Source organism: Ctenocephalides felis, unplaced genomic scaffold (genome assembly GCF_003426905.1).
Source record: "Ctenocephalides felis isolate EL2017-DRISC unplaced genomic scaffold, ASM342690v1 CF-g0.4_SCAFFOLD_03570, whole genome shotgun sequence".
NCBI classification, from domain to species: Eukaryota; Metazoa; Arthropoda; class Insecta; order Siphonaptera; family Pulicidae; genus Ctenocephalides; species Ctenocephalides felis.
In genome coordinates, this window is record NW_020539724.1 from 22815406 (window position 1) to 22887494 (window position 72089).

General features: G+C 27.9%; 3 protein-coding genes and 1 pseudogene across 3 annotated transcripts in view; all 4 read right to left on the reverse strand.

Annotated features, from left to right (window-relative positions):
• Positions 1-1888: 1888 nt before the first annotated feature.
• On the reverse strand, positions 1889-3058 carry LOC113382720 (zinc finger CCHC domain-containing protein 8 homolog). Its single transcript, XM_026620950.1, has one exon. It carries the CDS (start codon positions 2967-2969, stop codon positions 2025-2027), a length of 945 nt encoding a protein of 314 aa, XP_026476735.1. The 5' UTR covers positions 2970-3058; the 3' UTR covers positions 1889-2024.
• Positions 3059-4868: 1810 nt separating this feature from the next.
• On the reverse strand, positions 4869-25571 carry LOC113382721 (probable ATP-dependent RNA helicase DHX35). The gene is made up of 8 exons (XM_026620951.1): positions 25245-25571; positions 24935-25146; positions 9214-9390; positions 7702-7842; positions 6983-7136; positions 5749-5898; positions 5117-5269; positions 4869-5014 (listed from the first exon to the last, which is right to left on the reverse strand). Exons 1-8 carry the CDS (start codon positions 25273-25275, stop codon positions 4869-4871), a joined length of 1164 nt encoding a protein of 387 aa, XP_026476736.1. The 5' UTR covers positions 25276-25571.
• Positions 16434-25048, reverse strand: LOC113382722 (annotated as a pseudogene).
• Positions 25572-49923: 24352 nt separating the features above from the next.
• LOC113383345 overlaps positions 49924-72089 on the reverse strand; it is a gene marked incomplete in the record, with an annotated part of 146681 nt that continues 124515 nt past the window's right edge. The window contains 12 exon segments of the mRNA XM_026621613.1: positions 49924-51100; positions 56683-56779; positions 57963-58018; positions 58706-58970; positions 65066-65193; positions 65479-65594; positions 65869-66006; positions 66557-66586; positions 68434-68549; positions 70124-70268; positions 70918-71167; positions 71455-71658. Of these exon segments, the coding sequence (XP_026477398.1) occupies positions 51052-51100; positions 56683-56779; positions 57963-58018; positions 58706-58970; positions 65066-65193; positions 65479-65594; positions 65869-66006; positions 66557-66586; positions 68434-68549; positions 70124-70268; positions 70918-71167; positions 71455-71658 (1594 nt within the window).

Consider the following 72089-nt stretch of genomic DNA (forward strand, 5'->3'; position numbering starts at 1 on the left):
ACTCGTCAATAACAGTTAACATCATAGTACCCCGAACATTCAGAATTATTTATTTGTAGGAAATAGAATGGAAATTTAATATTTCATACTTAAAATTGTAAAAAAAGACATGTATTTTATAAAATAAGAGCAAAAAGCTATATACATTCTCTGGAAAGACCATTTACAATTTTGACACACCTCATGCATACAAACTACTATTTAATTATATTGATTAAAATTCTTTTTTTTTTAAACGGACACGGCCTCAATTTCAGAACAAGTAAACAAGATTTTTAAAAAAAAATAGAAATATAGCAATAAATAATTAGCTATTTATTATGTACGTTTGGAAAAACTCTATGCATATCATCATTCAGCATTTTCAACAAATTCTGATATGGTCTATAAAGTTGAAAAAAAGACGTTGACTGAGAATATTCTTGACTGGAGTAATAATCAAAATAATCCAACTACTCTTCATAATTTTTAGGATGAATTCCTTATAAATACTATATATTTCTGGGACACAAAAAGGATCAAGTAATCAAGTAATTAATTCATCCCTACAAATACCAGAGCTTGTTAAACATGCTGAATGATATTACACATATAGTGTCGCAACGATCATGATAAATAGTTAATTATTCATTGCTTTTTATTTTGACTATCAGGCTGTAAAAATAAACAATTAATATGTATATATATATATATATATTAGGGTGGTCCTTAAAATGGTCATTTTCGAATTTCCTTGCTCCCAGGGGCTCAAATGGTTCCAAAATGATAAAAAACAATTCTCTGAAAGTTTTAGCTCTTAATATTAACGTTTAGATAGAGCGCAATTCAATCAAAGTTGGTATGGAAAGAGCATGAAAATTTTTTGAAAATTAAAAAAAAGTGTTTTAGGTATAACTTAGCGACAAATGAATGAGTTTTATTCATTCATTTGTTCGCTAAATTACATTAAAAAAACATTTATTTTAAAAATTTTTCCATGCTATTTCCATACAAAATTGATTGAATTGCGCTCTATCTAAACGTTAAATATTAAGAGCTAAAATTTTCAGAGAATTGTTTTTTATCTAATTGGAAACCATTTGAGCCCCTGGGAGCAAGGAAATTCGAAAATGACCATTTTAAGGACCACCCTAATATATATATATATATATATATATAATATTTTAAGCATACAATAATAATACATATTAGTGAGCATAACTATATCACATTTATTAAAGATTTTAAGTTTTTCTTTCCGAAACTATAGTAACAATAAAACAAATACTTCAATAAATAAAGTTCAATAAAACATCAAATTCTTTCTTATATTTACTCTTTATCATATCATTCTCAGCCTTATCTTTTGGTGTAGTACTATAGTTTATCTGAACAAATCCTACCAACGACCATCATAATCAAATTATTACAATACATATGTACAATATATAGTCATTATTCAATTTACTTATATATATATATATATAGTTTGGAATTAGTTATTTAAGATTATTTAGAGCACCTCTGACTTTACTCAATACATCTCTCATATTGTCATATTTGCCAAGAGCATCGGGCAAATTTTCAAAATTGATTACATCAGACATTTCTTTTGAAAAACTTTCAGCAATAGGTATTTTAGAAATTGAGAGTAATTAATATAGGCGTTTGATGAGATGTCCTTTTAATGTTTTCAACATAAAGCTTTTTCTTTTCTTCATTCTGTTGAGTATCCACATTATCAGGTTCAAGATCATTTTTAACATTATTAGCTTCATTTAAATCTTTTTTTACATGTTCATCAGTTTGTACTACATCAGTGGTATTTCCAATTTCACTTAAGGTATTAGTAGATTCATTTTCTGTTTTCTTTTCGTCTTTAACTTCCTTTATGTCATCAATTTTAAATTTATTATCAGTATTTTTCTCAGCTTCATGTGTGGAATCCAGTTGAGCATCCTTACTTTTAATAGAATTATCTTTATTACTTTCTACAAAACTGTCATCCCGCAATGATTCATATGATAGTGATGCAGAAAAACCATTTAGTTCTTGTAAAAGTAATCTCTTTCATTCTCTAACTCTGTTAATGAAGGTGAACATGGCCTATTAAGCTCACATCTCTCGATGGCAGGTGACTGTGTCCTTTCTCCAGATGTACAAGCAGGTTTAGGAGTTGAAGATAATAAAGAATGAGAAAATGCATTCTGATCGTGGTCCTTTGTTGGTGAAGGTTCATCAGTGGCAATGTCCATATCATCGATATTTTTATTTGTTGGAAGTTCTGGAGAGTTCATTTTGCTTCTTTCTGCATCATCAGCAATTCTTTTTATCATCGAATCCTTGTCTAACAATGGGTTAAAAGGAGGCACTCCATAACATTTGCTTTCATCTAAAGTACCAGTTTCTGGTTTAGTATTGAAACCCGGGTATGTTATAAGCTTTTTTACATCATATTTACAATCTTGCCCATTTACTACAAGTTCACCGTCTTCAGAATTGGATTTTTGGTACATCTTGACCTGGGCATCGATTAAACTCAATCCACTATGCTTGATTTTGTGATCCTCCAACCAACCTGGAGGATAACCAAAAACTCGCATTTTATAAACATGCATCGGAATTTGTTTAGGTCCCAAGCCTAATGCACCTCGTAACTCATTAGATATGCATCCTACTTGGAAGTGGCCATATTGTTGTTCATCTTCTAGATCTAGATGATATCTTGTTGTTGTTTGTAATTTTTTACGGTTATTTAAAATTGCTTCATGATCTCTTGGTTTCGTGCAATCGCGCAAGCTGTGACTTCCTTGGCAATTAAAACAAATTCCTGTAGGAGCGCAATCATTACTTTCATCAGTCACATTCAAACTCAGCTGCTTTGGAACAACTTCATCAATTTTTTGTCTATATGACGGCACAATGTCTAAATTCTCGGCAGGTTTTGCATCAACAATAAACATGTCTTCATTATTAAGTTCTTTAGACATGTTTTTTACAGAATAAAATACTATTATAAAACACAAATAGTTAACACAAAATTTTTCTTTAAAAATTTGACAGCTTATAATAAAAACAACACGCTACACGCTTAGTATGAAGTAGTATGAAGTTGACGTTTTACGCCATTGCACTTTGAACTAGTGCTGCCCATTGTGCATGGCATAAATCGAAGTATATATTCGAAATAGATCGAAAAGACATTTCAAAAAACTACCGTTATACGCGTGTACAATATTGGAATATTATATATTCAATTTAATATATTCAATGTTCAATGTATGCGCAACCGTATTATAAGGAGCAAAAGACTAATACAAGTGGGGTTATTTTTTTCAAATTAAAACTAGTGGGGTGGGTGGCATCGTGTCTTAAGGCAAATTGCTGGAACTTCCCGTACCGTAACGAAATGTTCGAGGAATATTGAATGTTTTCAAATAGATTATTATAAATATTGTAACATTGTTTAATATTTATAAGAATTATATAAACTGAATTGCAGAGTTGAAATTATTTGTTTAAAGTATATTAGAACTATAATCAGATTTAAAAATAAAATCGGAATTATTTTCGATATACAAAAAATTAAAAAAAAAAAAAAAAAAAATGAAACAAATTTTTTTTTCCAAAATCAATTATTTTGTTAAGACAAGCAGAAAGTTCTTTGAATCAATTGAATCGGACGCTTAGTTCTCTCAAAAACTGCCATTTTTTGTACATTTAGCTCTGTATCTCCGAAATGGCTGGGCCTGCCTTTGCGAAAAACTAATAACCCCTTCTCCCAATCATTACTAATTGAATGTTTTTTAGATCATTCAAATCGGATGCTCCGTTCTCTCAAAAACTCGATTTCTATTTTCTGCACTCTTTGCTCCTTATCTCCGTAACTGCTGGACCTGCCTTTGCCAAAAACTAATCAGCACATCTCCTTATCAATAGGAATCGAATGTTTTTTAAACCATTCAAATCGGTTGATCCGTATGCCCGAAAACGTGGGCGAAAATTTGTATCCATACATACATACACACACACACATCCATTTTTTCTGAAGTATGCCAAAATGTTCAGAAACCTTTGAAACGTCGAGAAATGTAAAAATTTTCAATTCCGATTTTCGGCCCATTACAATAACTTACCCTACGGAAAGTTAAAAAACATGTTATTGTATTTTTATAATAAAGATAAACATATTCATTTCACACATATCAACTTCTCGATATGGTAAATAATCGATTTAATTAATAAAAAATAAATTAATTTATGAGTGATAAAAAGTATTCCGAGTGGATTTATTACACATATTTGAAAACGAACGAACACGTTAGTATTTTCTAAAAGAAAATTTTCACAAATCAATAATTTGTATAATTGAACCAAGTTTCCTAGGAATTTATTGGTTTAGTATGTTCATTAAGACCAAGTACTCTATCTATACCACGTAAATCGTCAAATTTTAATTGTAACAAACGTCAAAAAAAACTACTCAATTTTCTCAAACTTTCATGAATTTTTAAAACTAAACCACTTGTCGTAATCCCGTAAGTTCTATAAGACCATGATATATAACGCCAAAAAAAGTTCTATAATAAATGCATTTTATTTAAGTGCGAACGACAAATGTACCAAAATACCAAAGAACGTTTAAGCACATTTTCTAATTAGAATCGAGAAATCGTGCTATAAAAGTACCGTGTTATACACCTGTATACCAAAAGGATTAACGACTTTTGCAACAATTACATAAAAGTATTTAACTATCAAAAACAGCGATTATAATCATTGTAATAATTAATAATTTTTAATATAAAATACACGAGGATGGTAAATACATTGAACATCCCCTGCAATAAAATTTTTGATCACAACACATATAATATAGTAAGAAAAACTCACCTATAAACTTTCCCGGGTTGAATTCTTCCAGCTCTTCCTGCTCTTTGCACACCATTGGCTTTGCTGATAGGAACTATTACTAAATTATCTACATGTGCTGCAGGATTAAACACTTTTAACTTCATATAGCCACAGTCCACAACTAAAATATATATTAAACATGATTGCATTTGTATTATTTATAAAAATAATAATACTATTTCTAAAAAAAATATATAGAGCTATAAAGTTTCATAAGCCTTACCATAAACTATACCAGGAATGGTAACTGATGTTTCGGCTATGTTTGTAGCAAGTATTACTTTTCTTTTCCCCCGAGGCGTTTTGAAAAACACTTTAAGTTGATCATTTTTAGGCAAGCTACCATACATTGGCAAAACCATTAAGTCTTCATAATCTAAAAATAATAATAAATTCAATTAAATATGAAGCATCAAATGTAATTTTAAAAATAACTTTAATAAAATTACAGTACATTCGTGACTGCAAATATTGTTATAGGATAAATGAAATAAAAAATAATAATTGGATGAAAATAATCAAAACGACTGTTTAATATCTGCATGGCTAATATGTACCTATACATAGATAATATCATCTATGATAATTGATTCATTTTAAAAATTACTTGGATAAAGGAAAAATAAGACTTTATTTTAAGTGTGAATAATGTATAATAATTCTTTACAATAAAGAGTTGATATGTAGTTCAATGTCTGTATTTTTCAAATCTAATTTAAACATTAATTTATTAATACAATTGATATAAGCAATTCTAAACAAAAGCTTTAAAAAATATTTTATTCGCATGATATTAAAGTTAGGAATTAATTATAACAATATATAAATCACAAGATATTATTTAGTTTACAATACCTTTGGTTAAGCAGTGATCTGCCAGAATATTTTTGGCTTGGACAACTTCATCCATGCCTGTCAGAAAACAAAGAATATCTCCTGGATTTTCAGATTTATGTATCTTTAATACTGTATCAGCAGTGGCTTTAATGTAGCATGGTACAGGCTCTAAAAATATAATAAGCTAAGATTAATAATATGATCATTTTAAATTAGAATTCAGAAAATTCGTCAAATATAAGAAACAGCCAGTAAGTACATAACTTTTTAATAACCTTTCAATTTTCTAATGTAAAATTGAATGAGGAATATCAAACAACATATCAGCAATATAGGAAGAATGATATTTTGTGCCAAACTATAAAGGAATTCAATTCTCAACTTTATGAATTAAGAAGGAATGGTTCAATTGGCTTTTGCACAAAACTAACCAACGAGATTTCTAATTGATATATTCAAATTAATATAGAATTTCTAAAACCTACGATTATGATTTTCTAAAGAAGCTAAAAATTAAATCTTTAACTGTTAATTACAAGGTAAACAATCTGCTAACCCATTCATGAAATTAATAAATATAGTATACATTAAACATATATTTAAAAAAAAGATTTTTTTAAATGATTTGTCTAGATCATTTTGAAAAAAGTAAAAAAAGATATAATAAACTATTAACTTGAAAAGAAGATTCAGTTTATTTTCACATAAATCCAGTGAATGTTAACAATATTAGATTTTCAAAATCTTTAATAGAATTTAATAAAAGAAGTAAAAATCAACATGTTATTACTCAAAACCAAATATTTGTCTTTACTAAAAACAAACCAGCATGATTCTAATCTAATTTTTCGAACGGTTTTTGAAATTTCAAAATCGGTTTGCTTTTTGGCGAAAACTTTCATGATTTTTTTCATGTAATTATTAACTCTAACCAACGAGAATTATTGTTTCCACTTGAAATTCTATTGTAATCTATAACCTCAAGTGGAAATTTTACATCACGCTGCTTGACATCGGGCTCGAACCATCGAACCTGGAACCCATGTCCATGGCGATTACGACACCGCTGGGTCCCATACACACACATAAGAAACATTTTTAATCGGTCAGAAAATACATTAAATTAACTATTTGAATTTCAAACAAAAACAAATTTGTCTAAACTATGGCAAGTTAAAATATTATACGTTATGATTTTGAGTAATATACTATACGTATTGATTTTATTATTAAAATAGTTATATGTACTTACCTTCAACATAATGTACGTCTACATGGAAAGTGCGCCCCTGGACACCAAGTATGGTGGCCGCGTCACCTAGTTTATTAGTGTCCGAAAAATATGTCTTCAAAAATTCAGCATCTACGGTTGCTGAAGATATTACCAGATGTAACGACTTCCGCTTCTATTTAGAATAATAAAACTCATATTTGTAATTTGTAAATGGTGGAAAGGAATTAAGATATAAATAATTTTAATTAAAATATATATTATTTATTCAATATATTAAAAAAAAATGGAAGAGCAATAAGGAAAATTTGGAAAGGTTTCACTTCAGAACTCGTGTATATTGCATTAAGAACTAGTGTAAGTAATTATAGTCTAACGTATCATAAATATATTAAGAGAAAACTTTGCAAATCTAATAGAGGAATCAAAAGAAACCAACTCCATTATGAACAAAAATTAAATAAGAGATACAAAAAATAATCATAATAAAAAACTGTCGAAAACGTATTCCACATAAAATAGATGAGCAATAATAAATCGATTTATATAATAAAAAATATCAATAAAGATCTATTAAAAAATCCCTTATAATTAGATATATCTTAATTTTTTGCAGAATAAAATTTTCTATGCAGAAAATTAATTGCAAACAATTTTTAATCTTTAACATGCCAAATAATATCATTTCATCAAATTACGTAAATAGGATTTAAATGTAAAATTTAATAAAGATATGTTACCTTTAGAATTTTCTTAAGAAGTCCTAAGACCATATCAGTGAGCATATTTCTTTCGTGGGCTTCATCAACTATTATAATGCTGTATTGAGTTAATAAAGGGCTAGCCAACATCTCTCTCAACAAGATACCTTCAGTCATAAACTATAAAAAAAATGTTTGAAATGAACATATAAATCACGTTTTTAATTATATAATTTATATAGATTCAGCTATATAACAAATGAAGAGGTCCTAAGAAGAGTGAGCAGAGAAAAGACTTTACTGAACACGATCCTGAAAAGAAAAAGAAACTGGATCGGACCTCTTCTGCAAAAAGAGTGCCTCCTGCACGACGTCGTCGAATGCAAAATAGAAGGACTAAAAGGATTGGGAAGAAGAAGAATGCAGATGATTGACGACTTACGCGATAAGAGGAAATACAGAGAACTGAAAGCCGAAGCACAGGATCAGAAGTTTGGAAAGAAAAATTCATCAAAACGAATATAAAGTGGTCAATGGTCATTAATTATAGCAATAAAATGGGAATAACAAGGAGGGGAGGAAAATCATTGCTTTTGTGGTGCTCTCATACCATGGACCTGCCTTCGGGCAGACTACTATTTATTGTAATTATAGATACAGATACAATAATTTTCTTTTATTGTTTGAACAACAATTCTCAGTATTCTATGAATTCCCCTATTATGAAGATTTTTCATGAACCTAGTGGTTACCGTGATCTTTGTGATGAAAATTTTATGTTGTTATATGATATATTGTAACAATGCCATAAAATATAACACATTTAGGTCTATATTTATAAATAAGTAAGAACAGATATCACTACTGCTTGATAATAAGAAAAAGTAAACGCTGATTCTGTTATTTAGGGTGTGTGTGCAAAGGACAGATATTAATATTACAATTAGATGTATTTTTTCATTTATCTACCTGGTCGTCTTTTTTATAAGACATTAGTACAGTTCAAACCACGCGGGAAAAACTTGTATCATACAGTAGTGATATACATTTTTACTTGGATATATAAATCATCATACAAATGTATCCAAATGAAAGTAGAACTCAGACAACTTTGCACTGCTGTGTAAAAAAAGAATGTAAAAATTGAAAATAATAAGGTATCAAAATAATATGTATAGTATTATATGATGTGGAAAATACAATCAATGTAAAGAAATTTTAAAGAATATGTATAACGTCGAATAGTTAAGTATATGAAAATAATAAAACTGTGTATGTGACTCAGAACCAATTAAAAAAAATGGTAAAGGCAAATGGTGGGCAGAAGATATGAAATATATGTAACATTTTTATTACAATTTTATTTCTACTCCTATAAAATTATATAACATTGATTTGTTTTTGCATTTAACTAAAGAATTGTAAATATAGAGCAGCATGTGGCAAGATTTCATTATAGGTTATTCATGTTGTGAAGATTATACATAAATAATAAGCAGGCAAAGTTCAGTAAAACTCCATCTAAATAGTTCATTTATTAAGTCAACCAACCTTTATTGCTGTTTTATCAGAAGTACAATCGTCAAATCTGACTGCGTAGCCAATTTCGTCGCCTAGGGCAACATCGCGTTCTTCGGCAACTCGTGTGGCCAAAGAAACTGCTGCCACGCGCCTCGGTTGAGTGACGCCAATCATACCCTTTTTGGCCCATCCTGCCTCTAAAAGATACTGAAAATAATGAATATTAAACATGAGTTAAAAAAATATGAATTATTTAGATATAGCTACCTGCGAGAGATGCTGCTATTTACAAATTTATTATTGGATGAATAAAATTAACATTTCAATTAAAATTTTAAATACATTGAAAAAATAGAGGTAGAATATTAAACAAAAAAAAAACAAACTATCTACTAAATTTATTTTAGTTGTATTTATTTTACCTTTTGATTTTTTTTAACTTCCCGAAGGAATTTTTTTCCAAAAAATTCAACTTGATAATTTTACGATTTCTTGGCGTTTCAAGTTATTTTGGAACATTTGAGATCAAAATGAGAAAATGTATAATTAGAATGTAAATGTAGGTTTATGGTGAATCAAATTTAACCTATATAGTATAATCTATATTATAGTATAATCTTACAAAAAGTGGTTAAATTATAAAAAATCATTAAAGTTTGGAATAATGAGCCGCTTTTATACACTGTAATCAATGCAATTACAGAGATTATAAGTTTCTTTGAAAAATTTTAAAGTTGAAATAAACAGTTGAAATTTTTATCAAAATAAAATCTCAATTCTTATCGATTAATACGTTAAGGAAAAATTACACTTACAGCTAATTTTATTAGTATTTAGTAAAAAAGAATGTATGCATATTGGTAAAGATTATATGAAAAAATGTGGTAAATTAATTTTGTTGATTTGAATACAAATTTTGCCTACATAAAGCTTAATAATCTACACAGATTTTACCAAACACAGTGGATTCAGAGTAATTTTTTTTTCCAAAAACTTCATGGAATAACAAACTTAATAAAAATTCAAGATAATTTCACTTAAATTAACAAAATTTCTACAGAATTTAATAAGTTTATTTCAGTTTTTGTACTAATGTACAAAACATTATAAGTTTAAAACATCCGTTTCTATTCAAACTTTTTTTTAGTGCCATTCCGGATTTTTCATATCAGAAAATAGAAAATTAGTGCTAATTTATGTATATGGAGCTGTGCTAACAAAATCATACTATGGTAAATAAAAGTTCAATGGCAATGTCAACATTAAATTTTAATTATACAAAAACAACGATGATCCTTAAGTTAATATTAAGAGTTTAAAAGTTATTACGTACTTGAAAAATTGTAAATTAAAGGCCGATCTGTAGGTAAACACTCAACTCTTTAAACGTTTCAACACTTAACACAAAAGTGATACAAACCATACCGAGTCATTTATGTATTTAAAAATTTGCAAGAAAACGTTAAATATTCATAATATTCTGAGAATTTACTGTTCACAAAAATAAAACAAAATATGTTAATCAGTATTTACCATATTTTCCTGTATAATCTGTGATTAGAATTATTAAAATTGCAGAGTAATCTAAATTTTATTATAAGAATATTATCATATGTATCGTATTTGAAATTAAATACAATCACAAGTTACTTGAAACTACTACGTAGTATCCAGCAAAAATTATTAACATTTTTTATTAAAGAAATGCAAAATATTTAAAATCTAATAGACAGCAATAAAATATATAAGATTATGTATGTAATTGAGATAAATAAATTAGAATTATAAACCTTTAATAACCACGATATCGAGCAGTGACAATATCCATTTTCACTTAGAAATATAAATCTAAACAATGCTTCCCAGTGAATAAAATATCAACCCTATTAAATAAATTCAAATAATAAATTAATCAATAAAGGATAGGTTAACCGTTGGGTTGCCGTCTAAATGGAGAGAAAATATAATAGAATAAAAGTTTGGATTGCAGCTAAAAGAACAAAAGTTTGGATTGCTATTAAAGTGTGAATATAAAAATGGCAAAAGAATTTTCAAATATTTGATCTAATGTAGTTTCCCTAACCGAAAACTTAATTTTAAAATTGTCAAGTCTCAATTTACTCAATTGCTGTTATTTTTCAAGTAAATAAGGATATACTAATAAACTACGTTTGTTAATGTTATTTAAAGACTTATGGAAACATGTTACAAAATATATTCAAATTTGTTATTTTTAAAATATTTGATAAAATAAATTTGATAATAAAATTTTGATTCGTACTAATACCGAGCAACCGCCAAAATTGATGATCATTGAGATTATGAATAATTGAAAATTTTAAGAAAATTGCCAAACTGAATATAATGTATGATGGAACAAAAGTTGTATTAATATCCGATAAGATATTATATATGTACTTATATGAATATAATATATATTATGATACTGGACAACTTATTATCAGATTATTTGAAACTATTTTTTTGTATAAAAAATCATCACAAGAGTCATTGGAAAATCATCGATTAAAATATCAATAATTTTAGTTATAAGCAAAAATAAATACTTTTTATTTTTATATTCATACAATATATAATATTTGTAACTTTCAGCATAAACAATATAAGTATAGATAACTTTTTAGTAACCTGGTTCAGACTTTAAACTGTTAGTTCTTAAAAACTAACAACTATACAACCCACAACCAATATTGTTGTGCATTCGGCATTTTTTTTTGGATTTGTCCCATATGCTTTGAATATGTAACTTTATTGAGCAAAACTTATTAATCTCAAATAATATCGACAAATCCAAAAAAAGCCTATTTAGTATAAAGTAAATAAAAATTAAATGCGAACAAAACAATTGCGATTTATATTATACCTCTAGCAAATTTCAATGTACTACCATCAGGCAAATATTTTTTGTAACATTAGGCAATCTGTGCGCTTATAAAGTGGTCTTTCAAAACTTATCTTAATATAATATTAATTTCAGCTATCATGCTACAAAATACTTTTTCTCGCATAGTCCATAAAAAATCAGACAATTTTTATGAGTGACCAATAAATATGAAAATTTGAAAAATATTAAATAAAAACGAATAACGATTTTTATTTCTAACAAACGTTTCGAGACTAGATTTGTCTCCTTTTCAATCTTTATATATAATAAAGTTCTTCTGAAATGATGTATGTAAATATACTCCTCCTAAACGATTATTCGGATTTTGATAAATCTTTCTGAAGTTTGTTAAGGGAATTTTTTAGGATGTATGTGATTATAAAAATATAGTAATGTTGTAGAAATAAATGGAAAAAATTGCAAATATCATATATTGGTACATGAGAACTGTCATCTGCCAAAAATGTCGATTCACTTGAAATTTGAATTTAGTTTAAGAGAGCCTAGACAATATTGGTATATAATATTCATATTCATAATAATGAAAAAGAAAAATTTAATATCTACAATATTATTGCCGAAAACCAGCTGAGATGTGCCAGAAATTAAAACAATATAAGATACAATATGTTGGCGAATGAAATTATATAATTTAGTTTAATACATAACACGAACATCCACAATTGCAAATGCAATTTTTTTTGATCTTATACAATTATATTTTGCTTTACTTTACTAAATTATGTGAATAAAAAATTTTTTTCTTTTATTGAAAAAACTCTTATTATAAACATATTTAATTTATATTACATAAAAATGAGATCAGGTTTCGAAACGTTTGTAAGAAATAAAATCGTAATTTATTAGTCAGTTACAAAATAAACTTTTGGAACACTTATATAAAAATTATTGCAGAAAAATATAGGTACACATATTCTGCAATAATTATCTGTATCTATTATAAATTTGCAATCATAAAAAACTAGCATCGACAAGACCATGCGAGATTTTCTTCACTCAAATTCTTTGTGCGATTTTTTTTTTTTTTTGAAAATCTAATTTTGACTAGACAATTTTGAAAAACCTTCACCCAAACATCGGTGTCGCTAATTAACTATTCTTGTTTAACAAATTTCATAAAAGTTTGAAACAAAATATATCACAAATCACATTACATTATATCACTCAAGATTATTATTAAATTTTTATCATTTTGTAAGGGATAATACAGTTCTTGTATAAACAATCATTTTTTAACAGAAAGCCCACTTACGGAAGATACAATTACACAAAGCGCAATTTTAACTTAAAATTATAATAGCGGTTTTAAAACCACTTTAATAAAAAAAAAATGCATAAATGAATACTTATACATGAATATATAAATAAATATTACTGTGAGTACTTAAGGATTTAATTCTAAGGGCGGATTGCATCAAAGTATATATTTAGTGATGAAAAATTCAAGTATTTACAAAAATACAAAAGTACTAACAATATAAGTAATACAAATTAAGTTTAGTAGCACAATTGGTTGTGTGATAAATGTAATTGAAAATAATTCTGAATTAATGGATAAATTAGTTAAGCCTTTAAATAATATGGTATTAACAATTTATATTTATAAAAATTATGATCATATTAATCTTTAAGAAGGTGTAAGATGCGTAATGAGGCAAATAAATTGAATAATAATAAAACAATCAGATAAAAAACATAAGCTGTGGTATAATGAGCAAGGCCACATATTATCTTTATCGCAAATTATCAAAAAATAATGAATAAACTGCGTTATAGATTTTTAATTTTTATGTATTAAATCTTATCAATGTGTATTTTCCAAATTTCACATAAAACGCAATATTTGTGCTCATAATATTATCTAAATTTCTTTATACGTATAACATTAAAGCTATATTTATTATTTGAGAATTATTCGCACTTAAAATCTCTAAATTATTTTGAAATAATTAAAAATGTGCTAATTAGTACAAACAATTCCATTAAAAAATGAAGTTACAAGTAAAATTCCTTATTATTAAAAGGTAAAATTAACTATAATCAAAAATAAATGTTGATTCTCATTTATTCGAATAATAGTAAGAACTTGTCGTATAATGAGGCAGTTACGTGCAATTTATATTTTATACAAATAAAAATAATTATTTAGTTAATATCAATAAAAAAGTGAAAATAATCATCACATAAAAAACATGAAAAATATTTGAAAATCTCATGGAAAGAATGCAATCCACCCTCAGCACCCTATAGATAAGGGCCTTTTAAATAATGTAGTAATTTCGCCACGAATAATTTCGTTTAATTATATGTACATATATATATATATATATATATATATATAATGTATATATGTATATATGTATATATATATATATATATATATATTATTACATCTTAGGTCTTATTCATAAAAAATATTTATCAAATAACCAGAATTGTATATGTGGTTCAAGTTTCAATTTTGTTTCATAGGTTATTCAATAATTCATTTTTCATGAATAAGACCAACTATATAGTCTAAAACTATATACTATTGTAATATATAAATATAATATTTGAGCATAAAATGCAAGCTATATACTTCTTTTAGCAGTCTTTAACAATTAAAACCTCATATTTTATGTATATATAAGTACACTTGCGTTATAAAAGCTATTCGTATTAAAAATATTCATTTATTAATGAATTTAAAATAAAGTATTTCGAGATAAATATATAAAACATGACATTTTGTGGAAAATATTTAATTCCGATTTTTTCTTAAATATCGGACGGTACGTATTTTGTGAAGCTATATAAGACCATAATTATATGTCCTATTTTTACAAGAATAAGAAAACAAACTAAGCCTTTCGATACCTTCAGGAATCTTAAATCATAATCATTACATAGCAATAATATTAGATATTACACTACCATCCCCATGGATAATTAATAATAGGCTTATATATTGATTGTTATAACAACTGCATAAAAATATTTTTTTTTTTCAAGAACCAATGCAAGCCTCAAATTATCAAAGCAAAACTAATTAGTCCACAAATTTGAAAACTACAGTATAAAGATAATAATCGTAATAAGTAAAGTTAAGCCTTTTCGTTGTTAAGACTATTTAAAAGATTAATCAGAAAGATTATTTAAAACTTCTTTTTTAGCAATTATAATTTGAATGTTAATCAGAAAAGTTAAATTTAATTTGAAAAAAAAAATTGAACTGTATCGAGTTGTTTTGAAGTATCATGTATCGATATTCATTTTTTTTCGTAGATGGCATAGTTGGAGAGCAAGTGCCACTGGGAAGTCATTTGGTTTTTATGACAGTAACAATCTTCATTTTAGATGTATAAAATGTATTATTAATATATTAATATTTCTCTTTGGTGTTTTCTATAAATTGATTTAATGAGCAAACCAATGACAAGTTTATATGGAATGCTCTTCCTCGTGAAAGATTTGGACCATCCACACATTTGCAAAAAAGCAAAAGGGGATAAATATCAAGCTTAAGTAAATTGGAATTTATCTGCACTAACTTTGGATTGGCTTTTGGAATGCTATGAAACTGGTTACAGGGCATTAGAACAAAAATATTTAGTAGGAACTTTTATAGCTCCAATTGTAACAGATTTAGAATAGATGACAAATAATGATAATCAAGTAGAATAAGAAAATTTTCAAAGGCAAAGATCAATTTCCAAAGGCAAATTTCTAAAGGCAAAGATCAATTTTGAATAAGAAAATTTACTCCAGAACCACTCAAAAATGATGATGATTTCCAAAGGAAAAGATCAATTTTGAATAAGAAAATTTTTGAATAAGAAAATTTTCAAAGGCAAAGATCAATTTCCAAAGGCAAATTTCCAAAGGTAAAATCAATTTTGAATAAGACCTAGTTGGTGTGGGAGTAAAAAGCCACCAATTCTAAATCAAACCCTAAAGGACTACAAAATCAGACATTTGTTAATGTTCTGGTTTCGCCATCAAACTATTTAAATGAATATCTATTTGCGAACCCAATACCCGATCCAAAAAATCTTTAATCACTTTTTAATTTTAAATAATCACTGTTTAATTTGTTAAAAACGATATTTTAACAATAAATTTTAAATTTTAACTGTTATGTTTTCACATAAAATATACAATATTTCACTTAATATTATGTATAAAATGTTATTTTAAAAGCACATTAAGACGGACTGGTTTCTTATCTTGGCATATAAAATTTAAAATAAAATCTAATAATGCATTTGTAATAAGCTTAAATCATTAATTTGAACAAATGCATCATATAGAGTACATGTATAACTTCAATAAATATAACTATATAATTTAATAAGTAACACAGGCAAGTACGTTATATCAAAAGCAAATTCAATTTGCGTAACAAAGAATCTTTTAAAAAAAAATAAATCTCGAATAAAATCTTTTTTAAATCACAATGTAGTACTATTCCCAGTCAACGAGTTAAAAATAAAATTTTGGGCCTCCAAAACATGCATCTCTGTTAAACATATCGCACACAACAAAACAACAAAACCAATATGTTGTATCCCCCTTAAAAATCCCCACATTTTATCACAGAAAATTCCAAATAGTAAGCAGTGCAGCAAAGAATGCACATTTATCACTCTCCACATCCAACAAACAGCAAAAAATAGATTTGATCGTAGAACCAAATCTTGCTTTGTAAGTTCTATCAATGGCAAGTTATCTCTTTCAAGCATATCCTGATATAAAGCATGTATCGGTTGTACTGCTCAATAAAAGTTAACTTTCTTGATGTTATCTTCATTTTATAAAGTATACCACATTCAATGATTTTGTTTTCTGTTGGTAAAATAGGTTGCAAAGGTGTATAGCCGCGCCTTGGAGGATTATTTTTTAAACACAAAAACACACCAATCATTAGGGCTATACAACCTAAACCATCACATATTCCATCTACGTAATAACCCATAGTACCAATCTCAGACCGTTCACCTCTTATATGTTTCTTCACTCTGGCAACATGACCATCAAGATCGTCCAAAAAAGTTCTGAACTGAAATAAAATTACACCGATCCTCCTGAATATGATATCATCAGTAGCAATAAATTTTGCGGCCAAAAGAGCTACGAATACATGTGAGAATGAGATCATGTTAGGAGTAATCCAGGAACTTTTAGAAAACCCGATTAAAGTGTCTGAAGCAGTAGCCAGAGGTGCAAATACATAGTGGTTTGTATGGTCCAGCATCAAAGCTTTCACTGTAACATCGCATAATGGATTAATTTTGCAATCAATCCATGTCACTGTTTCATATGGTACTGCATCCACTTTATTCACAAGTACTGCATTATTTTCCGTTAAATTGATGTGATAATTTTTATCAATTGGGTAGTTTTGTATGCGCAAATACAAATTAACATCCATATAAACATACCATAGCAGAAGAATGCCGAATAAAGAAAGCAATAACTTGCTTATGTGAGAACTCGGGCCAACCATTATTAATAGATTTATAAGATGAATTGATTGTTTGTTCTCAGAACTTCAATCCTGAAATGAAAAACAAAGTTATACATTTACTCAAGTCAGCTGTGAATCCAGATAAATTAAATTATGCAACGTGTTAATATGAGCAAAAATGTTTACAAAAGAATGTTAATTTGAAATATACATTAAGCTTAATTAGTTTAAAGCACTAAACATGAGTGAAGAACGAGAACAAACAACCAATCCAAAAAGCAAATATTTCATATATTCCTCACATGAAACTCACTGTCTGCTTTAGACAGATTCGAATCTTTCTGACTTTATGAATTACTATGTAATATGTACCTACACATAAATTACTATGTAATTTAATATTATATAAATTATTTAATAAGCAAATAAAATGGATAAGAACGAATTGTTCACTAAAAACATTTGGTTCATATAATTAAAAATCTCATAATAAGTATGTATTCACAAAATTGTCTAAAATCACATATTTTAAGAGTATCTCCTAAAACATTATACTTTGTATACAATTTGTACATTCCTTGTGTAGAATAACACTTTCAATTCAGAATGCATTGCTAGATCTTTTGCATTTATCGATTTTTTTATGAAGAGATAATTTTATTTAATTTTCAATTTTCAATAGTTCCAATGTTTATTTCACAATTTTCAAAGCATTATTTCTACCCATTTATTTTTTTAAAAGAAGAAAGTCCGATGAATGAAAATATGAACAAAAAAACGACAACAACAAAATAGTTATAATATCCAAAATAATAATAATATCCCAAATTAGGATACTTCTTGTTGTAGGAAACTCGTAGAGGTACATTAAAATATAATGTGCAACTAAATTACAACATTGAAACGAATCATGTTTTTAGAAATTTGCACAGAAAACCAATCACATTTTGGAAGAAAAAAACTAACTCAAGTATTACTTACAACTTTTTAGTTATTTTGTTAGTTATGATAAATGTAAAATTGTATGTAAACGCATACGTTGAATATGTATAGAAATTTGACAGAATTTTAAAAATCATTTTCTTAAATCTGGGTAATCCACCAGTACAATATGTTCCGAAATAAAATGAAATGGACATTTCTATAAGAACAAGATTATCAACATTTAATTATATTTTACGCATCAATAATTAAATATATAGGGGCTATATTAAATATTTAGGGCAGTTTCGGAGGAGTATGATTACTAAAACCATGACACACACATTTTACTACTTTTCTTTGCAACCAATATGCATTCTTGTTTCTTTTTCGTATATTTTCTTGGAAGAAAAATGCGTTGATGCGTAACGGCATCAACGTTGTGTGCGTTCCGATATCAACAAGGAAAACGGCATAGATAAACATTTTAAAGTTACATCGGAGTACAAATCTTGATTTAATGAAAAATGCCTGAATCAGAAGAATATTTTACCCTTTTCCTTGAAAATAATAAAGCAGATTAAAAATTTGGGCCGTGTACTAAATGTAAGTTTATTGATTAGAAATTATGTCTATTTTATTCGTAGTTTCTATAAATCTTTGAAGTTATTAAAATGGAAAATATTTTTTAGGCAAGACAGATATTACAACTGTTCAAAAAATGAGATTATATCGCCAACGAAAAAGTACAAAAAATACAAGCAGTCAATGATTGTATGTTAATTTTAATTACATGAAGTTCTTCAAACACAATTACCTGATGAATAAAGTTGCAAAAACAATATTTATTTAGGCGTTGTTTATCATAATCCACTGTGTAAACGAATATTATAGAAGTTATTAATCATCAATTACTTCATTTCTCTAATGAAGGTTTATTTCTAAATGCTAATTACAATGACAAACCGATCATGTCATATTTGAAGTATGACTTTTTAATGCTATTATAAATATATAACTTATAATTTATCATTATATAAATGTGTATAATGGTTGACACTAATAAATGTGTGCATCACGAGTGTACCATATTACTAATAAACATTATTCAAAATTGTTATGTGATGTATTTATTTTTACCTAAATGTCATATTGTTCAGTAGCAAATAAGTTTTACTTCAATCGCGTGTGAACCTTACGCGCATTTTCTTTGTGGACCTGTGTAATTATTGTAAAGACCATGTATGATGCAAAATAGAGCAATGAAAGGATACATCCTACATATCGTAGCTTCGAACAAAGAAACCCGTGTTATATTTAATTATAAAATCTATTGATCAACTAGTTATAATGCTAATGGATGATTTAAATGTTACTGAAACATATCTCGATGTCACATAAAATTAGCTATCGCTAAATTTTCAATCAGTAATATCTATAAAGAGTGAATGACATCAGGCCAAGCAATAAATGCAATGTTATCTCTTGGCTGTGGCGTGAAAACCAAGTCCATTTATTTGCATGATAATGTGTGAGATCAACGTTCAAATCTCATCCGTTATTTCAAGGAATATCTGAGTAAAACCGCATTTAAATCATTAACTATCGAAATATTTCAAGATAGGCCTGGATCGCACTAAATGTTGTATCAAATCCAGAGAGACTAATTCGAATAAATAAACTAAAACAATCCTGACCAGAACTTCTGCCGGTATTCTGATTTCTTTATGTAGCATTGGGTAAATCTTGTTTAATCAAATAAAATTTCTAAACTTTAATATTAGTTGAATACATTTGAAAATAATATTCTTAAACAATATCACAATTACGATAAAATCGCCCGCAAAATAAGATACCTTCTATTTGTGCTAGATTTATATTGACTTTTGTTGTTGACCTACAATAAATTTCAAATAATATAATAACGACTATTTGCGCACATATATATTGTTAACAGTCTGTTAATACAAAACAATGAACAGATAATTGTTTTGTTTTAACAGATGGCAGAATAAAATCATAAAAAGAACTAATTCACACCCCAGAATCGTTAAATTATAAAATTTCTTATATCAGGGACAAAATTCCAAATCCATAACATAAAGATATATTCGAATAACAATCATCTTAATAAATTCAGCAAATATAATCAAAATTCATGGGTATAAACATAACGCATAATAATTACTTTACTATAAAAATCAATAAATTAGAAAATTCAACCTTTTCCTCAATTTTTCTTTGCTAGCCTTTATATAATTGTAAGCAAACAAAATGCATTTAAAAGTAAAAAAAATATTGTCACAATTTATCATTTGTATAGAATAAATGATAAATTGCGTTTAATTATATTTTATTTAACTGAAAACTAAATACGGCGTAGTATATTTTTGATATTATTAAAAAAAATGTATTTTGTCCTTTATAAATTTTCTTCAGACAATACTCGAAATGTATTCATGTAACTTTATTGCAACAGTACAAGCAAAAAATCCAATCCAAATCTGATGAAAAAAAAACTTTAGAAAAATAAAATTTGAAACAGTTATTAAACCCCCATAGCAAAACCAGAAAATTTAAAAGCTAGAAAAGTTCTAATCGAAAGGTATAAACTTGCTTCAATTAGCATTTAAAATTTATGTAAAACGATTGTTTAAATAAGATAAGCATAATTGCATAAAGTATTATGATAAATATGTTATTATAATATATCATGTAATAAAATTCATCAATTGCCATTATACTATTATAAACAAAATACCATTACCATTATTTATAATAAAATTTATCAATTGCCATTATAGCATTTAAGATACATGTAAAACAATTATTTAAAAAAAGATAAGCATAATTGCATAAAGTGTGAAAGTATTATGATAAATTTGTTATAATATATAACATCTCATGTAATAAAATTTATCAATTGCCACTATATTAATTTATAATTAGCAAGTGATCATCATAAAAATGTATGAATAAAAGTAGAATAAGATTCAGTTATGTATTTAGCATGTCTTGTTTACTTAAGAAATTTGTCATGTTTAATTTAATAAATATATATTACACAATGTGAATAAAAAGCTATGTGACTGAAAAATGAATTTTAATTCACTCAAGATTAATATTAACTGAAAAAAATTAGTCTGGTATAAGGTCTTCCAAGTTAGCTAACAAATCTTGTTTATGAGATTTGTTATCAATATTATTAGAATTTTGTAGTTCTTAATATAAATTCAATTGTATTCAAACTTTCTTTGCATCACTTTATGTGCATATATTTTAAATATACTCAATGGCAAAAGTAGAATAAGATTTCAAATATTCATTATTTAGCATGTATAATGTTCAATCTATACAACAAGAAACTTCTATACAACAATAAAAAAATCTATACAACTATAAGATGAATTTTAATTCACTCGAGATAAATAGCGATTGCAAAAAAAATGTCCAGTTTAAAGATTTCCAAGTTAATTACACAAAGAAAATTTACAATTGGTTGATAGCTAACAAATCTTGTATATGAGATTTGTTATTAACATCACTAGAAATTTGAAATTTTCACTATATATTTATTAACATTCAATCTTTCTTCAATTCTTTGTATCACTTTCTTTAGATGAAAATATGTGCACTTTAAATGTAGACAATAACAAAAGTAGAATAAAATTCAATTATTCACTATAAAGCTTGTTTTGTTTCTCGATTTAATAATAATGTTTCATATCACTGTGGCTATAAGTTGAATTTTGATTCACTCCAGATAAGTATTGAGTGTAAAAAATTAGTGCGATATAAAGTTTTCCAAGTTGTTCATGGAAAAAATCTATAACAATTAAAATGTAGCCGATTGATAGCTAATAAACCAGTAGAGATTTGTTACTAACATTATTAGAATTTTATATTTTTCGACATGAATTTAACTACAATATTTAGCATGTTTAATAATATAATATTCATTCCACTCATATCACAAAATTCTATAATATATATATATATATATATATATATATATATATATATATATTATATATGATATATATGAACGAAATGTTAAATATGAACAATACAACACTCAGATTTTTAACACACATTTTATTTGGTAATTACAAACGTTTCGAGGATATGGCATGCCTCATCTTCAGTGTAATTTCAAAACAGTTACTTATATACTACACATTTCTTAATATTCTATTTAAATTACATTTAATTTTTGAAAATACAAAAAACACCAACTATCACTTGCAGGGCTTGACACAGTACTAAAACATGTGAATAGATACAAAAATATTTTAAACAAATCTTAAGTATTGAGATGAAGAGGGGACAAGATGGGTATTATTATAATGTAAACAAATGGAGTGGAAAAAAAAATATAAATTATATAATTATTTAAACGGAGCATGACAGAATCAATGTTATTAGTTAGGACTAACAATAGCGTAAATCTGAGAACCGACACAAATATTTTACACAACTCTTATACAAACATCATTAATAAATTATATATTTTTTTTCATTTATCTTATTCTCTTCAATAAATTAATCTGTTTACACATTTGTTGATTTTAGTATGCAATAGCGCACTTCATTTGTTTACATTATTATAATACCCATCGTGTCTTTTCATCTCGATACTTAAGATTTGTTTAAAATATTTCTGTATCTATTCACATGTTTTAGTTCGGTGTCAAGCTTTGCAAGTGATAGTTGGTGTTTTTTGTATTTTCAAGAATTAAATGTAATTTAAATAAAATGTTAAAGAATGTGTAGTATATAAGTAACTGTTTTGAAATTACACTGAAGATGAGGAATACCATGGTCTCGAAACGTCTGTAATTACCAAATAAAGTGTTTGTTAAAAATCTGAGTGTTGCATTGTTCATATTTAACCTTTAATATTTGTTCCACTCATATCACAAAATTCTATATATATATATATATATATATATATATATAATCTACAATAAAGAGACAAAATGGTTTTTGAATTTAGTTGCATTTTTCTTTAATAATATGTTATTATAGCTTCTACTTAATTAAAAGAATATGTAAAGCCCGTAGCCAATGAACATAAAAATGGGGAAAATGATTGAGAATGATTAAAATATCATTAAATAAATAAATATCATTGAAAAAGAAAGAGAAGAAGTCGAGAGAAATATCGACTGCAAAAATCTAAACAGGATTGTACAAAAATTTTCAAGTTAATTTCATTAGATAAAATTGCAAATAATTGCAATGATAAAATTCTTATTAAATTATTATAACGGCAATAACTCTGATTAAATTATCTCAAGTACCAAAGGATTTATAATCCAGTTATCAAAATATCAACTAAAAATAATGAAGCAGGATTGTATAAATTTTTTCAAGTTAATTCCATTAGATAAAATTGCAAATAATTGCAATAACAAAATTCTTATTGAAATATTAGAAATAAAATAATAAATCTGATTGAATTATCTCAAGTACCAAAGTATTTATGCTTCAGTTATCAAAATATCGACTGCAAAAAAACTAAGCAGAATTGTATAAGTTTTTTCAAGTTAATTTCATTAGATAAAATTGCAAATAATTGCAATAATAAAATTCTTATTGAAATATTAAAAATAATAAATAATGAATCTGACTGAATTATCTTGAGTACCAAAGGATTTATAATCCAAATATCAAAATATCGACTGCAAAACTAAGCAGGATTGTATAAAATTTTACAAGTTAATTTCATTAGATAAAACTGGAAATAATTGCAATAATAAAATTCTTATTAAAATATTAAAAATAATAAATAATAAATTTGATTGAATCCAAACCAAAGGATTTACAATTCAGTTAACAAAATATCGACTACAAAACTAAGCAGGATTGTATAATTTTTTTCAAGTTAATTTCATTAGATAAAATTGCAAATAATTGCAATAATAAATTTTTTATTAAAATATTAAAAATACTAAATAAATCTGATTGAATTATCTCGAGTACCAAAGGATTTATAATTCAGTTATCAAAATATCCACTACAAAAAACTGAGTAGGATTGTATAAATTTTTTCAAGTCAATTTCATTATATAAAATTGCAAATAACTGCAATAATAAAATTAGTATTAAAATATTAAAAATAATAAATAATAAATCTGATTGAATTATGTCAAGTACAAAAGGATTTATAATTCAGTTATCAAAATATCGACTATAAAAAACTGAGCAGGATTGTATAAATTTTTTCAAGTTTTCATTAGATAAAATTGCAAATAATTGCAATAATAAAGTTCTTATTAAAATATTAAAAATACTAAATAATAAATCTGATTGAGAATTATCTCAAGTACCAAAGGATTTACAATCCAGTTAATTATATCTAACGAGGAAATGAGTCACAGTAGAAATATACAAATTGCGCGCTACAAATACAAAAACTCAAAGATAATTTTGTAATTATTTTTATCACTTACTTGTGGAACCTGTGTACTTTTTCCTGAACCGGTTTCTCCTATCAGAATAACAGTTTGATACAAATCCAAAGTATACAATATATGGTCCTTGATACTCCTTATTGGCAATTTTTCACGTTGAAGACTAAGACTTAAATTATTATTCGGATTGAATGTGAACGTTGTAACATCCTCTTCCAAAATATAATCGGGTTTATCACAAATTGAATCACCTGAGATAAGAAAGAAATAGATAAAAATTATTGTTCCAAATATTGAGGTTAGCTGTGTGACCTTGTTTATTGTAAAATGATTTGCTTTAATAACTGACCTGGCTTTATAAACTTAGGTTTAAAATTCATATTTAATTCACTAAACAATATTTTCTTTCACATTTTCCGCGTAAGTGATAGATTGTAAGCGAAAGGCCGATGAACGTCAAATGCTATTTTTAGAATGGTCCGACTCGATTTATGTTTGAACTCACACACTTATGAAAATAACACATACGAATGGATTTACTTATGAATAAAATTTGTATTAATTATAAATCATGATATAACTGCTTTTGCATACAATAAAGAAATAGAAATAAAAAGACAACACAACTAAAGATAATCCTCTGAAATCATACGATGGTACGATGTCAGGCGATCGGTTTGTTGTGACTGACGGATTCGAGCGTAAACAAAATTAGAGTTCACATGCAAGTGTTGCCAACAATAGAGTAATCAAAAAATGGAGAAACATTTCGAAACTAGTGGGGCGCATGGTATCGTGCCTTAAGGCAAATTGCTGGAACTTCCCGTACCGTAATTAAACATTCAAACTAGTTGGTTTAGTATTTAGCCTTGAGGCAAGTTACATGAACTTCCCGATATGTTTAAATAATCGACTTAATCAATAAAAAATAAATTAATTTATGAGTCATTAAAAGTATTCCGAGTGGATTTATTACACATTATTGAAAACGAACGAACACTTTGACTAGGAGTATTTTCTAACAGCAAATTTTCAAAAATCAATAATTTTTATAATTGAACCAGTTTCCAGGACTTTAATGGTTTATTATTCAAGACCAAGTACTCTATCAATATACCAAGTAAATAGTCTAATTTTAATTTTAACAAATGTCAAAAGAACTACTCATTTTCTCAAACTTTGATGAATTCTCTAAATCAAACTATTTGTCGTAAGGCCGTAATATTTCAGTAAGTTCTATAAGACCATGGTATATATCGCTAAAAAAAATCCATAAAAATCGGCCTAATTTTTTTTTTCAACAGTTAATTACAAGAAAACGGTTCGGTAGATTTTCACCTAAAACTAATCAGTATCATTCCCAACTAATATCTTTCGAACAGTTTTTGATTTTTTAAAATCGGTTCGGTAGGATGAGCTTAAATGTGGACGAAAAGTTTAACACTTCTTTTCAAATTACAAAGAAACAGCTTGGCAGATCGTCGCACAAAACTGACAAACAATAGTCCTCGTTGACATACATCAAATGGCTTTTAAATTTTTAAAATCGGCCCAGCCGTTTTCGAAAAAACGTCCATTTACGGCAAAAAATCTGTTCACACACACAAACACACACACATACTTTTTCCAAATTTGGTCTCATTCGATTCAGAATGGCTTGAAACGTCGAGAAAACATAAAATTAGCAAATCGGATTTTTTGATGAAAACAAACTTCTCCTTCGGGAAGTTAAAAAAATATTACAGACGTGAAATTCAAAACCGATCAGTTTTGACTTTCTGACGCGCTAACCAACTCAGCTATAACGACATGTTCACGCACAACGCGTTGATCTGATGTCTAGGATCTAATCGGAATTTCTGCACTTTTTGCTCGGTATCTTAGAAATAGCTGAACCTACCTATACCAAAAACTAATCAGTACGTGTCCACATCGATACAAATCGAATGGTTTTTGAATCATTCAAATCGGCCGATTTGTGTTCTCAGAACCTGCCATTTTTTGCACTTTTTGCTCCGTATCAGACCTACCTTCGCCAAAAACTAATGAGCACGTCTCCTTATCAATACGAATCGAATATTCTTTGAATAATTCAAATCGGTTGATCGGTGTTCCCACAAAGTAAGTACCAAAAATGGTAATTCTGTTTTCGAGAGCACGTAACGTTCAAAAAATTTCAAAACATAAAAAAAATCTAAACTTTTCCAAAAATTCAAATTTTCTCAGAAATTTTAAATTTCGGTGCGGAAAGTGACATGCACCACAAGTAGTTCAATAAATAATCAACGATTATCCAATTGTATTACTTTAATTTAATAATTATTATCCAATTATATACAAGTGCTGCCAACAATAGGTTAAACAAAAATGGAAAAAGCTATTCGAATTAAAGCGTTTAGTAAATTGATTGAATATTGGAATTGAATAATTACAACGTCACATATAATTAAAACAGATAAAGAATTTAATTAATTAACACGGAACAAAAGTGTGTACTATTTTAATCCCATAAATTATTAATCGTTGTCCCATCTGGTCTCATCATTGTCCAATTATATACAAGTGCGCCAACACTAGAGTAAACAAAACTGGAGAAACTTTTCGAATGAATTCGTTTAGTGGATTGATTAAATATTGGAATTTAGATAGATAAAGCATTTTATTAATTATCACGAGACAAGATTGTTCATTATTTTAGTTTAATGAATAATTAATCATTGAACAATTATCACATTATGTGTCGATTCTATAAAATGAATTGCAAGAGATATTAAAAATTTAATCATGTCGGATGAAAAATGAATTCAATACCATTATATCTATAACGCTCAAAACATGATAGTAAAATGATATTTAGGCTTGTAATGATTCAAAAAAATTATATAAATATTGGATTTATAATTAATACAAATTCATTCCGCGGATTCATATGTTTTATTCAATGCTGTATGAATTGTACCAGAATAGTTATTATAATAATACTCCAACCATGTCCGCCATAATAGAGTTATTATATTCATAAAAGTCGAAAGAATTTTTTTCATTATTTTTACTATTTCAAATATACAAACGAAGTTTTAATTACTATAATATCTGTATTAAGAATTTTAACGATGTACAATAAATGAGTTTAAAGGAAGGTATGGAAGTTTTAAATTGCTGCATATAAGTTTTATTTACTTTATCAAACAAGCTTTGAGAAACAAATATAAATAGTAATTATTTAACCGTGTTACTTGAGGAATGTTTTAATCCAGAAGTTTCTAACCTTTTAGTACCACGCTCTCCCGCTCTTTCCCGTTCTTATATTAAAAATTGTTACGACCCCCTTAATTTTTACAACAACTTAATTTCATAGATATAAATACTCAACTGATATTATAATTTAATTATTATTAGACTTAAAAATAATATGCAATAATTATTTTAATATTTTTGGTTAATTTTTAAAAATACAAGGCGCTGCTGTACGAGCCAGTAAACCGCCCAAGTATTAGTATCATTATTGATGAAAATAAACTAGCAGTAAGTGGAATTCTGTCTTAAGGCAATTAAGGCATCGTGCCTTAAGGCAAATTGCTGGAACTTCCCGTACCAAAAATTATTATTTTTTTAAAAACGATTAACATTTTTGAAGAAAATTTACTTTGAAAAAATAAGATTTTTGAGAAACTATAAATTGGACAAAAAATTACTTTTTCTTGAAAAAAAAATTTTTTAATTTTTTTTTTCTTGAAAAAAAATTTTTGCTTTAATTTGACATATTGTGGAAGATCTGAACTTTTTTTTCAAAGCAATCGTACTGCTTTAACTGCATAGAGACAAAATATAAAGCGCGTATGCGCCGCGTCGCTGTCTAACGCATAAGCATTGGTACGGAACGCATAGGAATGTTAACAAAATGTATACTTATTGTTAAAATCTCTATAAAATATCTGATAATTTGATGTGCATATGTCTAATGATCATTTTTGACCGCCAAATGGCTCATTTTTTTACTTTTTCCTCCATATCTCCGAAACCGCTAGACCTCTATGAAAATTTTATCAATTCATCTTGTCAATACAAGTAAAGTGTTTTTTGAATTATTCAAATCGGACGCTCCGTTCTCTTGAAAACTGAGTTACCGTTTTCGGCACTTTTTGCCCCGTATCTTCGGAACGGCTAGACCTGCCTTCGCCAAAAACTAATCAGCACGTCTCCTTATCAATACAAATCGAATGCTTTTTGAATTATTCAAATCGGTTGATCCGTGTTCCCGAAATCGTCGACGAAAATTTATATCCGCACATACATACACACACGTACATACATACACACACATACACACACACACACACACACACACATACATCCATTTTTTCTAAGGTATGCCAAAATGTTCAGAAACCTCTGAAACGTAAAGATATATAAAAATTTTCATGTTTGATTTTTTTGCGATTACTATAACTTGCCCTACGGGAAATTAATAAAAAAAAAAAATTACACTTATGAAAAAAATAATATTAAATTTAACTTAAAACAATTAGGATTAATAGAAGTTTTCTAAATAACAATATACTCTTTTTGTCATTATAGGATAAGTATACTGGTATTATATTTAACCTTATTCCAACTTGATGAGATTTTTAACATCTTTAGCAATATCTTGAAAGATAAATATATGCACCTACAAATAATGTTTAAATTGTGCAATGAAAATTATTCATTAATCCAAAATAACACCCACTTCTTTTCTGGGTAAAAAATTTCTTAATTTAAAATACCAGTGCTTGAGTTAGACCCACATTTTTTCTGGGTAAAATTTTTGTTAATTCACAAATTGGTGTTATAATAGGTATTGCACAATGAAAATTCGTATATGAAAACAGGCGAGTAATAACAAAAGTAATTAATATTATGCAAGACGTTGAGTGCCTGTATGCAAAACATTTTTTATAGATACAACGTGATTTATCATTATTTTCAAAAGTGTAATTCTTGTTGACATCATACTTTGGTTAAAGTTTGTATTTTATCCATCTCTATATAAGTGGGATTTGATCAGTCACGTTTGCCACATGACGTGATCATATGGCGTGATCTTACTTTCAACATCCAATCTGGGTTAGCATATGCAAAAATAATTGATAGTCAAAATAGTCGAAAATGATTACTGAAGGTTTTGCAGAAATGCCATTTTAAAATTACTACTGTGGATTAAGCTGATTTTTTAACTTCCTGTAGGGTAAGTAATTGTAACCGACCAAAAATCGAAATTAAAAATTGTTGCATTTCTTCACGTTTTGAAAGTTTCTGAACATTTTGGCATACCTCAGGAAAAATGGCTGTGTGTGCATGTATGTATGGATACAATTTTTCGTCCACGTTTTTAGGCGCACGGATCAACCGATTTGAATGGTTGAAACACTTGATACCAAAACTGAATTTTTCTCAATTTATTAAAATCATTCATAAATTTTCGTTGAGTTTAATAGTTTCAATCAACACAAAAAGGGATATATAATCGGTAAATCTATTTTGGTCTTTACATATTGTCATTCATAATTACTAAATTTTTTTTTTGTATTTTAAAAACAGATTGTAATTGCATCACGAGAAATGAAAAAAAAAGTTTAATAGTTTTTATCAGTATATTTGAAAAACAAAAAACTCAGTGCTTACCTCTTGTTAAGTTTGTATTATACCATTAGTAGATTCCATCAAAAAGTCTATTTTAATAAATAAATCATTCAATCTGATTCGACGATGAATTAAACGATTTAGTGGAAGAGTGCAGCCATAGTAACGTTTTAGGCAAAACAAAAAATAGATTTACGATTACCTTGAACCAAAAATAAAATAATCTATTTTTATTTCGTTACCCTTTGCTTGTAATAATCACGCCGTTTTATAAATATTTGATAACGCAATTTCTAACTATACTGACGGTAATTGTCTAGTATTGGCTAATGTACTCACCCAAAAATAAAAATGATTAATATAAATTTTAATTTTTGACATTTAATTATAAATAAATACTTTGAATTCTAGATTGAGAAAAAAACACGATCAGATACATAAAAAATAAACAAAATTTTTAATAATGCTCAAGAATATTAATTTGAAGATAATCTTTATAATATAAAATTCTCGTGTCATGATGTTAGTGACTCATATAACAGCAGAATTGAATATCACTAGTCAAAAATGAACTAGCGGTGTATGGCATCGTGCCTTAAGGCAAATTGCTGGAACTTCCCTTACCAGAATTATATATTCGAAAAAAATCAGTAATCAATAAAAATTTATCAATGATTTACAACAATTGTTTTATATATTTTCAAATAGATAATTATAATCACTATATATTTTATAGTTCATAAAATACGATCTTAACGTTCAAAACACTTTAGAAAGTTTACATTAGGAGGAGGTGAATGAATGAATTCATCTGAGGATATATTTCTTACGATTAGAATAACGCATTTAAAATGTATATATTTTGAAACTAATTGTAAATTTAAAATTCATATTTGAAGTATAAAACTTTGTATATTTTAAAAAAAATTTAATTTGTTTTTCGGAAAATTTTGGAATTTGCTTGAACCGTATAAATAAACTTTAAGAATTAAAAATTTTAGTACGGAACCCAACAAAATTGTAACAAAAAAATTAGTACTCATTTTTAAAAACTTCATCAAATATCTTATAAATTGATGTGCATAGTCTAATGTTCATTTTTGACCAACAAATATCTTTTTTTTTTACTTTTTTCTCTATTACTCCGAAACCGCTGGACCTGCCTTACCAAAAATTTCATCAATTATTCATTTCGTCACTACAAGTAAAGTGTTTTCTGAATCATTCAAATCGAAATCTCCGAAACGGCTAAACCAGTCTTCACCAAAAACGAATCAGTACGTTTTCTTATCAATAAGAATCGAATGCTTTTTAAACGATTCAAATTGGTTGATTTGTGCGCCCGAAATCGTGGTCGAAAAACTGTATCCAAACATACATACATACTCTACACACACGCACACACACACATACATTCATTTTTTCTGAGGTATGCCAAAATGTTCAGAAACTTTTGAAACGTATGTAAAGATTTTCATATTCGATTTTTTTGCGATTACTATAACTTACCCTACGGGAAGTTCAGCTTACTACTGAAAAACCTTTTAGGATTAGTTGTTAATACTCATATAACATCAAATTTACTGAATGTCTATTTATTTATTTTCAAGACAGATTGTAATTAATAAAAAAAAAAAAAAAATGATGTTAGTGACAATACTCCTCTAAAACGGCTTGACTGATCTTCATGAATTTTTTCTATAATAATATTCAATATGACTAAGAATAAGACAACCATATATTTATACTATCCCGTTTATGTATGAGGACAGCTAACTAGTAGGGATTGACCGCCCTTAAGATTTTTTTTTAATATTTTGTCTCAAAGTTTTTATCTAATTTTCTTATTATTCGTAACTAAAGAACGCATGCAACCCAAAATTTTCACCCTCCTACAACAAACCCCTATTTCGCACACGGGAAATATTTGTACGATAGGATAATCTTGCAAATAAGAAATATTATAGGACGTTTATCCTATCGTACAAACATATCCCGTGTGCATAGTTTTTGAATGTTTTGCAAAGGTTTTTAGCAAAGAAAAATGTATAAATTCACTTATATACCACAAATATCTACATTCAGAATTAGTTAGTTATTTTTTATGCTAAAAATGTTCTAGAAATATTTCTTATGGCTAAACAACATTTGCAGGGCGTGCTAGTATATATATATATATAATAAACTATCAAAGTAATTATTTATTAATTATATTATTTACTATATCATTTTTATGACTATAAGTCTCTTTTCCCTAAAACAAACTTCTTCGGAAAGTTAATAGAATATTTAATTATGCTGCAATTAAATTGTTTTTATACGGTAATTTAATTTTTAATTACTACCAACCATATTATTAGATATGACTCGATTATTATCAAATTACAACTTGTGAGAACATGAATAGAAATGATAATTCCGTTGCTGGGAATGTGACAATGTTTCAGTAAACACTTTTATCATCATTTTTCAATTGATTAAGGAATGTTAAAGAATTCATTTTAAAACAATAAGCTGACATTCTTGAAGCGTTATTTGATATCTAAAAACATTGTAATTGTAGTGCCACATAAACTAGGTGTAAGTGGCACTTTTCCTTAAGGACAGTGCATGGGCTTCCCAATATCTTGATCAATAACGATGCTTTTAGATTTAGCAACTCTTCAAATACCATGTTAAAATTTTCAACTGTTAATTTTGAAAATAAATATTTCGCTTTTCATTAAAAACTATCAGCGTGACTTCTAATGGATATTATAAATTTTAATTATTTTTGAAGTAAAACTTCTTTAGACGCTACTAGAGTGTAAACCGTACAAAACGTCATTCGCTTTCGATGGAATCAATTCAATACGAGTCGATTGTGATTAGTCATCGTGTATGTGAATAGAGATCTGTCGTTGTATGCGTACCGGCATCAACGTTGTATGCGTTCCGATATAAACAAGGAAATCGGCATAGATAAATAAACATTTTAAAGTTACATCGTAGTACAAATCTTGATTTAATGAAAAATGCCTAAATCAGAAGAATAATTTACTCTGTTCCTTGAAAATATTGATCAATAAGATTAATGATTAGTAAGTTTATAAATTATATATTTATATAAAGGTGTATATTGGTTGGCACTAATAAATGCGTGCATCACCAGTGTTACCATATTACTAATAAACATAATGTTAATAAATAATACTAATAAATTGTTATATGATGTATTTATTTTTACTTAAATGCCATCTTGTGAAGTAGCAAATAAGTTTTACTTCAATTGCGTGTAAACCTTACCCGCACTCCTTCTATAGCACATTTCGTAGGCTTATAATGTTTTAAAATAAACTGTGTTTTTTATGGAGTGTTTTATTAAAAATATCAAAAAAAATTAACAAATAATTATAAAGAAACGGCTCAGCCGATCTTTACCTACTAATCAGCTCGATTACCAACTGAAATCTTCCGAAAAATTTTAAAATCAAAGCAGGATTTTTGGTAAAAACGTTAATAACATGCAGATATCAGTGCAAAACGAATGCAAGTGCTCAAAAAGTTTCATCAAATAACTTTATTTTTTTTATTTCAGTTAATAATAAGTTATTATTTAAAATTAAACCACTTGTCTTAGTGACGCAATATCTTATTATTTTCTTTTCAATATCTTATTGTTTTCAATATCTTATTATTTGAGACTATGATCTCTAGCTTCATAGAAAGTTTGATCAAAATAATCAGAAAAAAATTCAACAATTAATTACGAAGAAACCGCCTGGCCAATCATTACCAAAAACTAACCAGCATGATTCCCAACCGATATTTTTCAAATAGTGTTTGAGCTTTTGAAATTGGTATTTCAGGCAAAAATATAACAAAAATATAACTAAAACAAACTTAAACTTAATTCGAATTTCAGTTATAAAGATTGTGATGACCGTGATTGTGGTTTTGAAGATTATGAAGGCTTTAATGATTTTAAACAATATTAATACTGACGTTAAACATGACAACAGAGATTTTTGAATATAATTTTTAACTTCCCGTAGGGTCGCAGAAAGTCGGATAAAATAAATTTTTTGTGGCTTTTTTTGTCTCTTATCTCCAAAACAGCTGAACCTGCCTTTGCCAAAAACTAGTCAGCACGTCTCCTTATCAATAGGAACCGAATGTTTTTGGAATTATTCAAATCGGTTAATTCGTTTTCACAAAACCGTCGACAAAAATTTGTATCCGCACACCCATACATCATTTTTTTTCTAAAGGTATGCCAAAATGTTCAGAAATCTTCCAAACGTAAAGATATACAAAAATTTTCATTTTCGATTTTTTGCGATGACTATAACTAAGCTACTATAAAAATTTACATCTTTTTTAAAAAATTTAATTTTTAGTACACCGCTAGTTTTTTTTTCAAATTAAAATGTTTTTGATTTTTTGAAGATTGTTATAATTCTGAGGATTTGTACAGTCATGAGTATTATCAAAAATAATATGATATTCCAGATTATAAAGATTTTTAAATATGAAGATTTTGAGAATTTCAAAAGTGTTGAAATTTAAGCCATTTGTTCTGACTATCATGAAAGATTATAAGAATTTTGTTCATTATGAGAATTCCAAAAATTTATTAAGATATGTCAATTTTACAAATTATTTATATTCAGAGAATACTGAAAATACTAGAGATACTGAGTTGAATTTGAAATTGAGCTTTAAAGTTTTATATATTTTCAATATATTTAAAATTGTGCGAATTTCAAACACTTTAAAGACATTAGCGATCTGTAACATTGATATTGACAATATTAAATATTTAGATGTTTGGAAGAATATGATCACGGAATCTGGGCAATAACTTTTTAATTTCAATTTTCATTTAAAACTATTTAAAAACATGATAAATATCGAACTATATGAAACTTTAATCAAAATGAACCTCTTCATTGTCGATCTACGTGAATCATTTTAATTACGAATTACAATATTCAGATCAGGAAGTATTTAGTATTAAGGTCAGGCTTATTGGTAAATTTAAAAGGGATTTTTAAATATCATGTATTTTTTGCAAAATGCGTAACAATGACGCGTCTGCAAAAAAATAAAATACTTTTGTGAAAAACAAAAATAATTTTTCAGATATGTTAATACGGTTATGGAAATGTCTTCATTTTCCGATAAACTATAATTGGTGCAAATAGTTTCAACGGTAATTTATATATGTATATATAAATATATATGTATATATATAATTATTTATACATTATTTGATGGTATTTATAAATAATACCAAGTTACTGTCGAAGTCGCTTCAGTCATTCAGCGTAAAGCCAAGTTCAAAAACTTTCTACTCCATAAAATTAATTTGCCAAAATGTTCAAAACAAGCATCTTGTGTTTACTTTTTCTTCTGTTTGGAAAAATCTATCATCTCACTGCCCAGGAGGATCCCCTAGAAAACTTCAAAAAATACTATCGTGAACATCCCGAATACAAAGTAAATAAAATTCCAACAGTCGAGGATATCGATGGAGAATATGATTTTATTATTGTTGGTGGAGGTTCTGCAGGTTCTGTGTTGGCAAACAGATTATCCGAGCACAAGGATTGGAAGATTCTTCTACTTGAAGCAGGCGAACAAGCAGATTTCATATCAGACGTACCCTTATTCTCGTACTCAGCAGCCAATACCAAATATGATTGGAATTATTCGGGTAAAAACCAGACGAGATGTTGCCTAAACCAAGGTGGTAAATGCCAAATCATCCGAGGCAAAGCTTTAGGAGGTTCCAGTATGTTGAACATGATGCTGTACATGCGCGGTAATAAATTAGACTACGAACACTGGCGCAAATTAGGAAATGTCGGTTGGTCCTACAAAGAAGTTTTACCATATTTCAAAAAATCTGAGAACATACAAATACCAGAACTCCGAAACTCCTCGTACCACGGCAAAAAGGGTCCTTTAGCCGTAAGTGCTGATGTGTATGAAACTCCTGCAACAGATATGATGATAAATGCAGGTATTGAATTAGGTTACAATGTTATCGACTACAATGGTGCCAATCGTACAGGTTTTGCCAGGATGCAGTTGACAACAAAAGGTGGTAAAAGATTTAGTGCTGCCGAAGCTTTTATCAGACCAGCAGCTACTAGAAAAAACTTATCAATACTGACTTCCGCACGTGTTACCCAAGTAATAATAAATTACGTAACAAATACCGCAGTTGGTGTAAGATTTGTCAAAGATGGACGTTTGCGCAGGGTATTTTGCACCAAAGAAGTTATTTTAAGCGCAAGTACCTTTAACTCTCCAGCTTTACTCATGCTATCTGGTATAGGACCAAAAAAGATCTTAGATGACCTGGAGATTCATGTTATCCAGGAATTGAATGTCGGTGAAAATTTAATTGATCATGTTGGTGCTTCGTTGAATTTTGATTTGACCATGGATGGTGTGATACACGATGACGCTATAACCAATATAGACAACATTCAGAATTATTTTGAGCACGGTCAGGGACCTTTGACAACTCCAGGATTAGCAGCATATGGCTTCGTAAAAACCAAGTTCATACCTGACAAAGACGATTACCCGGATATTGAGTTGATAATAAATGGCAATAATATTAACGTCTATGCAATTCGTGACAAAGACAGATACTACGGTTCCAAAAAAATTACTAAATCTAAAAACCGACGTGCTAGGAGTCAGGAAAAAACGAAGGTTTCGATGTTGGTGATGTTGTTTAATCCCAAAAGTACAGGGACTGTTAAAATTGTGAGCAAGGATCCTAAAGTGCAACCGGAGATCGACGTCAACTGTTTTGCCGAAAGAAAAGACGTAGAGGCACTCAAGGATGGATTAAAATTGGTAAGTAGTGACAATAAAATTATTAAAATTTCTTGCATATATAGTATGTAAGTAGATACATATCCGCTTTTGACAATATTAAAATCCATAGACATATTTGATTTTGAGAGAATATTTTTATCAATGTTACATTCGTATATTTGTATTGGTATTGTTAAGGCTCGAGGAATTTTAGGCCGAGAGAAGTACAAGTGTGTCGAAACTAGAGGTGGGTCGTTGACGGTTTTGCCGTCAACGAAACGAAACGGTTATCGGGGTTTCGTCAACTAGTTAAATAACTAGTTATTTTTCAACTATAGTTATTTTTAACGATTCAACGCTGGCAACGTTAAGAAACTGATAGTTGAAATAACTGTTTCATTGAAAGTTGGTAATATGAACTTTGTTCTTATAAAAGTCAAGTTGACGTTGGATTTGATGAATAAAAAGAAATAAATGTGAATTGTCACATTTATACACACACACACACACACATATATATATATATATATATATATATATTAGTCCTTAAAAATGGTCATTTTCGAATTTCCTTGCTCCCAGGGGCCCAAATGGTTCCAAATTGATAAAAAACAATTCTCTGAAAGTTTAGCTATTAATATAAGGTTTAGATAGAGCGCAATTCAATCAAGTTTGTATGGAAAGAGCATGAAAAAACTTTTTAAAATTTAAAAAAATGTTTTAGGTATAACTTAGCGACAAATGAATGAGTATTATTCATTTATTTGTTCGCTAAATTACATCTAAAAAACATTTTCAAAATTTTTGAAAATTTTTCCATGCTATTTCCATACAAAACTTTGATTGATGCGCTCTATCTAAACGTTAATATTAAGAGCTAAAACTTTCAGAGAATTGTTTTTATCAATTTGAACATTTGACTGGGAGCAAGAAATTCGAAAATGACCATTTAAGGACACCCTATATATATATAATATATATATATATATATATATATATATAATAAATAAAGGTTTAATTTAAAAAACTTAAATATTTTCATTACAGCAAAGCCATATACTAAAACATCGAATTTACATGTTATATAAAAATAGCAATATAAAAATGTATGGTTATATAAAATGTTATGAAAAATAAAAATCAATTTTCAGGTTTAGTTTAAAAAAATTATTACAAGACAAATGCTATGAGATTTTCATGAAAAATATTAACCATTGAAAACTATAATAAATGTAACTGATTTTCTAAAATTAAACGATTTGGCGCGTGTTGCAAGTTTCTTTTAAGATGTACATGTACATTTGCAAGCAGTAGCCTAACAATAAGCGATTTTCATAGTATTGGTTGATCCTTTCCGACGCAGGTACCTGCCTACGTTCGTTTTCGACAACAAACGAATTCCTATATCGTTGAAAAAACTAACTGGCCGCCATGTTTTCAACTGTTTCGAAACTAGTTGATTTTCAACTAGTTATTTCGTTGCGACGAAACGGTTAGTTAGTTAACGAAGAAGAAACGGTTGAAAATAACCGTTCGTTGATTCAACGCCCATCACTAGTCGAAACTATCTTTAATATAATGATTATTTCACAACAATTTTGAGAAATTTATTAAAATTTGGAAAAAAATTGCAAAAATATATAAAAACAAATGTGTTCAACTGATAACAAATTTTTAGTACATCGATGTTTTTAATACCGAAGATATTCAAATTTATAATAATTTGACAAATTTTCGAGTAATCGGGTGAAATAATATGTTATATGTATTGCAAAGACTATCCAAATATACAACAATCCATACAACATACAATATCAATTGATCGACAACTATTTAGATAAATATGAATTTTGAAAACGCAAATATATTAACATATTTTTAAAGCTATCCAATTATCTTATAATAAAAAAAATATTTCAGTCACGTTACAAGTCATAGTGAATCGTTTGTCACCGAATTTGGAAAATCATGTTTGTGTATGTGTATGTAAGAAAAAATCGTCCAGGTTTTTGAAATTTTTTTTGGAAGTTAAGTATTGTGGGGAATTGTGCTGATTTGGTAAATATCGGCTGCAACGTTTCTTCGCAATTAATAGTTAAATATTTTTGACTATTTCGATACATCAAACAAAATTGCCTTTTTTGAAAATTATGAAATTTCTTGAAAAATTTTAAAACACTGACTAAAGTATCACATTTTCGACCACCAAAGGTTTGAACTTTTTTCCTGGTTCTCCGAAACCACTAGACTTGCCCTTGCAAAAATTCAATCAATTCTTTATTACGTCAACACAAATTAAATGTATTTTGAATCATTCAAATTGGTCGCTCCATTCTCTCAAAAATTTAATTTTCATTTTCTCCACTTTTTTTCCAAAACGATTCCATTTCTTCTATGGTATGCCAAAACGTTCAGAAAAGCCAGTAGTTTAGTAGTCAATGAACCTAAGTTGATAAAAACAATTGAGGCTTAAGCTTATCATAATATCAATAAACAAATAAAATCATTAAAAAACAAAACATGTCATTTTGTCTGTACTTCCCCTACTAGTGTTTAAAAATGCAAATGGTTCATCTTTATTAAAATATTTACAATTCACAATACTACTTGACAGTTCAACATAACAACTTAATGGTATTTCGGACGATTTTCACGTGCAGCAATTATATATTCGACGACAGAGTTTATAATTGATTTCGCGATAATATATAGTCATATAAATACGTAGTTGGAACAGCATATTCGTGACTTATTACAAATTTTACAATGCAGGCAGGTCCGAGTATTGAGTTCTCCAAGTCTAACTATAAACAGAATGAGAATCCTTTATTTTCTATACACAATACAGGTCCGTATTTATCCATATACAATCCGAGTATTTCTTTTTCTCAAGAGGCATGTTACCACTACATCTATGCCCGCTACACATACATATGTTGAAGCAATACCCGCAAAACGCCATTTTCACCCGAAATTGTTTTTGAGATTTATGATATCAAGTGAAAATTTGATATCCAGCTGCTTGATATCGAGCTGACTGATGTTGAATTTTTTTTAGTTAAATCGATTCGCCCAATGTATTAAAACCTTGATACAAAAGTTGTTTGCATTTTGATAGTTTTCATTCGACCTGTTACAATTTCTTTGAAAGATACATGGTTCTATAGTAAGGATAAGTTGATAATAAAAATATAAAAAGTATTATTTAAGCTTTATAAAGTATTATCTATTCTTCACGTTCATCCTGTGCTCACTTAAAGTAAATAATTCAATGATCGTAAAATAGTTAGTAACAAATGTTTAACAATTTCCGAATGCAATTTTTAGCATTTTTTTAAATAATAAACTAAAACAGGTTCAAATCCGCCACTGAAACGACTAAATTCTAAATAAGTCCGCAATTATTATAATCATAACCCTTCCATGTAGATAATGTTTTACAACATAGTAAACAAGATTATAAATACGTGCGTTATAAATACATAAATTATGACTGAAGCACTACCGATTTTTCTATGAACAATAATATGACGTCTTTGCAACTCGTTTTATAATTTCAAATACAAATTAGTCAAATAATTATTTATAACAATGCGAATATTATAAAGCTGTCAGTTTTACAACAGTACTGGCATACATCATTTGATATCGTATGATGAACAATGGTGAAATATCTTGTAAATTTTTGTTGCCTGTTGGTTATAAATTTGACATGCTGGTCAACTGTGTACACTGACGATCCATTAAAATACATCAAAGACTATTATTACCAGCATGTGGAATTTCAAGAATCTAGAATACCTATCGCCACAAATTTGGATTTCTCGTACGATTTTATCATCATTGGTGCCGGGTCCGCAGGTTCAGTATTAGCCAATAGGTTGTCCGAAGTTCCACATTGGAAGATTCTCTTATTGGAAGCTGGTGTCGAAGGTGATTTTATCACCGATATACCATTGCTAAATCGTTTCCAGCGATCAAGTGAGTACGACTGGAACTACAAAATAGAACCACAAAAAAATTGTGCACGTGCTTATAATGGCACATATGAATATCCAAGGGGTAAAGTTTTAGGTGGATCTAGTACAATAAATGGTATGCTGTATATGAGAGGTAATAAGATGAATTTCGAAAATGGAAAGCACTTGGCAACCGTGGATGGGGTTACAGAGATGTTTTGAAATACTTCAAAAAGTCTGAAGATATCCAAATCCAGGCATTAAGAAGATCACCATACCATGCGATAAATGGACGTTTGAAAGTTGGATATGCCAATTATAGCAGCGGATTGTATTCCACATTCTTCGAGGCCGTGCAGGAATTTGGTTATAACGTAACTGATTATAATGGTGCTAATCAAACTGGTTATTCAATACCACAATTCAATATGGTTAATGGTAAACGTTGTGGTGGTACAAGAGCATTTTTGAAACCTGTTGCATCCAGATCAAATTTAGATATCGCCACAGGCGTCTTAGTAACCAAAATACTCATAAACAGAGCATCCAAAATAGCTCACGCTGTTGAAATCTTCGTCAACAATCGAACCTATATCATACATGCCAACAATGAAATAATTGTAAGCGGTGGTACAATAAACACGCCACAACTTTTGATGTTATCTGGTATTGGTCCAAGACAACATCTCGAATCCTTACAAATCCCTGTAATCCAAAACTTGCCCGTAGGTTTCAACATGCTCGATCATGTTGGTTTTGGCATGTATGATCTGCACTTCAATTTTACAAAAACCCTGACTGCCGACATGCTGTCTGATCCTCGAGTGATTGAAGAATACTTCGTGAACGCCTCTGGTCCATTAAGCTCTTCCATAGGAATAGACGCTCTGGCATTTGTTAAAACTAAATTCGCTCGATCGGATCGTCCAGATGTCGAGTTGCTGATGACTACTAATAATATACAGTTTAATAGCCTGAAGAGTGACGAAATTGAAAGATCTTTCAGTATGCTGGTGTTGCTGTTTGAACCAGAAAGTGCTGGAAGAGTGAAGTTGAGAAGCAAGAATCCAATGGAACAACCGAGTATTGATACAAATTGTTTTGATTCAAGAAGAGATATAGAAGGTGTCAGAGAAGGAATAAAACTGGTAAATCGACATAATTCAAGAACAATCAACCATCAGCCATAATTTACCATTCAGGTTAACTTTAGAAAGTGTTTAGTGTAACGTTTTGAATCATCTTTGCTTGTCTAAGAGTAATGATCACTATCAAACAAGATTGTAACCAACCTAATATTTAAATTACCTGATACTAGAATAGTGTATGTCATTGTAGTAACGTATTTTAGGAAAAAATTGGATACACCTTTTTTCAACTTCCTAGCTGATCATTTAGTTACGACAAAAGTGTGTTCGAGAATAGTACTTCTTTAGCAATTTTTTTTTGAGCGAGATATGAAGTAGGAATTTGAAACGACCATTAAAATTCACACTATGTATTTTAGTAATACCTTGCCCAATGTATAAATAAGGATAGACTTATTCCTTGATATACATAGTCTTTGTTATTTGAGCTATTTATTTGCTATTTATAATGTGATGTTTTTCAGCATAGATTTGGCCGGCGACTTAAAAAAAGTTTGGCATGCCGTAACTAAACTCTTGCTAAAATCTTATAAAAATTCAAAAAACTCCCGAATTTTGTAAAACATCAATAGATTGCACTTCCATAATTGTGCATTCGCAATTATTAATACTAATATATTTTTTGCAGGCTATGAAAGTTGCGAGGACCAAAGCATTTGCCAAATACAACACGACCATAAATCCTACACCTTATCCGGGTTGCGAAGATATTACTATCGAATCTGATGAATACTGGGAATGCGCCATCCGACAAGTTGGGAGTACCATGCACCACCAGGTAAGATAACTCATAAACAAATGTTTGGATAAACCCAAAAACAAAACCAAAAATTATACAAATTAAATATACCAAATTCTATTTTTGTTTCCAGGTTGGTACGTGTAAGATGGGTCCAGCAAGTGACCCAACAGCCGTGGTGGACCCAAGGCTTAGGGTACATGGTGTGCATGATCTTCGTGTGGTGGATGCATCAATTATGCCAACGATGCCTGCTGCTCATCCAAACGCTATCGTTTACATGATTGCCGAAAAGGCCGCCGATATGATCAAAGAAGATTGGTCAGATTACGATCAAAATTATCAATACAAGGGCCAATATGGCAGGAGGAAGAGATCTAGAGCACATAAAGGATAGATGGAAATTAGACATTGCAGATATTTCATTTTGTCATTTATGGATTAACTAATCGGTCGTTTCGCCACGTTCATATTAAGAACACAACAAAAACAAGATTTGATGTGATTATAAATTTATTGTTCGAAAACCATTGTAAGTACGCATTTTTGGGTACATATCCAATATTGAAAATATTTTTTAAAATTTTTAAAATAATAGCCAGAAAAAATAATAGCTCAAAAAATAAAAATATTCCGAACAATCATCGTAATTGCCAAATACTTCAAAGACCCTAAAATCTATCAAAATATTTACCAATATCATAAAAATTGTGTCATATAACTACAATTGTGTCTAACAACGACATTGTCCGTAAGTATGCATTTTTGTGTATAAGTATTCAATTTTGGATATATTTTTTTAAAGAAATATAAAAATTCTGCACAAACCTCAATATGGCCAAATACTTCACAGACCTTAGAATCTCCAAAAATATTTACCAATATAGTAAAAAATGTGTCTAACAGATTATATGTCATAAAGACCTGAGCATCACTGAAATCTACAAAATGTTAACACTGTAAGAAATCCTCCTGATCTGCAATAACCGCAATACTATAAAATTCGTTAAAATTGTAAAATATTCAATAAATCATCAAGAAGCTCTAAATATTCAAAAAACTATATTTTTATACCATAAACCCCACCTAAATATTCATAGAAAAGTTTGAAACAGTTAATTGCATGTTCAAAATTTATAAAATATTAAAAAATCTTAAGTTTCGAAAAATAACTTTAAAATCTTCAAATTGCTAAATATCTTGTCAAAGTTTAAGTACCGTCTACGTGTTCATCAATTAACAAATGTTTCAAAATTACAAAAAAATCAAAATTATCAAAATCCAAAAACTCATTGTTTTGAAACCCTCAAACCCATATATCGTCAAAATCCTTAGAATTGGAAGACCTCAGAAATGTTGATATTCAAAAATCTTAAAAAAAATCCTAAATATTCCATTCTTGAACATTCTTATATAGATTAAATCTTAAAAAAATATTCAAAAGCTTTAATATCGTTATTAAAAATGGCCAAAATCTACAAATACATTTGTAAGATATCAATAACTTATAATATATTTTTTATCTAAAATGTATTTTGAAAAATAATAATGTTGAAATTTGAATTATTTAAATCTATCACTAATATATAATTGCTCAAATACTAAACTTGGTTACTATTTTATTTATAGTAAATTAAAATGTAAGTATATGATGAAAAAATAAATTATTTTTATATTATAATTATAATATAATTAGCTTTGAGTCCGAACACACTACACTTTTCTGCAGTTTTTTTTATTAAATGATGTTAAAGTTGCAAACGCCACGAAACAATGATTTATAGCATCATCAGTATAGCTTTAACTTTAATTGTACATGGTCACGAAAAACATATTATAATCTATTGCATATTAGATTTTACATATATTTATACACATTGATCTAAAAATCCGATGCTAAATTAAAAAAACGTCAGTGTAAATTGTTTTAAAGTTCTTGCAAATCATTGTTATCTTTGATCAAAAACAAGAAAATTAGGCATAGTCAGAAGTATAAGAACAGGCTGATCTAATCATTATAATTAACATCTTAGCAAAGAATTTGATCATGACAGAAGAATTAAATATATAATTCCTTATGACATACTTTAAGTTTACTAATAAGTAATAAATTCATTTTACCTTATTGTCCTGTATTTGCACAATCATCACCATGAAGAACTGGATCACTGGACGTAGACTAAGACATTGTTCTTTAGGCAAAACAATTGACCAGTTAACTGTGGACTTCATTTAAAAGTGCAAAGAGTTTTGTTCCGTCAGAATCGAGCCATGACGATCATAATCGTCAACTACAAGCTGAGTTGCGCTAGTAAAATATTGGATGAAAAAGATGATTTTATTATATAAAATTGAAAATTTAATTACTAATACTTACTTCTTTGTCCAACACAAGCATATGGTATACACGTATTAATCTAAAAACGCTATAAATTCAGTAGTATTATACATATAAAAAGAGTTCAAACTTTTTCTGTGGTGTAATATTCAGCGTAACAGAGTATTGTTTCTGATAGTTCCTTGCCAATGCAGTTCCTGCAGATTCATACTTTTTGGTTGCACATGAATGAATTCTTAGGCTATCTAGTAAAGTTTATCAACCAATGCAACCATAACGATTGAAATCATCTCAAACTTTTTATATTTTCTTAAGTTGCGATTCAAATAGTGAATTTTCACTGATTTAGACGACTGGCGAGTTTACTCGTCAATACACAAAGTTTTGGCTTTACTCCCTGACGAGTATACACATCCATCACAGTTCATGTCAGTCATAACCAATTTGTGTTACCACAACTGATTAATTTGATGTAGATAGATGATCTTGTGAATAAAAAATTACTAACTCACTGAACTAAATTAGCCCTTTAAAGTAGACTAACAAGTTACCAGAATCTAAAATCCATTTTTTTTGTTTGAAGAACAATCAGATTTGAATCCTGAATTATATGAACTGTAGTGATGTAAATTCCTTAATATAATATTCTGGAAGACAACCCAGTGGTTGACCATCTTCTTTCTGTTAGTGATTATATATAATCTAATATATTAGTAAATAGTGATGTAATTATATATTGCAGCAATGTCCCCAAAATGCTATTTTCACTTGAAATTATATATTTAAATGTAGATTAGGTGAAAACTGCTGCTCGATATCAGATTGTCCAAGGTGAGATTGAACCCAGGTCTGGCTCATGATGAATCAAATGAACAAATACATCTCACTGATAAAAAATTGTTTGAGTTGGTCGTGGTGTGATGGTTAAAAACCTGGAAACTAGTTCTAAATAGATTCCAACCTCGGCCAGTTGAGTTTTTTGCCATCTGAAGTTATATATTTCAAATATAATCTAAAGTTAAAATCGTTTTAAAGAAGAGTAGATGACCGCTGTGTTGTCCACTTAAGAAACATACTTGGTTAGAATGGACGTTAGCAAACACATATCATAAAAAAGATAATTTACATTGCTGTTAAAAAAATAACAAAAAAAATAAATAAATAAATGTTCTCTAAATGAGTTGCTAAATATTGAAATAATAATTTGCCACAAAGTTTCTAGAAGACAACCTACTGGTTGACCATTGTTCTGATTCTGAATATATATAATCAAATACATATATTAGATAAATGATGGTGTAAAAATATATTGCATAAATGTCCCCAAAAGGCTGTTTTCACTTGAAATCATATATGCATGTAGATCAAGTGAAAACCTCCTGCTTGATATAAAATTGTCAGAGGTGAGACCGAACCCACAACCAGATCAGAATGAAGCAAATGAACGGATAAAAAATTGTTAGAGTCAGTCATGATGGTAAAATTCCAACCTCGGCCGGTTGATTTTTTATTTATTTGAGGTTGTAGATCTCAATTATAATCAGAACTAAAAGTCATTTTAGAAGAGTAGTTAACCGCTGGTTTGTCCACTCAAGAAATATACTTGGTTAGGATGGACGTCAGCAAACTCAACTCGAAGAAAAAACAATTTACATCGCTGTTAAAATATATTAATAAATATTCATTTAATGAGTTACCTAAATCTGGATCGTCACAAATATTCAATGCCAATTTTTAATGCAATTCATCATAAAAACATATTGTGGCAGTTACGCAATAGAATTTATTCAAGGTTGTAGTGCATACAACAATATACAAAAAACGAAAGAGTTTATAAATAAATGTTTCAGGCACTGAATACAATTATCAAGTCGTAATATATCAGGCGTTTCTTATCATAACATTGTTATATCATCACTAAATTAATTTTTATATTAATTCTACTCTTACTTAATAAATAAATTATCCCTCCCTCTATAAGAATTCGTTTTGAAAAGCCAAAAATTATACATCAATATTACTCAATTAGGTTTTTAGATTGAATATAAGTTAACAATTAATATATTAATAATAACACAACAGATCAATCCAAAGAGAGCTGAATTTTTCTATATTAAGGTAAAAGAAATATATTTTGATTATTGAAAAATATATAATTAAATAATTTTATAAAAGGCAAATGAAAATCGTGGGGTAAACCAGAAGTGCCAGAGAGCTTAATTAACAAAAACAAAAATGTATTTTTTTTCTATAAGATTTCAACATTTTTCAAAACATAAAAACATATCAAACTTAGTAACATAACCGCTCATCTCACAGTTTTCAAATGCTTTTTATACAAAATAAAATATTTTTCTCCTCTTATTAATAAAAAAGTCTATTCTGTAGCATTATATATAAATAAACACAGTAAAATATTCCTTAGCATATAGTAATTTTAATTAGTTTGATTTAAATCAATAATAATTTGCCAAGAATAAATACAACCGGCAACAATGCTATATGCATATTAATTTTTCTAGATATAATGAGGAAAACCACATGTATAATGTTATTGTAAAAAATCACGAAATATTACGTAATTTTAAAACAATCTTGCTCGAGATGTAACCAATTATTAATCATATTACATGAAAAGCAACTCAATATTCCAATTTAGTTAGCTATAATTTAATAAAAATGATAATTATATTTTTTTTTGTTTTCTTATACGGGATTTGTTAGTTGCAATTGCATACTCAAAACTTATTGTAATGGGATAATATTAATTATAAATATTGAAAAATGATGCAAATGCATTATTATTAATTTAATTTCTAAAGTTAAAGTAAAAGTACATGAGAGAAACAATATAAGAATAGAAAGATTTCACAAACAAAATCATCATCCGATGACTTTCTGTTTGGTTTGTGGAAGTTCATATTCTGAAAGTAGGGGTGGCGTAAAATTGATCAAGTTTCAAGGAACATACGATTTCTGGTTCTACATAAAATGAGCAGGTGATTAAATTTTTCACCATGGTAAATGTGTGAATAATTACTTTTTTCGAATGTAAATGAATAGATTCTAGTACATTGACATAGTTGTTGCATTAGTCTGACGGATAAGTTTCTGAATTTTTAGATAGCATTATGTCTGATTTTGAAGAAGACTATTATAATAACACTAGTCGTGATGCTAACCTATCAATTATGAGAAGGGAAGTAAATGAATCGCATTTTATTTCTTGTTAACTTTGCTAAATAAAATTGTGTTCTTTTATATATTGTTATATTATATTCATAAGCCATGTGGTTTTGTATGCCTGTCACAACCGTCCTGGAAGTTTGTAAATTGAGTAAGTATTTGAATATGTTAATATATACTTTGATTATTTTTAATTAAAAATTTATTAAATTTGTTAGTAAGTTTTTACCGATCAAATTCTAAAAAAGCAAAAATATTGAAACCACCACCGGCCGGCCTCATATTATGTAAGTATTATCTTTTTGTAATATCTAATAATACTAAAGAACTAAATAATTGTAATGACTAAAAGTCATATTTAAACAGTTGTTTTTAAAAACAAATCTTTTTGCAAATTAATAAATATTAATACAGAGTACAAAAACTCTAAAAAGCGACAATATTTAATTTCCGTATATAAATGCTACAGAATAAACCTTTTCCTTACTAAAAGGTAGTATAATAAATAGTTCCTTGATTCAAATAAATATCCTGGCAAGTGTTAATTTACGAATCCATAATAACTCTTTAGAATTTTTATTTTAAAAATTTTTAAATATATCTTCATGTCTAAATCAGCATTCATCCAAGTTTTGACGAAATAAAATTGTTTGTTGAATTTCGCAAATAAATTATTCTCATCAAAACACTTCTGGCCATACTTTTGCCATAAGTGAATGATGGATATAACTTGTTTCCGAAATGTGTTAAATATTTACATAAACATTACCAGATCTATAGCTACTTAGCATAATCGGTCTCTTACAATTAATTAGGAGTCAATATTTCTTTACATTTTAATGAAATGAAATCGTCTTGCAAATCGAATTGCTCAATTGGTAAAATAACTATTAAATTAAAAATATAGTTATTTAAAAATAGCTAAATTGTGAGTAAATTTAACCTGAAATTAATCAATTGAGCAATCGATTTAATTCACAATAATTAAATTATACCCTTAAAATTATAAAAAAACACAGCATATTCATCATAAATTTGTGATCACATGTTATATAACAAAATTAAAGTTTTCTAATTTAAATAAAATATATTACTGTAGGCCAACAAATATATATATATATATATATATATATATACATACATATATATATATATATATATAAAATTATAAAAATAAAACATCAATAAAACCTATACATATACAAAAGTATCCTGAATTCAAGATTTCTAATAACTAATTAAAATATATACGTGAAAACAAAAATAGACTGTGAAAGTGTGATGTACTTGTTGATGTTTCTGTACATTGCTAAATAAAAATTTATGAATATTACATCATTGACGACCGATGTCATGCAGAAATATGAAAGTGCATTTGTCCAAGTAAAATTAATATTTTTGATGAACACAATTTCTGCAATTGATTTGCAATAGTTTATAGATAATCCTAGGATTCTATCTTATTTAGATACAGATAATCCTAGGACTCTATTCTAGACGAAGCGTGTCATAGAAACAAAAAAAAACGAAGGAACTCGTAAGAAACATGCTTTTTGGGACTACACACTTGGCAACTAAAGTAGAGATACCAGAAGTTCTTTTTATAAATTATGTACCTTAATTTCCATACAATGATATACTATTTTTATAAGTGCAAATTACCCTAATAGAAATGTATCGTAACCAGCAATATTCAAATCTTGTTTCTAGATGGACCGGACAATATTTGTTTTCAAAATTATGGAAAATTTGAAAAATTCATGGCAGAACTGTTTTATATGGTTTGTTACAAATAAAAAACGTGTTTCTCATCTGATTTAGACGTCAAAACGTATTTCTCGTCTGATTTACACGTCAAAACGCGTTTCTCATCTGATTTACACGTCAAAACGTGTTTCTCATCACATATACACAAATGTGGGCGTAATGGAAGCTTTTTGTGGGCGATTATCGAACATAATGGTTTCAATTATAAGTACTAAAAGCTGGAAGGGTTTTAATTTTAATAGAATACTAATGCATTACAAGGCAAAATTTTTAACAACTTACACAAAACGTTGTTATAATTAAATTCCCTTTTTTGACTTCAAATAAAAGTCATTGTTTGCTCTTACCTTTTTGTGTGATAAAATGATTTTAAAATTTTTTTCGTTTTAGGTAAGTCATCTGATTTCTTAAAAAATCTCGTCTAGTTCATTAATTAACTATTAATAATAAGTTAATAATTATACTTAAATCTTCATTTTCTACACAACCATTTTACCTGAATCATTTTTACTAAAAATAAATTCCATCACACTTCCACAGTTTGAAATACCTGTTGATCATAATTTGAAATAAATTTTCTATAATTTCCTGATGTGTCTGTCAGCCAATGGCGAGTTTAGCTTTGATCTAGAAATTGTGAAAAATAATATATGAATTAGATATTTTGTTTAAGTAAAATTTAAATAAATATAAAAAATGCGCGATTTCAATTTTTTACCCATTCAAAATTATATCTTGAAAGTTGGTTAATTGGCGTAAGCAATTGATGTTTTTAAAGACATGCGCAATTAAACCAAAAAGCTTGTAAAAATAAACATTTTTATTCTGCAATAGTCTTCGTAATTTGTTTTTGAAAGTCACATTCTCCCCGTTATTAATATAAAAAAATGTTTTCATAAAAAATCAACATCATTCTAAAAATTTAGTTAATTTTAGACACTGTCAGTTAGATACTGTTGAAATAGGAATTAATTCTATTTTAATGAAACAATAATAATAATTGGCAACATCAAAATATTTCTATCCTTACTATACTTTTTATAATAATGCTGATTTGTCACGAATATTTTATACTAAATATCATATAAAGTATTTTCAAATATTGTTCATTAGGTAAAAATAATAATAGCCTGTCGATTATTCTCAATTACTTGTACCTTGAGAAATTTGAGCAAAATTTAAAAATTAGTAAAAAAAATTGCTGAAGCATAGTTAATAAAGCAGCAGTCACATATGCTTTGAAAATTGCTTGATTTCCAAAATTTGCACATTTTACCAAAAACCACTTAAGAGCAAGTAGCAAAATCAATAAATCCAAAATAATTTGTTTTTTTTTTTCAAATAGTAAGAATATTTCTTTATTATATTTATTCAAAGGTCAAAGGATACTAGATTTTCGGATACTAGAGATCAAAATAAGATACTTTGCTAAAGAAACCATACATCTAAAATGAATTCTGATGTACCGTGCATTGTCCCAAAAATTAGGGTTAAAATTTGAAATATTCCGTTTTGGCCCAGTGGAAGGTGGATCCACCCAAGCCTGTGGTTCACCCCCTGGAAACCTTAATAAGAGGTTCTTTTTTTAAATTTAACCCTTATCTTTGGGTCAATGCACCGGACATTAGAGTTCATTTTAGAGGTATGGTTTATTCAGCAAAGTATCTTATTTTGATCCCTAGAATCCGAAAATCATATGTGCCTAAGTGACCTTTAAATTTAAATTGACCGCCCTATATATATATATATATATATATATATATATATATCGATCAGTTTTGTAAAATATACATATTTCAAGTAAAATATTTCTGGAAGTCATTTCAATCTTGAAATGATTGAAAAAGTAAAATCTACACATGAAGTGAAATGTTTTTTTAGTGCTAAACGTACCAGAGAAAATATTTCTTTACTCAATTTCAAATAATTATTTTGTTGCTCTATCTTTGAGATTTTTTACGTTTATTTTCGTTCCTTTATATTGTTATTAATTGCATTCTAAGATTTCATTAATATATGGTTTGTGCATCTTTATAATGAAATATAAATGTTAATTTGTAGAATATCGTCTTCATTCAAAGGAATAATTGTGCACATGCCTATAACCAGGTGATTCTTTGGTAAAAAAAGATTACAAATTGATAAAAAATACAGCTAATGTGATATACTTAATAATAGTTTAATTTCAAATAGGTTTCCTATGAAACTTTATCATGCAAATTTTTTTAACTTAAATTGGTCATCGTTTTTTCGTAATAAAATATTAAGCCATTCTTTAAAAATATTCTAATTTTATTCAACTATTTCCTTAAGAGAAATGATTGGTATTTTCACAATTATACAAGTAGCTATGAAAATTATCATATTAAGCTACATGGATTTGTTCATTCAATACGAATTTCAACTATTGAATTGAATTTAATCTATAGTAAGAGTCTAGACATAAATTTCTTCGGCATTTTTTAGGAGAATAGCATTTAATTTCAATATCTAAAAGTAACAATTCTCTAATCTTTCAAAAAAAAAATAAGAATCAAGAATAATTTCTATACGCAAGTCGAAAAAAATTGGATTTTTAGATTTTTTTAAAAGTAGATCTTATTATCTTAGTTTTCTGAAAAACTGTTTTCCTACACTTTAGTGAAGTATTATTATTAACTAAGAAGGTGCTCCTTAAATTGTGACCATGACCTCTGCGTAATAAAAAGGTGCTAATGACACACGTTAATTGCGTCTAACCAGAATATTGTGATGTTATTTTAAATTTAAGACATACACCTGGGTAATATTACGAAAACAATTAGTCAATGTTACATATGAGTACTTTGTTTTGTTCCGGACAATGTAATAATAATAATTAGGAGCTGCTCTACTCAGTTACAAAACAATTAGTTTGAAAAGTTTTCTTTTGCAATATGATATCAAAGTTGTTGAATGGACGAATTTGATTAATAAATATATTTATTATTTAGTTTTGTTAAAAAAAAACTTTTACGAATTTGAATTTAATACCGTAACTGTCAGTAGGGTAGAGAGGGGCCTAAAGAACCAACTGAACCTTTACCTTGGCGTGTTAACAATACCTTGAGGTGTTAACAATAACATTTTGAATAAAAAATAAATTAAGTTTAAGAATGCAGTATTACAAGAGATAAATCAAATAATAGTTATTCCAACTCAGCTGATAAATATTTGTGACAAAATACCAGATCAAGGTTATATACAGAGTAATCTCTGTAAAAATTGTACTTATGAAATTTATATTTCACATTGCATGAATAATTAGCTAATATTTTGTAAAAATCTCTTTAAAATTGCAAATAGGATATTGGACCTATTTGCCCCATGGCCAGAAGACAAATTTTAGAAAAACAGCAAAAAAACACATTTCTACAATGGTGAATTAGCTGGGAGTTTTGAAAATAATCAATAAAATAATCATGTTTGTTTGATATGTGTTGTTTGTTCTAATATTATTGGTTTGGTTTTCACAATAATTGCTCAAAGTCAAAGTGGACCTTTGTACCCCGCCCTAGTCTATCATAAACAATTTAAGTTGACCCTCAAAAAGTACATTGTAGATCATCGAATGGTATTTAGGATATACGATCTTAGATAATCGAATTAAATTTTCATCGAAACGATTCTTTGAAAAATAGCACTTGCCATAGGCAAAATATTCATCATCTTGTTTACATTCAAAATCAAAAAAAAAATCGATGTTATTTCTCTAACTAATGGATTCTGCCAATTAACAGACAAATGTTGACAAAAGCCATATGTTGCTATGCAGTCAGGCAATTTTCGAGGGTTGTCAGATAGAAAACATAACCTAGAAACCGCACAAATGTCAAAAAAACAATCTTAGATAACAGGTTCTTTCTGACCCAGCTTCATAACATATGAGTGACATTGCAGTTTATGTGTAAAACGCCTGAATGCATAGCAAATACATGACATTTTGACAGTATTCAGTATGATTCAGTAACATAATGTATGGAAGTTGGAGCGTGACATGGCCTTGCCATAATATTGTTTTTTTCTGGTTATTTTTGCACTCCTTCTAATACTCAGTAATTAACAGATACATTTAGCACTAAATACAGGTATTTAGTATAAATACAGGTACATTTAGCACTAAAAAATGAATATAGTTTGCTTATAATATTGTAATGTGTATAGTTTGCTATGAACAATAAACCAAAATAAAAATCAATATCAAACAAAATGCATAACGCTTATACATAAGCTCATCTTTTATCTAATTGCAGCTGTAAGGCTAAAAAACATAAATAATATAAAACAAAACACAAAAACAAAAAAGCTTATTCAAAAACCGTGCTCAGCTCTCTTACCATTAGAAAAATTCGCGTTTTGTTCCGAAGTAGGAAGACACTTTAGTTTGAACGGATTTATAAATATTTTTTAATCAATTTATAAATAAAAAATATAATCTTTTAATGCATAATTTGTTTAATTATTAATTCAGTGCAATATAATTTTTATTATTAAAAATTGGCATTATCATTTTTTTAAGCACATTGCTACTTCTTAATATATATTATCGTAATAATTTTTTATAAGTTATAATCATTCTTGGACGATTGAATAGAAAATACTTAATTTTTGCGCAATAATATTTTAAAATGTTATACAAAATTTTATAGGCACGTTTTATAGTTTAAGCGTAATATTAACCAAATAAATAAAATCAACAATTTTAACAGTCGTTTAACAATAAAAATATTATTATGTACTTATCTATTTAAAATATTTCATAAATATTATTTTTAGAGAATATTTGCTGTGGTTATGAACGAATTCGAATTTTAGATTTGATCGAAATATTATATATTAATAAATAATTTAAATAAAATTTTTATGGTAATCTTTATTTTATATTATATTAATTCTTTTATTTGAAGATTCCACAACCCATCTCATTCGCTCAACACGGGCAGTAGAGACCAGTTTACGGGAAAAAGAAAAAATAAATTAGATATTTGATTTAAATTTGTGGAAAATTATTAAATGCTTCAGTGAACTACAATTTACATTTGATGAACTAAATGGATTTACCCTCTTCTGACTTGTTCAAGAATTTATTTACTTCTAGTACAAATGAAATATTTATTTTGTATAAGAAAATTTGTTATATTAGTATCAATCATCTATTAACTCGTTTGGGAAGGAAGCGGTCGCTTTCTCGTCTCACAGGCAGTTTTATGACCTTTTAAGTATACGAGTCAAAATAATGCCATTGTGTATTTTCCAGAAAACACAAAAATATTACTTCAAAGATACATAACAATGAGATTGTGTTCAAATGTGAAAGTATAATTTATTGAATAGTAAGGGGATCATATTTCTAACTATGACAATCTTTGGCCGTGAATGACGGCAATCAGGAATATACTTACCATACAGGTAAGTGTATCATAACTTAATATCTTATTCATATAACATATGAATATTTATGTAATGGTAAAATGTACATTAACATTAAACTAGTTCACGAGTAGGTAATAAAATATTAATGGCATAAGATATCGTATTTGTTTAAATTATTCGAACGCAATTTTTACATATTTTAAAATCAACTAACTTGATAAATAGGTTAATGGACGGAAGGAGAAAATAGTGCAATTATGATAAACCAATGCAAATATTGTAATAATTATTATGATTGTTATAATAATAACTAACATTTAAAAAATGAAAGGATTTTACGCTAGTAGATTTTCCTACAAAGTTTAAGTAATAGAATGTTATTTGTCGAATCAAGACTTTCCTATAAAGAAAATGCATTTGCCCTAAGAAATCAACATCTGAATCAAGCTATATCAAGTACTTTTACTATATACTTTATTGATAAAGAAAGGTTACCGATATTTTGTTTTCTTACAGTTTGATAACTTTGAATTGCTTGCAAAAGTTCAATAATCAAAGACTAAATTATGTGGAATAAGTTAAACAGCTTCCAAAGTCGTTAAATTATAATGAGTGTCAGAAAAAATTCTAAGCCTTTTCGTATCGTACTGCTTAGAGCAGTGTTTTCCAGCCTTTCAATAAATTTTAAACAAGTCAGAACAGGGTATCGCTTTATTCACATTGCAAATATTGTGCAAATCAAAGTGTGCAATTTTAACACATCTATGTCTGTATATAAAAACAATAAATAAGAATATAAAAACAATAAATGTACTTACAATTCGATCGACAAAACTGTGGGGTTTGGACACAGTTGTGGTGCCTTCACGTGGCATTGTTTGTGGCACCTCAGATTACAATCACGGCATTCGTAACCTGATATTGAGAATAAAAACAAATTCAGTTTATATTTCAAACAACAGTATAAAAAACTAAGAAAAAATATAATATATGTTTTGTTAGTAATTAGACAGGTCCACTAAATAAAAAGAGTTGTTTGTGACAAAAAAAAATTACTAGAAGAATAACAGAAGAATTATTAGATCAGAGATTTTGTCATCTTTTATTTTTTTGCAATTTTTTGCCATTTGACCCCTAATTTTGACTTCAGATTCGTGTTCAGCGGAAAAAAACTACATTGGAAAGTAAATGCCGCACATCCAATAAAGACAATATTCGGACGTATTTTTATTTTATTACATTGGCCATGAATGCGACAATCTTCATGGCATTGAGCTTTTACACCGGATGGTTTCTACCCTGTAGAGGCGGTAGCGAATTTCGATCGGACTTATCTCCCCGTAAGAACAAATGCAATAAATAATCAATAAATATATCTTCTCAATCAGAACTTAGTGACAAATCGTTGGTGTTATAAGAACTTGCAACAAATACATAAATTATACCAACAAATCAGTGTTTCATACAGTTCACAGATACAAAGGTTAAATTATATAACATAACGACCCGAGTAAATCGAAGGAGAGACTTAATACGCACATATGATAACTTTTTTTATTTTGTGGACCTGTGTTATAATTAAACCAACTAAGGACCTTGTATTTCAAATGGGATCAATACATGAAAATCTTACAAGTTACTGCACCTCTTAGTGCTTAAATTTTTTAACACATTTGTGGCTAAAATATAAAAAAACACACAAATCAAAACTATATCGAATTATATTTTTCTTAAAATTAATGAAAAGCCAATGACAACATAAAATGAAAAACAACAACGATAAATAATAGAGTTTTTATAAATCAATTAGCATCTTTGAAGATGGTGTTATCATAACATTTTTCCTTGCTTCTTTATATGTAAAATACACCTGATTGCACAGCAAATAGATATATATTTTCACAGTTTCACTACCAATAAACATTATATCTTATAAGATAATGCAACATTTTGTATTAAAATTTGAAAAATAAACGAATAATTGGAATATATATATATATATATATATATATATATATATATAAGTATGCTTTAATCATTTTGAACAAATATATTTATTATAAATTATTATATTAATAATAAAAAGTTGTGTTCTAACCTTGTTTTCCTGGTCTTCTCGGTATGGACCTTTGGCAAATGGTGCACAGTTGACCACTGAAACAAAGTTTAGATAAATTATATAAACACTTAATTGTATATTAAAGAAAAATTATAGAAAACAGTTATAATTAGAAATATCAATATTACTTAATGGTTTCAAAATAATATTTTCCTTGGCTTTTTAATTTTGGTCAGAAAAGGCCATCAACGTTTTCCATTTATTTTCGACAATTTAAACACTTTTCGTATATTTCACAAATATTTAATTTACAAATACATGAAACAAAACAAATTACATGTTAACTTTAAATATATAATTTTTTTGTAATTATAGTTGATAGTGTTTAATTTAATTACCATATTTTAAAAAAAGCTTTCATATTTCATGTAGTTATATAATTATTTTCACAGAAAAAAAAATCCAAGATTAAATAAACTGATTAAAAATGGCCCTAAAAAATATACCAACTTTTTCAAACATGAACACAATTGGCATCATAGATTTAAAAAATCTTCATGTCTACATAATGAATAAAACCAAAGAAATATGTTATAGATTGGTTAAATATGTATTTTATTTCTTTTGATGTTCCAACTTTCATCTATATTACTATTGTGTGTCGAAATGCTAATAGGTACTTTCAAAAAAAAAATAGAACGAGTTTGTAAAATATGGTCTAATTTTAATAACTATTATTACTCAAAATTTCATATTACGTTTATGATTATAGTTCTACTTACCCACTCAAATGTTTGGCTACAAATGTATGATCATTATAAATATGCAACTTGGTTCCTTTGCGCCTCCATCTGGGTCTCTGGGCAACGGCTACTGGAACCAAGAAGTGTCTTCTAACTCCATTCTCCAAAGTCTCCAGAACCAAAGTGGAAGCCTCGTTTACGTATGTCCTGACGGAGGTTCCAGAAATGGCTGAACCTTCTGAGATTGAAGACCTTCTTGATGAATCTTGGGGCACTGACAAGCGACCCAACCCGAGATGGGTTCCTAAATATCAGAATAATCCAAACACACTTTTTGGATAAAATTACCCAAACAGGAAAACGCAGCACACAAAACAAATTTAAAAGGTTCGAGTTTGCAATAACCTTTTGACTTATTTCGAAATTAGTCAAATTTAAAAAGAAATGCAAAATTACAAAATCACTTAGATAATAGAAGTATGATTCAATATAATGCTGTTAATAATTCAAGTTTTCAATATTATGAATTTTCATGCTCAAATTGGAATTCTCAAATTAGTTATAGACGAAACATATTGCTTGGTACATATTATTGTTAATTATGACTATAATTTATATTTGTAGGTGTAAATAATACTAATGTTAAGAATAGGTGAATATAATTTATTAGCGTCGAAAATTTATAAAATTAAATGAAATAATGCATTGAAGTAGTTATGAGTAAAGGAAACATATGTCTACTAGGGTGGTCCTTAATATGGACATTTTCGAGTTTCCTTGCTCCCAGGGGCTCAAATACTTCCAAATTGATAAAAAACATTTCTCTGAAAGTTTTAGCTCTAAATATTGTCTTTTAGATAGAGCGCAATTCAATCAAACTTCGTATGGAAATAGCATGGAAAAATTTTGGAAAAATAAAAAAAATTTTTTTTAGGTATAACTTAGCAACAAATGAATTAAATATGACAATTCGTGTCATCTTTTATTGAAAACTCGATGCTCTGCAAAACAGGTTTTTTATCATTTGTTTTGAATAAAACTCATTCATTTGTTCGCTAAGTTATATCTAAAAAACATTTTTAAAATTTTTGAAATTTTTCTCATTATATTTCCATACAAAACTGTGATTGAATTGCGCACTATCTAATAATAAGAGACAATATTAAGAGCTAAAACTTATAAAGTATTTTTTTTATCAATTTGGGAAGCATTTGAGCCCCTGGGAGCAAGGAAATTCAAAAATGTCCATATTAATGAACACCCTAATGTCTACCTTCGCCAAAAAACCCTTCGCGTTATTGTATTGATGAAAAATGGAAATTATTTATGGTAATTAGGACAAATCTACAAAATAACGATTTTTTATGTATCTTACATAGCTACTATTCTTTCATATATCTTAAGTACCTCTATCATCTTAAATAACTTTATCAAAAGGTGAAAAAAACATATAAAACAAATCATAATCATGAATCAAATGAAAAATTACCAAGAATTTTACTTTAGCAAGAAGTTACCATTGCTGTTTCCAAAATTCCATTTTTGAATATAAACCAAAAAAGTCTAGTTGCTTTCCAATAAATTGTAGGTAAATAAATAAGTAGGTGCAATGTACCTTTGTAAAAAACATTGTAATGTTTTTTTTTGTAGCTAGTAAATAAATTATGAATTAAATATTTATAAAATTAGATCGTTAGAAATAATAAAAAAGCAAAACATTTTTTCAAAAACGGAGAGACAGGTACAAAAAGTTCAGAAGTTATTGACTTATGAATTTTATTTATTTTTTTTTAAATACCTAACAACATTTTCAGTTTCTGTAAGTACAATTCTGTAAGTTTCACTATTGTTTTGTGATTTTAAAAAAAACTTCCAACCACGTATATAACCAAATAAATTAATTCTGCAAGTCAGATTTTAAAATCTGATTTTAATATTCAATTTAAAAATGTTTACATATCTAAGTAATACGTATACTTATGTAAAACATTTACCTTAAATCGATTATTTTTATATCATTCATGAAGAGAAATTTAGAATAATAAATGATAAAAGTTTAAAATATTTTAGGGGTACATATACAGATATTGTTTGTATCTGAGATTTTTCTTGATGAACGTTAGATACAAGTTAATTGAAGATTTGGATTTTGTTGGTATTAATTTAACCGTTTTTTTACTGGCAAAGATAGATCATCATTATTTCATTTTACCTCACAATACTAATAAATCAAATTAACATAATTTTTTATGCATCTATAATAAATTTTTCTCATCTTACAATTGGGACTTGGTTAAGATGATCAATTGTGGAAAACAATTAGTAAAAATTTTATGAGACAATTACTAAATTATGAACACAAAAAATAATGTTATATATGACACATAAAAAATATGGAGATGAAAAAAGCATGCTTATGATATAATATGATAAAGTTCAAGCAAACTGTTAAGACAAATAAATCTCAAATGAGGATATTAGCCAGAAGCTAAAAATCAATCAAAAATGCAAATTCAAACTATAAGTAGGTATACAAGAGTAATATTGCTTATAGTAAAAAAAAACTCATTGTAATAAATATATTTAAAAAAAGCTTAATCCAGAGGCGAAAGTGCTGTATGAACTTGCGGTAAAAAAATTGAAAATGACAACCCAAGACTAAAATAAATGACCAATTATGATAGAAGAAATGATTACAAAATTGTAGAACGCAAATATAGAGCATGAATTTTATGGAAACCAATATGTGCATGCAGATATATGATTTCAAATTATGCCTTTGACTTTCAAATTTCATATTGCAGCTCAAAATTTCATAACAAAATTTCGAAATCCAATTTATAAAATAAATGTGCACTGCGTTTTCTTCCCCATGCATAGCTCAACCACTAGCTTGTGTAAAACTATAAATCCTAAATAATTTTGAAAATATGGAATAAATATATTTAAATTTACTTAATTTTGTATTATTATTATTAAGAAGTAAGAAGCAGAATTTTAAACTAGGACTATTGCTCTCCATGAAAATATAAATTCCTATTTCCCAAAGCAAATTCATATTTGAAATGCTTAATTTGGCTATAAAAAATAATTATATTGCATTCATAAAGTATATAGAAAAATAACCTCAAAAAAGCATTGAAGTAAACAAAAATACGATAAAAAATAAAATTATATAAATATATATATATAATCAAAAGTTTACGTATAATTTATCTGATTAGTCCCTTATTCTTCCCTAAAGTTGATGGGAGTTGAACCATTTGTTTGCAAGGCCAAAGCTCTTACTACTAAGCTACGAATAATTTATGTAAAATGTATGAGGATAGCCGGACCTAAGTCAATGACAACTCAATTGGTCGGCTCTTCTTGTTGTGATATTGGAGCAATGCTTTGGAAGACTATTTTCACTTAACTGATGTCAAAATTGATGATATCAAGTCGTCCGCGGCGGGAATTAAACTCTTTGGTTGCAAAGCCAAAGCTTTTACTTTTAAGCCACGAATAATTCATGTAAAATGTATAAGGATAGATCAGCCCAAGTCAATGACAACTCCATTGGTCATCTTTTCTAGTTGTGATATTGCAAGAATGATTTGAAATACAAATTGTCAAGGGTGGGAATTGAACCCTTTGGTTGCAAGATGAAAGCTCTTACTGCTAAACCACGAAAAATTCATGTAAAATGTATAATAATAGCTGAGGAAATGACAACTCAATTGGTCGCCTTTTCTAGTTGTGATATTGCAGCAATGCTTTGAAAGACTATTTTCATTTGATCAACTTCTGTCAATATTGATGATATCAAGTTGTCGGAGGCGAAAATTGAACCCGGAACTCTTTGGTTCAAAGCCAAAGCTCTTACTACTAAGCCACGAACAATTCATGAAAAATGTATGAGGATAGCAGAGCTCAGTCAATGACAACTCAATTGATTGTCTTTTCTAGTTGTGATATTGCTTTATTAACTGATGTCAATATTGTTCGATATCAAGTTGTCCAGGATCTGGCAACCCTTTGGTTCAAGGCCAAAGCTCTTACTACTAAACCTGTGGTTGAAGACAATGACAACATGTTGTCATTGCAATGTTGACAATCTAACTACTGATGATGGAGTAGGTAAATGAATCACAAAAATCTACGGTTTAGATATTGACTTTCTAACTAATATGAGTATTGAACTATATATTACAGTTTCCTGAAACCTCAAGAATTTATTTATAATGAAATGGTATGACAACTAATGATCAAGTATACACTTTTCAAATAATCTTAGCAAAAATTCAGTAAAGTTTTCTGTAGAAAAATTTTAGGAGAGATTTCAATCGTACTTTCATGGAGTACCAGTTTAATCTCAAACTTTTTTCTGCATAATTTTCCCCCAGTTATTAATGATAATTTTATATATTTACTCAAAAATGTTGCCACCTATATTGTCAATTTCAAAAATATAATTGATGTCTTCCCTAAGAAATTCAAATTCTTAATCTAGGTTTTCGCATTGCAGCCAATTTTAATATCAATTTCTTTTCAAAAAATACGTTTGTATAAAAAATACAGAAAAAATCAAAATTATGAATGCACAATCTTACAATGCTCTAATAAATTTCTCAATTAATTCTTAATAATATTAAACTTAATCAAATATTTTAAAGCATTTGATACTAATGCTAATATATTTCTGAGAATGAATATATTGCACCAAGGCAACAGGCAGCAGTTCCAAAAATCATCAAAGAAAAAATTGCATAAAAATTTTGCCCTTAAAAGCTCAAACAATTTGTTAGCCAAAAAACACAAGCCAGTAGCTGCAGATTCAAAACTTCAAGAAAACACAAAAAATAAATACATCACACCTGAATAAAAATATAATTTGTGTGAATGAAAATATAAAATTAAATTTATCACTATCAAAATATTAACTCTTTTGCTACGAAAGTGATTTACGCAGTAGTGACACTGCTGTACAAAACAGCAATCGGCCAAGTAGCGCTTTTGAATAGATCAGACACAACATATATTAAGGTTTTTCAGTTAACATCAAAAAAATGTAATTAAAATTGAATATTACACTTTTAAGGAATTAAAAATTTAAATAAAAAATAAATTGCTCAAGAATTTATCTCAAGACAGTATTTTTCAGAGTGATAAATCTTGAAACAAAGGGTGACACACTAAATGTCTTCTATAGTCGACATCCGTACACACAGGTCGTCAAGCGGATGCCGTCTATAAGTGACTCTTGTAGCAAAAGAGTTAATTACGAATTATATTTAGCGTGATGTATTTATTTATTTTTGTATAAAAACCATTCACAAACCATTCCCTATCTAAAAACGTATTCAAAATAAAATGTATAAAAAACATCATGACATAGTTATAAATTTAAATATTATATTATATATATATATATATATATATATAAAACAAATATACTTTCAAGGGTAAACATAGTGTTCAGGCTCAACCCACCAGGGACAAATCTTTAACATTTTACAATAGTACTTTTTAATACTATTAAATAGCTTCTATATTTATTTTTCAATATAGTTCATAATACATTGCAATTGCATTTTCCAAAAAAATCATTTATAAATTTATAAATTAGAATATTTTCAAAAGATTGCACAAAAATTAGGAATGGTGGGTTTGCTTTGCTATTGTGCCTGAAACATCATGCTACGCCAAGTATGCCAAAAATATTCAGTGGATAGATCGAGAAGAAAATATCTACATAAATCGACAATTGATGTACTGAATTAAGATGTATTTTAACACTTTTATAATTTTTCATATTTTCTGTACTTTTTTGCATATATTTATTGACAATCAAAATATACATTTTTTTAAGACAATATGCTGGCCTTTATGTCTGTAAAGATTTGAGATATGAGGTATCTCCTTTTTATTGACATTTTATTTAAGATTGTATGGCCATTTTTTAAATCTTCAAGTAGGATATTCCCCACTTAAATTCGTTTAAATATTTGTTTGGGTGACCTGGTCAATTTTTGTGATACTAATATCAATAATAATTTGCTATTGCATTTTTATTAATCGTATGTATTTAGCAGTATTATTACTAGAATCAATTCAGATGATAATTGTAATGTTTTAATAATATAACATCAGCAAAATAGTTAAAACTGGCCGCATAATTCCAATCTATTAAATAGTTCTTTAGCAGACGTGTAATATCAAAATAGCAATATTAAGATATCATCAATGCAGTTCAAATTTATAATATTTTCTCTATTATCTCCAGTATTATAAAATATTATCAATATTTCTAATGAAGATCAATTTCAATCCATCAATTTCGTTTATGTTTCTATTATCCACCGAGTATTTACCTTAATTTTTGAATAAAAAAATGTTATTGTAAAACAATGGCCTTACCTGGTGAACTGGTATTAAGTTGTCCTCTATCTGCACTTATGGACCTGGATTCAATTCCTGGTTCTGCTTCAGCTCCAATCGCCATTGCCCGGTCCATAGATTTAGATCGGTTCTTTGATCTACCCAATCTAGAAAAATATTAATTTATGATAAATAATTAATAAATAATATCAAAAGCAAAAACATCATGCTATGTCTATAGCTAAAATCTATACAATCAAAATTATAAATTAATTTTTGAGCTATTAGATATCTTTGGTTTTTTATCAGGTTTAGATACAAATCAATTCCTTGTAACTAACAAAGGAGATTCAAGTAGTCGTTGATGATGTCTAAAAAACACAAAAGTTAAATTACCATAAAATGGTTTATTATTATGTGTAAAAAATACGTTTAAGTAATTTTTAAAATACCTCCTCTTGATCGTTCCAAAGAAGTCCCTCTTCCTCCGGCCTCGACCTCTGTCATCGTTGACCATAGTGCTATCTGGTGTAGTAGGTGTTGTTCCATTAGTATGGTTTGTTTCTGGCTATAAAGTGATTAAAAAAATTGGGAAAATCAAATTGAGTATTTATGATAAACTCAAACAGTACAGAAAGAGCATAGAGTGAATAAATGACTTAGAGAAATGAACTTTGGATCACATTGGTTTAAACTAAGCTGATATAAGCTACTTAAACTATCGATAAAATGCCAAAAAGCAAATTGTTAAGACAATATACACTCAATATCATGAAAATTAGCTACACAAGTTTTAATTCTTATTCAAAATTAGAACAAACAAAAATCAATTAAAAACCAACCTTGACTTCAACATTTTGTGCTATTACAGTCTCTTGAGTAATAGCTGTACCATTTTCCACATGATTTTCAGGAGTTGATGTGGTGAGCTCAATTTTAGGTTCAACTTCAATAAAACTGCCTTCTTCGGTCATTTCAACCTAGCCATGCAAATATCACAAACACAAACAAAAATAAAATACATTCTCATCTTTGAAGCAGCAAATTTTAATGAAATTTTTATAGGCTATGACAACCCTTTTAATGTTAGTTGATTAGAAAAATGAATGAAAAAAATTAAAATATATATTCAAAGTCGCCAGACACTCAAAAAATGTTCGAAATATTTGATGGTAAAATCTAAAAAAATTTGAAATGCAACTTTTTTTTCTATGTATACAAGAATATAGACAGGAAGGCATTTATCCTTCTGACTACATAAGAATCAAGGACTAAGGCTTATATATATAGCAAAGATGCAAAACTGTTCGAAGTATTCAGTAGTATTTATAAAGCATTTATCTATCAAAAACAGAAATTAATTTTTAATAGTATAAATCTGATTACAGTAAATAATCCAATTTTTTCTTTTTTTAAATGATATATTATATAAGTGTAGTTTATAAAATTCAGTCAGGTATACTTTTATTAATGTATTTTTTTAATGATATAATATTAGCAAATTTTATTAATAAAAATAAGCATAATTACCTTCAGTGTTTTTTGCCTTTGTGACTGCTGCTATGAAAAGGAAACAAACAAAAGCATGAATCTCAATGCAAAATGATCAACATTCATTACTTACTTATTGAAGTTCCATTTCAATAGTATTTTATATTAGTTAATAATTCAAAAGAAAAGCAGCGAATATATTATAATATTAACCCTTTCGCCACGAGCGTCGTCTATAGGCGACATCCAATATTTCAACTTTAACTTCACGATTTATATATCAAATTGTGAGTTAAATTATTCTTAATCATTATTTAAGTTTTAATTCTTCAGAAATATAATATTTAATTTTTAAATAAATTTTCTTGGGTAAAGCTTGAAAATTATTAATATATGTTATAAAACAAAAACTTGTGCCGCTTGCTCGCTCGTAAAGCAGTGTCACTCCTTCAAAAAACACACGAGTAGCGAAAGGGTTAAATATTAATATAATGTTAGAATAAATGTTATTTTATATTGAACAAAAATAACTCAAGTAAAAGTTATTTTAGACAAAAATATTAAGGATTCTTGCTTTTAGTATACAAGAATCACATTTATGAAAAGGAAAAGTATCAAAATTTTTCGCTAATATCACTAATGGTCTTTCGTTAAAGACCCGAGAAGTGATGAACATGATGATTAAGTTCTTGGTTTTACTTTTTAGAACTTTATCTATTTGCTACTTTCAAGAAACAATAATTAGATTAGTTGAGTCGAAAATGGTCGACAATGGTTGCCAAAGAGTTGCCAATGATATAAGTTTATACAAACTTTTTGTAAGTGAATGGTAATCTGCAACTTTAATAGTAATTACTTTACTAACTAATAAACGAAGCATTTATATGACCTTTTTGTTCTAATTAACAACCCAGTAAACCACAAAAGTTAAAATAACGTAGCACAGAAGAAACGCCGTTACGAAGTTGATGGTTATGCTAATATATGCTACCAAGATGCTTCCAATTTATAACGTAGCTGCCACGTAACGAACAAAACCGAAGTATCTACGTTGAAGCCGATAAAAGGTTACATCTATACGTAATATGTACGTTTTATTAACATAACCATCAACTTCGTAACGACGTTTCTTCTTTGGTACCCTATTTTAACTTTGGTGGTTTAATGGATTACCAATTATAACAGAAAGGTCGTATAAATGCTTCGTTTTTTAGTTAATAAAGTAATTACTATTAAAGTATTTTTTTAAGTATTAAATTATTTTATTAGCATTAGCATCAACTACGTAACGACGTTTCTGTTGTGCTACGTTATTTTAACTTTTGTGGTATACTGGGTTACTAATTAGAACTAAAAGGTCGTATAAATGCTTCGTTAATTTGTTAGTAAAGTAGTAGTAACTATTAAAGTTGAAGATTACCATTCACTTTCCAAAAAGTTTCTATAAACATATTATTGGCAACTCTTTGGCAACCATTTTCGACAATTTTCGACTCAACTAATCTAAATATTCTTGAAAAGCAAATATATAAAGTTCTAAAGAGTAAAACCAAGAACTTAATCAACATATTCATAAGCATATGATGAATAAACTAATCATTTTGGATCAACATGATCATTTTGGTACATTAGACCCTGCTTCGCTTATATGCTGATGTGGCATTATTTTAATTAGAATATGAATTGAAAAAAAAATGAAACTGCTTTCTACTTTGATTTCTAGATGAGCAGTTAAGTATTCTATTCAATAAAAATAATTTTTATATAAACTTCCAAACGTTTCTGCAATAGAATGGAAAACGATGCGCAAACCATGAATCTATAATTAAAGAACTAAATGATTTGCTTTATATGTTAATATTATTATACAAAAACACAATCCAAAAATCCAAACATATAAAATCTTTATAACTTACTCTCTGAACGCTGTGAATAATAAGAGTGCTTTTATTAACATTAGGACCAGCCGTAACTCCTGATTCTATAGCACGTATGGCTGAATCAGCTAAATCCACAGCATTTGTTGGAGAACCTGCAAAAAAATAAAATACAAAAATAGTAATAGAAATTATAGATGAATAAATTATAGATATTAATAGCAATAGAAGTCACTCATGCAAAAGACAACTGCAACCATAGAAAAAATCTAGACAAGATTTGTCTGACTAGGAAACGATATCAAAATTTGCATGTCTTATTTCAAGTAATGAGCTAAAGCATATTTTTAACAAGCTTCATTAAAAACACATTTAGAAATAGTTTTTAAATAAATCATCAAACTGAACTAAATCTAATTTATCTACCAGCTAAGAAAGTACATATACTTTTAGTGAAGCAATTTAAAAACAAATCAGACTTCTATAAACTAACAAGGCATTATAGAAAAAGTGTTCTACACTACTCTTGTGCCAAAAATTTGTGCAAATGCTTAAAGTGGACAAAAAGTTTTAAATGACGTGCAATTCAAAGCATTTTAATAAAAGCAAATTTTTAAAATTATGATTAAGACAATCAATAGCACAGAACAAAACTTCATGAGCAAAATGATTTGAGGTCATAGGATGATTATACAAATGCTATTTGCTAATATAAAAACATGTTTTATAGTGTAAGAAATCCACTGTTTGTCATAATAATCCAGTGGTATGATTGGGTTTTTTAATTACCTACAATGCTGGTTCTGCATAAAAGTTCAACAACTAAATTGGAAATATAGGAAATACATGTACTTTCCGATTTAAATATTTTATCACGTTTTTCAAATATAAATTAAATTCAAAAGGATTGGTTTATATACTATATTAACCCTTTCGCTACGAGGGTCGTCCATGGACGACATCAACAAGATGTGCTGTGTGTACGAATGTCGCTCAGTGGGTTAAAAAATAAAAACTTCTTTGGTTTCTACTGAAGAGAAAATTTTATTTCAACATTGTGGCTATGAAATTTTAAAAATATGTTTTGAAATCAGCTCATGAAAACGTAATGTTTTTTTAATGTGATTTAAATACTTTCCGATTTAAATATTTTTTCACATTTTTTAAAATATTTATTAAATTCAAAACGATTGATTTATATACTATATTAACCCTTTCGCTACAAGGGTCGTCCATGGACGACATCCACAAGATGTGCTGTGTGTGTTCTTTGGTTTCTACTGAAGAGATAATTTTATTTCAACATTGTGGCTATAAATTTTTAAAAATATGTATTGAAATAAGCTCATGAAAACGTGATGTTTTTCTAATGTGATTTAAATACTTTGCAATTTAAATATTTTTCCACATTTTTTAAAATATTTATTAAATTCAAAACAATTGATTTATAAACTATATTAATCCTTTTGCTACGAGGGTCGCCGATGATAAAATTTTACATAATATTACATTATTTGTAATATCTGAGTGCACAAAACAATAATAATCAAATATTTATTTTTTATCTATAAACATAAGTATCAGAAAAATGCCATTAAACGAATAACAACTAAAAACAAGTCAAACTTCTTGTGACTTCTGAAGTGTTTTTACATAATAAATACTCGATTATACATGTGATTATAATGTGGGGTGATACATTCTGATGTTAATAATTCCAAGCTGTTACCTTTAAATACAAATGCATATGTACATAATTCAGATAAGCGCATACCAGAAGTACTAGTAGGGCTCTTGTTTTGCAAATGAAGTGCCTCTTTTAATTTATATGGCCTCCTTCCTGCTGGAACTTCGGCTCCTTCGATGAATACAAACTGAAATAGTAACATGAATTAGATAAATTATTGTAATAAAACATTATTTAAAATGCAATTGCTTTGCATTTATGCTTTTTTTAAACATATTAATAACTTAAGTTATACAAAACCACAACGTAATTCTTTAACCCGTTCGCGTCGTCTATTGACGACATCCAGTGTGGCTGATTTTGATTCAACATTTATCATTTTGAGTTAAATGATTGAATTGAGAATTGTTATTGTTTTTAGTTTTTTAGGAATTTTAAATTTTTAAATACATTTTTAAAGATAATAATCTTGAAATCAGAAAATGTTTTGTTTAAAAATACTTGAGCGTTTTTCTGGCTCTATCAAATTTTCATAAAAATATACTAATAAAATTTGAACTTCCACAAAATTTGTAGTGCTTTTTACTTGTATCTGCATATTCCTAACTTTTCTAAACCAAAAAAGGCTAGTGTATGTGATGATAAATATATGTTCCAATATACTTTATCAAATTTAGACCTCTTAAAGTAAGATTGAATCCACGATTTCTAGTTATTACAAACTACATATAATGTCTAATATCTATGAGTACTAATAATATATGAAGAGAAGGCAATAAATCCACGATAATTAAAAAAGTAAACTATACCAAAATTAGACTTTTTCCTCGACTTACCTCAACAGTAATAGCTCCAAAAACTTTTTCCTGCTCATAAGGCTTAGGCTGTAAGGTCAAAACTTGGCAACTGGCTGGACCCACCGTTAACTCATCGACTCCAACAAGACCCAATCCCAAAAATTTGGGCATTCCTGGTTCCGTCGGCGATTCTCCTGGTTTAAGTCCGTTAGTTCCGGCAGCAGAATCTTTGCTAGGATGGCGGTCGTAAACTTCGAAAAGTAACTCGGCAGTGTTTGGAGAGATGTCGCTAATAATATGTAGAAAAATTTATATTATTTTGAAATGTAACGAATTAATTTGAAAGAATAATTCTCAATCACAAATGCTTAATTATTTTAAAACTATAATATTAGTTTTTTGAAGTATTATATGCAAAAAAATTCTCTTTGTATGTGTATAAGTTATGATGGATAGTGTTGCAAAATTAATATTATATGATAACAAAATTTGTAGAATTGTATAAATCATTTTTATGAAAGTTTCAAATATGGAGTGGTTTCTAATACAATTATAATATATATTTCTAATACTCACAATAAAAAATGTTCATCCCAAAATGGATTTGGTCCTTGCCTGACACCAGTTTGATTGCGCTGAGGTGGTTCATCCATTTCAACTACGCAATAGGGTTCTAAAAGTGCACCAGCGGAAGGTTCGGGTCCTCCAAGACCCTCACCACGAACCACTTTCACCAGCAAACGCCTTCCGGCGGCCGAAACAGAATTTGTGGTGGAATTGCTGTTAATGATATTACCATCCAACTATAAAAGAGGAAAAGGATAAATATAACATTATTTACAATTTTTTAATTTATTTGCATTAGTATCATTTGGTAGCTTCAGTTTCATGTAGAATGAAGCATAATTAAGAAAATGTGTATCACAAATCCTTACTTTTTTGAATGCTTTCAAACTAATGCTAAATGTTACCAACCAAGAAAAAGTTTAATGGTGACATTAAAGCATGAAACATTATTATAATATTTGACCAAATAAGAAAATTGATGATGTATGAAAAAATATGGATAAATTCAAATTAAGAGCAAGAAATTTATTATTTATCTTTTACATTACTTACCAATCCATCTAAATTTAGAAGACCAGGTTGTAAAGGTGATCCAGTACTATTGGCAGCTTCTGGGAACCTTGGACAAGTCGGATACACACTGA

Excerpts from the sequence above, each read along its gene's own strand:
- LOC113382720 (XM_026620950.1), bottom strand. The coding sequence starts at position 2,969 with ATGTCTAAAGAACTTAATAATGAAGACATGTTTATTGTTGATGCAAAA.
- LOC113382721 (XM_026620951.1), bottom strand. The coding sequence starts at position 25,275 with ATGAATTTTAAACCTAAGTTTATAAAGCCAG. Across the intron at positions 25,147-25,244 it reads ACCTAAGTTTATAAAGCCAG|GTGATTCAATTTGTGATAAA; the intron begins GTCAGTTATTAA and ends TTCTTATCTCAG. Across the intron at positions 9,391-24,934 it reads AAAGTACACAGGTTCCACAA|TATCTTTTAGAGGCAGGATG; the intron begins GTAAGTGATAAA and ends CATTATTTTCAG.